This window comes from Chrysoperla carnea, chromosome X (assembly GCF_905475395.1).
Source record: "Chrysoperla carnea chromosome X, inChrCarn1.1, whole genome shotgun sequence".
NCBI classification, from domain to species: Eukaryota; Metazoa; Arthropoda; class Insecta; order Neuroptera; family Chrysopidae; genus Chrysoperla; species Chrysoperla carnea.
Genome location: NC_058342.1, coordinates 8113020 through 8185108, shown reverse-complemented (window position 1 = coordinate 8185108; position 72089 = coordinate 8113020). Strand labels below are relative to the sequence as shown.

Here is a 72089-nt window from a genome sequence, read left to right as displayed (position 1 = left end):
TTCCTGTGAGGCTTGATATTAAATAATGAACTTTGTCTACGGATGATAAATCTTTGTTATTATGTATCATACTAAGAAATGATTCATAAAATATGGGCCAATCTTGAATTTCGCCTGAAAATTTAATTAATGAAAGTTTTGGTAAGCGAGGTATTGATTTGCTAATAGTCGTTGTGTTTTCACTATCACTATTTGAACTAGTTTCTGGGTTTTTAAAAACGATTTTAGCAACCGATTGTAGGTATATGACAATAAAGTTCATCTACAGTATCCAAATTTCCAAAATCGGGTGTATAGTCTTCGTCTACTTCCAATGATAATAAATTTATTTTATGGATGAGATCTTCGAACTTTTTTCGTGTATCTTCAACCGTAGTATATCTAATTTTAAAATTTACTAAATTTGTCTGCTCATGTATCCTTTTGCTATCATCATAAACTCTTTGTAATCGACTAAATAGAGTTTCTTTTTTAGCTGTCAAAACTTTTAATTGTTGTTTTTTAGACATTTTGTATACAAAAAATATACAACTATAAAAAAAATATTATATTTAATAAATAAACTTGCAAATTGTTGTTGATTAAATAATATCGACTCAGCTGACTATATAAATCCAAAATAATGAAATGATTTATTTACTAAAAAGGCACCTGTATGCTTATAATAATCAAATAAATAAATATTTTATTGTACCTGTATTAACACTATAACTAATAATTAAATCAATCGAAAATAAGTTATGTAAGCATCTATTTAAACAAAATCATCAAAAAAACAAGCCAAAATATTTGTTATTAATTGCGTGAATTATCCTGCTATTCGTACAAAGGTAGCCACGCCCAAACTATCGCGCCAAATTCTACCTTTCGTGAAACACAGAATGTCTAACTATGATAATTATTGTGAATATTAATTTCTAAAATTTCTAAATAGGTATCTGCGCTTGAAAGCACCAAAAATGTTTCTAAATAGGTATCTGCGCTCGAAGGAACAAAAATGTTTGGTTTCGGTTCTATAATTTTCTTAGTTTTGATTTTAATTCTTCAATATTCGGACTGTAATTTCTATAAATAAGCTGATTCGCAACCGGGTATAATTACGAATATATTTTAATGGAATGTTGCCACTCACCTTAGATTCTGTCGAATATCAGGTCAACCATGTGGGCATTATAATGAGTTAGGATAGTAATTGGAATAAGGAGAAAAATCGGGTTTACTCACTATAATACACGTGTCTAAATCGCGCACAAAACCCTAAGGCTTCTAATTATTAACGTACACGTAATTTTCAATTAATATTCACAAAATAAAACAAAACTAATTAATATACTATGCGGTGTAACTATTTTCCTTTTACGCGGTGTAACTATAATTTAAGAATTTAATGATTTTCGGTTTTTGATGAATTTGCCAAGCGGTTCTATTTATGCGGTGTAACTATCTGTAAAATTGCTACTGAACTACTACGCTACTACTACTAAACTGAAAACTACTAAAACTACCAAAAAAAAAAAAAAAAACATATTATTCAAAAAAAAAAACAGAAATTTGCAAGTTGGACTTATATAATCATTGATCGATAATTTCAAAAACTTTTTTTATCTATTATTTTGCAACTTTATTTTAAATATAGATGTCCAAAACCGTCCAACAACTAATAAATCGTTTTTCATAAAAAATTTAGCTTCCATTATTTCGTAATAGTTTTCTATCTTTTCGGGATTAACTTTAAGTGGAAACTGAAATTGATTGAGCGAATTTAATTATTCTATTAAACTCGTAGGGTTAATAATATTATAGTCAACAATACCATGTCGAACTATTGTTAGTGTCATGCTATACTGTACTAGTTGCCTAAAATTAAGATCATTTAATTGTTTGATTAATAATAAGTGGTCTAAAATTTCTAACTGTAAATGATTATTATTAATAATCTGAGTAGCGTTATTAATAAATGAATTAAATGTTTGTACGTTTGCATTTAATTCGCGTTCAGTGTCTCCCACGATAAAATTTTAATTTGATCCTTCATCATGAGATGGGCTGTTTTTCTATCTGCAATTAATGAATTAATAGAGTTTGTGTCAAATATTCCATCGTCAGCTGAAGGAGTACTTACTAAATATTTTAATACACTTGAACCAGCATTAATCAAATCTCTTTTTGTGTAGTATGGCTATATGTTTGATGATGTAATTGTATAGGCTTTCTATAGACTTTCATAACGTTCTTATCTCTTGTATTTGCTGACTTAGTAATATGCATGTAACTGCGTTAGAATTATTATGAGATATCAGGTTACAATAATTTTAAGATTTTTGATAATGTTGCGTAGCTAGTTCTAAATTATTTTTAAATATAGTAGTATTAGTGTAGTGGATTTAAGTTAATTTTTGGCTGCATACTTTTGCTTTGCCTAGTTTCTTGAAAAATATGCACGATGATTTCAGTATTTTGTTCCACGAGTATTTCTGTCATCACGTGGTATAGTAGTATCGATAAAATCAATATTTTCCACATCTTCATCTGAAACATACAATTTCACATTATTCATCTGATATGGTTTTTCCCATTTTTTCCTTTTGATTTTCACAGTGTGTTTTTCAGGGTTGACTTTGGTTATTTGGAAAGAACCTTTATATCTTTCGAAAAGTTAACTGCGTGCACATTATCCTTCCTTAACTAATACGTAGTCGTTTACTTTAAATTTCTAACTTTGCTGCTTGCTGAATTATCGTACTGTTGTTTATTACCTTGTTTTGATTGTTTTAAATTATTTCTAGCTACTTCTCGAATTTTTTTAATTTTGTCTTGTACCTCTTTTGAAAATTTGTCTTAAGTTTTTCCTGTTACTGCTTTGTAGAAAGATATTGGTATATTTAGTTCAAGTCCAAAAACTAATTTATATGGGGTTTCATCTGGTGATCTGTCTGCATGTGTATTATATGAGTAGGTAGCCCAATACAACATTTCGTCTCAATTATCCCTTGCTTCGTTAACATATGAACGGAGTTTTCCAGATATGCATGGCTCCTTTCCAAGGATCCATTGCTTTGGGGGTGATAACACCTTGTTGTCTTGTGCTTGATTTAAAATAGCTTATTTACTTCCTTGAATAATGCACTTGTAAATACAGGATCTTGATCAGTGAGTATGGTTTTTCGAAAACCAAACGTATACTCACTGTCAGAAAAAATGTCTCAGTCAAAACATTCTAAGCGTACTCATTATATGTTAGGTTATAATAGTAACACTTAGAATGTTTTCAAACGAGCATTTTTTCTGACATTGAGTATACTTTCGTCTTTTAAAAAGTAAACTGCAATTGTTTCAGCTTTTCTGTATTCCACTGAGAATGCTTGAAGTTGTTTAGTTAAGTTACCTTGGATAGTAATTATAAACTTATTTCCACTTTTTGTTAGTGGTATGATTGAATATTTATTTTTCTGGCAGGTGCCACATTTTTTTTTATATAGTTTTCGACATAAATTTTCATGCCTTTCCAGAAGTATTTTTGACGTAATTCTTTATAGGTACGAGTCTGTTTTGGGCGAACTCTTACTGGGCTATCAGTGAACTCTTGAAGGAGTTTTAATTTTTCTTCTTAGGTTCTTACAATAGTTGTTAAGCCGTTATTTGCTTCAAGTGTGCTGCTGGCTTCGCTTCGCTTATTTCAGATAGTTCATTGTCTAAACGTCTTGTATTTCGTTTTCAGAAAGATAAACATTAAAATTTATATTTTCAACGGGTATTACTTCGATATTTTTTTTTTCAAAATGGTGATGTAGTAAATTATTTAAATAACTATTACTTAAGGTATTTCTTTCCCTACAGTCCAGTCGAAAAGTTTTGGATTACCACCCATGTATCGCGTACCTGCGGAGCTAAGGTTATAGTCTATATTTTCTATGATAAATTAGTCTGTTTGAAAATCTGTCACATTTATTCTGCAACCAAAACAGTATTCTGTATTCGTTGGTATGACGACTCGATATACATTGGCTTGTTATATTCACCGATAGACGACTCTTTGCAATTCATATATTTTTTTTATATTGTTTCATCATAGTCGTGCATTAAATTATTTATATATTTTTATAATATTTCATTAACATTATATATGTTTCATTAATAGTTATAAATAAAATGCAACGATTTTTTACAACAAAATAAATAAATAAATAAATTAATGACTAAATTAATAAATTCAGGATTCATTTCGAAATGAGCTACAAGTCGCTGCAGTTTATAACTTTTGAAAACTAACATGATTAAATAATTTAATTATTGTTAATTAGAACTTTAATTAATTGAATCATATTTAATATTATAAATTTTCATCGGGTAATAAATTTTAATTTTCAGTTGCGTAATGAAAGTTAGAAGTAAAAATAATCATAAAAGAAATATTTTTCAACAAAGCATAAATTATTTGTTTATTCAAAACTTCAGTGGGAAACAAAATTTATTTATGAAAATATATATTTATAATAAACATTTTCTATCAATTTAACAAAACCATAAATATTGTTTAAGATAAATATTACTGCTTTTGGTCGAAAAACTTAACTAACTTATCTATTACTTGTTTATCTTTGAAAATTCGGGCTTTTTTATCATGATTTTTCAGTCATGATTTTTCAGGTATTCTATGAACTTTTCAGCCCCTTCGTTTTGGTATTTGTTCAATAAATAACTATAATGCCTTCAGAGGCCATTTTTTTCAAAATGTGATCAGACACTACACCTTTCAAAGGAAATAAATCTTTCATTGCACTGGCTATCAATTTCAAGTTCGTTACATGATTCAAACATGCCCTGTACGACTTTGAGCTTTAAAATAAGTAATTCTTATTTGTTAATGCTAATTCGTGGAATTGATCATTTGATTTGACATTCAAATGTTGTACAGCTACTGTTTAAAGCTTGAGTTCGCCTGAAACTTTTATAACACTAAAATGTTTTTTAAAAAAAGGCAACGAATCTGAATCCAGCAATTTAGTAAAATTGCACAAATGCTCAATTGAACATTTCAAAATTGCACGGAGCAAATGCGATTTATGAAAACTCACGTTGTGCGCTACGAGTAAACATGGTTTTGATAATAGGTTTAAAAACTGCAAAAAATTTTCAAGAGCATCTTTCATCGGGACAGACAAAACTTTTTTACCGCGGAAATATAAGTTTCCTTTAATGTTCTTTAGTGTGAACAGAAGCTTTTTCATCAATTCTTTTAGTTGGATTTATGTAAATACTGAATTTACGGCCCTCACACGATGCCGCAATTTGTAGTATTTCATCATCTTTACTAAAACCAGAGGTTTCCAAATGGAAATATACCAAATTACAAGCTTCGGCTGTAATTTTTATTTCTGTGCATTTTAGTTGGCCCTCAAACTCCTGGGAAGTCTCCAAAGATTCAGAAAAACCAAAGTTTGATTGGTATTGTACACCTTCGACGTTCTCCTGGTTTTCTTCAATTTTTCACGCTCCTGAGCTGAAGAAATTCTTCGTTTTTTCGCTTCTGGTCATAGATATCGGTATTTAGTCCTGGTGAAAATCCTAAATTTTGTCGAATTTCTAAAATAAATGACTCACCATCATTTTTAGCACATACTGAAGTAGCAACACCAAAGCTAGATAATTCACTCACACTATAACAAATATTTTTGGTAGATTTGTGAGCCAATATTATTAAACGCCTCATAAGGTTGACTAGATGCAGCGATTGAAAATTTTTTAGCATTTTCAGCGTACCTATTAAATAGATTAGCTAAGTCATTATATAATAAATTATCTGAAAGAATGTATTAGCTAAATTTTTAGTGGGGTGGTTTTTTTAAAAATTTAAAATTTTTTTTTTAAATGGAGTATTTTCCATAAGTGTTTAACATTTTCTTCATTTGCAATATTATTCACCCTCTGTGCATATTCGGCCTCATGCATTCTGTTTTTACATTCACACAGATCCCTGAACTCAGACTTACATTTAAGATATTCCTGTAGTGCAAATTCAGTCTTATTTTTTTTTCATTTTCCTCAGATTGCTTTTCAATTCCTTACTTTTCTTTCAATGTCATATTAGTCTTCTTTAGTAATGGCAGCACTACCATGATATTTTCTCACTTCTAAACCTTTACTAGCAAAAGCCATCCAATCTTGAAATATCATAGCAGCTTCGTCAATTTTGTCCATTTCAATCATATGACTCACTTTTAATTTAATTAATAACATTCGCATCTTTTTTCGATTCCCACTTGTATCGATTCAGCTGCACACACATTTAACATTTCAAAAAAATGATTATTAGTGTTGCGGAAATTATGTTTTGGTGAGGAAATTGGAAAAAAAAAGAAACGAATTTTTTCTCTTCCCTAAATTTAAATACTTAATTGATTCTCGACTTGCGTCGAGAACAAGAAGTAAGCCTCAGCCAAGATTCCTCGCAACCCCCAGAACACTTAGATTAATATTTACCATATCCAAAAAAAAAAAAAATATTAAACAGTGTTACTAAAGGGAAACATCCCGGTTTGAAACATTCAAAATAAAAATAAGACTACGATTTTTATTAATGTTTAAAATAAAACCGAAACAGATCAATCTGCGTGCTAGGCCCAAAGATAACGCCGAAGGCGATTACCCCCCAGAAAGTATTAACAATACAAATAAAAAAAAGTCTACGTTTAAAATTAAAAAAAAAACTATAAAGTTTGTTTATTTCATTAATTCAAAAAATATAAATGATATTACATACTTGAAAAAAAAATATAAATTCAGAAGGCATCAGCCTTTTTTTTTAACTTACTTGAAGTTTCACATGTTGAATTTAAAGCCAAAATACAAAGTTTTTGAAAAATATCTTTCGATATAAATTTAGAAAAAAATTAACATATATAAAATATATAATAAAAAGTTCCTGTATGTAGTTTGTGATCACCGTGAATCCAGCTCCTTAAATTACATTTTATAAGGGGCTGTGCTCACAGATGGGATTCGAAAAAAAGTCACAAAAAAGACAGGTAGAAAAAACCAATATTAAATTACACAATTTTAAATAATTGAAGAGTGCCCTTTTACACTCTTCAAACTGTGCGTTTTTAATGAAACGACATTTCACAAAATATTTGATTACATTGTCGTATTGCAACTAAATATGAATTCTTACTAAGAATTAAATGAAAGAAATATAAAAAATTAATAAATTTAATTATTGCCACACACTAAAAGTGTGTTAAAAAAAAGGTGAAGCCATGCCGGAATAAGTAATTAAATTAATTATTCCCACATATGTTTCTGTGTGACGATTCAAACCCAAAAGAGGTAGTTTCAATCATGAAAGCTAGCTAGCTGCGTTTTTTTTGTGTACCGACTGGTGGCAATAAAAAGAACTAAAGTTGAAAAAATTAAAGTACGGTCGCAGACAGAGTAAACTTTTCAATTGGATATGTACCGTCACAGACAGATTTAAAAGTTTGATATTTTACATTTTGTTTGCATAATTTATTACTAATTAATTAATTTTAATTAGTTTGCCAACAATTTGTAACACTCCCCCGCCCTAAAAAAATTCGAAGAATAAAAGAAAAAAAAAGAGAATAAAGCGGAGAGAGAAGAAAAAAAAATTAATTTTGCACTATCTGTGGTTGATAGGGCTTCAGGTGACTAACATGCACACGAGATAAAGTATTATCATTCTCGTCAAAAAGCTCGACCGACACTGGTCCAGTAAAACGTAAAATTCTTTTTGGACCTGAATATCTAGGTTGGAATTTACTGTCAGTATCAAAGGTCGCACGATACTTAGGAAGCTTCACACAGTATTACAGTACAGTATTACCTTTACGTTTATTTATTATTTGATTCATTTTAATTAATGCTTGTTTAACCCCTTCATGTGTTGGTGGTTTATCTGCCGTAAAATAATTATAAGTTTCTAGCCCTAAATCCAAGGTCCTTTAGTCCAAGCTTTATGCTCCAAGGCATATTGCTTTATAATACACGCCATATTAATTTTTAAATCTCTATTTAATCTCTCTGACATATTGGAAGCTGCGTGATAGCTTGAAATATAAGCTGCTCTTACACCATGATTGAATAAAAAATGTTTGTATTTTTGAGCCACAAAACATTTGGCATTATCACTAACAACACATGCAGGGTAACCAAATTGCATAAAAGTTTTATGAAGAAATTTAATAACCACTTCAGCTGTCGCTCTACGTGTAGAGTATGTAATAGCAAATTTACTAAATGAATCAAGAATAACTAAAATATATTTCATTCCACCCTCCAAAGATGGAATTAAAGGACCGATAAAGTCTATGTAAAGTTTATCCCAAATACCAGTGGGAACCGTTGACTTTGTGTGCACGTTCGTATTTTTATTATAAGGTTTAAATTGTTGACAAACTGTACAATTTTTAATAAATTCTACAACTTTCTTATATAATAAATTATGATAAAATCTCTTGGCAATTTCTCTATACGTTTTAGTTACAGCACCATGCTGACCATATAAAGAATTATGATAGTATTTAATGACATATTCAAGCATTGAATCTGGTAGAACTATTCGTTTTAATTTATTTCGTCCAACTTCGCGCAGCAAAAGACCGTCTTTAAGTGAAAAGTTATTAACATTATGGCCATTTTTTAATTGATCCATTATGAATTTACAATGATTACAATTCTCTTGTGCAAGCTTAATTGAAAGAAAACCCTGAGGTTCAGTAACTAGAGTATTTAATAGAAAAACCGGGTCATTTTGTAAAGATTCATCCTTGACCAAATTATTATTGTCAACTAAAGATGGATCTTCACCCGAATAATTACTACCATTATCATTTTTTAATAAAAAATTATGTGTAGAGAAATTACCATTCGAAAACAATCTAGATAAACAATCTGCTGCAGTATTATCTATGCCCTTAATATGTTTCGGTGTAAAATTGAATTTTGACAGTGTCAAAATCCATCTCGAAAGTTTGTTAAATTTTTGTGGTGAATTAAAAAGATACACTAAAGCATTGTTATCGGTTTCTAAGAAAAAATGTCTATCGACAAGGTAGTCACTAAAAGTATTTAATGAAAAAATTACAGCTAAAAGCTCTAACTCATACGCGGAATATCTCATTTCAGCGGGATTTAATTTTCTAGAACAATATTCAATTGGGTGTAAATTCCCATTAATATTTTGTAATAAAACGGCTCCTAGGCCAACAGATGACGCATCCGTTCTCACAACAAAGGGATATTTATCATCAAAAATAGGAAATTTTAAAATTGGTGCAGACGTTAAAGCTCTTTTTAATTTAGAAATAGCCTCGACATGTACATCAGTTATTTTAAATTGAACATTTTTCTTTTTTAATTCATTCAAAGGTGCAACAATAGAACTAAAATGCTCAATATAGGGAGCAAAAAACGCTGCCATTCCGATAAATTTTTGTAATTCTTTTATATTTTTTGGAATTGGCATGTCACAAATAGCACTAATTTTGTCAGGATTAGGACGTCTACCTTCTGATAATATAATATGGCCAAGAATTTTTAGACGTGCCATAAAAAATTTATTTTTATTTGGATTTAAAGTTAAATTAAGTTTTTTAAATCTACTTAATACCTGGTTTAAATGAATTTTATGATCATCAATAGAGCTTGAAAAAACTATAATATAATATCATCGTAATAAATTAAGATACACACATTCAACAAATCGTTAAATTCTTTAATTAGAAAACGATATAAGCATTGGGAACTAATATTAAGTCCAAACGGACAACAAACAAAAGAAAATTGTCCCCATTGCGTATTAATAGCAGTAATATCTCTGCTCTCTTTACTCAAGCTACACTGATAAAAGCTTTTTGACATATCCAAGATAGAAAACACTTTTGCGCCTCCTAGACTAGAAAATATGTGATTGATCGATACATTTGAAATCGGATCAAACACAATTTTTTTATTAACGAACCTATAGTCAGCTACCATGCGAAAACCATCCTGTTTTTTAACAAAAAACACAGGAGATGCATAACTAGACTGGCTAGGAACTATAATATTTAATTTCAAAAGCTCATCTAAATGTTGCTTTAAGAGTAAAGATTTATCTTTTGGTAAAAAATATGCAGTTTTATAAACTGGTGTATCATCTTTAAGTTTAATATGATATTCATAATTTTTTGCTCTACCAGGAATTTCAGAAAACACTGACTTATACTTTTTATATAAAGAATCCATAAATTCCTTATCCTTTCCTGACAAATTTAGTGGTAACTCACAAATAATATTAACGAAAAATTGTGTGCAATTTTTTTCAAAAGAAATTTCAATATTTCTAAATGAATTAAAAAATACTTTGTTATTACAAAGGTCTAAAATCATACCACATTTGATGAGAGACGGTGCTCCAATAATCATATCAAAAATGGATTTTTCCATTAAGTAAAATTCTAAATTCCAGCTGAAATTACTAATCTTGACGTGTAACGTAACCTTCTTCTTCATGGTTACATAACTTGATCCCGGTAATGTAACAGTAATTTTTTCATCTTCATAAATAACTTTCTTAACTTTTAATTTACTAAACATTTTTCTAGAAATCACATTTATAGTTGATCCCGAATCTAAAAGAGATAATATTTTAATATTGTTCACAGAAACATAAATTAAGGGCATCGATGATGCATTTTTTGAAGAACTTAATGTGTGGCATGGTTCGAGTTTTTTGAACTTGTTGTGTCTCTATTGGCTAATTTTACACATTGTTGAATTTTGTGTCCTGGTCGTTTACAATAAACACAAAATATAGATTTACTTTTATTTAAATTTGACTTTGCTATCTGAACAGAAGCTTTTTTATCATTTTGCCCTGTAGTTGCAGGCTTAAGATCCTTAACATTTTGAACATTTTGAACATTTTGTTCAATATTAACTAAACCAGAATTTTGATCATTAAAACTATTCTGTATTCTATTTTGATACAAGTTAAATTTATTAAATGAATTTTTTCTTGTTATTATTTCTTGTAAATTTCTTACAAAGGAATTTAAGGAAACTAAAGTTTCAGGAATTGGAAGCAATTTAATCAAATTAAAGGTTTTCTGATTAACATGGGCAAATATAATTTGTATAACTATTTTAATGTCCTCTTTAGGCATTAGTATTTGCGAGTATTTCAAAATATCAGTTACGAAATCAGAAAACTTTTCATTTGGAAGTTGTCTTCTTCTAATATATCTATCAATTGCAATTTGCAATTGTGCAGGAGATATATACTCAGATAATAAAATGTTTGAAATATAAGCCCAAGTTTTATTATTTGAAATTTGATTAGACCAAAATTGTTTTGTATTTGAATTACATTTTGTAATTAAAAATTTAATAAGAGAATTTTCACCAACTAAACTTAATGAAACAACACTATTGGTTTCAATAATAAAATTAATAATTGAACTTGTATCATATAAATCTAAAATTTTAATGTTATTTGTAAGAGATTCAAATCTAAATTTAAAATCTTGTGGTTTTTCGGTACTTATCTTTTGATTTATTGATGAAATAATGTGTGTTAAATGATCTACATGAATATATTTTGTTGCTTGTATAGTTTCAGACGACGTTGACGGTACAGGATCTATTAAACATTGTATTGTCTTATCCTTTTGTTGAACTGATACTTGAACATCTTTGTCAACCAAATCAAAATCTGTTTGAATTCTTTTGTTGTTGGCTTGTTCGTTTTTAACAGGCTTTGGAAAACCAAGAAAATCCTCGTCGTCAGACGACATTTTTTTTTTTTATACGATTTCCTCAAAAAAAAAAATTAACGAAACGAAAACAAAAAAAGAAATTAGTAAAGTTAAACAAAGTAAAAATTACAAACGTTTGAATTAATTTTGATGAGATATGAACTTGTTTCAAAATAAATATTCATGTAAATAAAAAAAAAGTTTTTTTTTTTTTTTAAAAATAGCCAATAAAGAAACATACAAAAAAAACTATGAAATAAAATTTGGATTTACAACGTAAACAGTAGACCAATAAAGGCAATCAAAATAGCAATATATTTTAAGATTACATAAAATGTGTAAAAAGACAAAAACAAAATCTAATTAATTCAAACTAGTCAATGTTATATAATTGGATTTATAATGTCAATTCCTTGAACAAATACCAAAAAAAATATTAGATATTATTTTAATTAATATCCAATATTACGTATAAATTTTTAATTTTCAAAATTTAATTTATATACGAAAATATTCAACTTACGTGATTCCACAAACTACATACAAGAAAATTTTACTAGTCAAAAAAAAATTTAGAGAAAATTAAACGTAGATTTTTTAAAGTAATGTAACCAGATATAACGCAAAAAACTAAAAAAAAAAATAGATCGCGTAAGCTAATATTTACCCGACGCTAAGATATCAAGTGTTACGAAAAACTACTTAACGATCTTGCTATCAAGCGTCACGAAAATACCACTTACAAAGTGTACGAAACTCGGTTAACGCTCTCACTACCAAGTGTAGCGGAAAACTGTAGATCACGGAGCTCTGCTAACAAGTGTTGCGGAAATTATGTTTTGGTGAGGAAATTGGAAAAAAAAAGAAACGAATTTTTTCTCTTCCCTAAATTTAAATACTTAATTGATTCTCGACTTGCGTCGAGAACAAGAAGTAAGCCTCAGCCAAGATTCCTCGCAACCCCCAGAACACTTAGATTAATATTTACCATATCCAAAAAAAAAAATATTAAACAGTGTTACTAAAGGGAAACATCCCGGTTTGAAACATTCAAAATAAAAATAAGACTACGATTTTTATTAATGTTTAAAATAAAACCGAAACAGATCAATCTGCGTGCTAGGCCCAAAGATAACGCCGAAGGCGATTACCCCCCAGAAAGTATTAACAATACAAATAAAAAAAAGTCTACGTTTAAAATTAAAAAAAAAAACTATAAAGTTTGTTTATTTCATTAATTCAAAAAATATAAATGACATTACATACTTGAAAAAAAAATATAAATTCAGAAGGCATCAGCCTTTTTTTTTAACTTACTTGAAGTTTCACATGTTGAATTTAAAGCCAAAATACAAAGTTTTTGAAAAATATCTTTCGATATAAATTTAGAAAAAAATTAACATATATAAAATATATAATAAAAAGTTCCTGTATGTAGTTTGTGATCACCGTGAATCCAGCTCCTTAAATTACATTTTATAAGGGGCTGTGCTCACAGATGGGATTCGAAAAAAAGTCACAAAAAAGACAGGTAGAAAAAACCAATATTAAATTACACAATTTTAAATAATTGAAGAGTGCCCTTTTACACTCTTCAAACTGTGCGTTTTTAATGAAACGACATTTCACAAAATATTTGATTACATTGTTGTATTGCAACTAAATATGAATTCTTACTAAGAATTAAATGAAAGAAATATAAAAAATTAATAAATTTAATTATTGCCACACACTAAAAGTGTGTTAAAAAAAAGGTGAAGCCATGCCGGAATAAGTAATTAAATTAATTATTCCCACATATGTTTCTGTGTGACGATTCAAACCCAAAAGAGGTAGTTTCAATCATGAAAGCTAGCTAGCTGCGTTTTTTTTGTGTACCGACTGGTGGCAATAAAAAGAACTAAAGTTGAAAAAATTAAAGTACGGTCGCAGACAGAGTAAACTTTTCAATTGGATATGTACCGTCACAGACAGATTTAAAAGTTTGATATTTTACATTTTGTTTGCATAATTTATTACTAATTAATTAATTTTAATTAGTTTGCCAACAATTTGTAACATTAGGATAATTCGAGCCTTCAGGCTGTAAATAAAGCACTTCCACCAATTCTTTCATCCATTTACTCTCAAACAACATCTATTCTACCTCATTGAACTCGTTTTCAACCTCACTTACCCTGTTTGTATTACGAATACCATTTCTACTCAAACATAAGTATCCTTATAAATATTATCAAAGATATTGTGCAGTCCGCCACATAATTAGCAACGAGTAACATAAGAGTAATTACGATTAGCTAATTAATACTGATGAAGACTACTTGGTAGTCGAAATACGTATTTATAAAATACAAAAAACTAGGAAATTGGGGCAAAAATCGAAATTTAATTCGTATCCTTGTAAGTAGGGTATTTTATCTATAATACCTATAATATAAAAATTATTATTTTTATGTTTGATACTATTTTTCTTCAAGAGTTTCTTCTTTAACCCTTTCTATGTCCTAGAATATCATGCCAACTTTTTTGCTTCGTTTCCAGCATCTTCTCTTTGATAATTTTAAGTTTTATCTTCTAGTTATTTAACGATAGCTCGATAGATCTAGTTGTATTTTTATTTCCAAGGCTCTAAATTTGCTGAATATCGTTTTAATAGAGAAAAATATAGGATGCACCATTGCAATTTTCCAAGCTTAATTTTTTTTTGGAACAAATCTTTGGGAAAAAATTATCTGTGTAAAAGTTTTTTTACTTGGAGGGGACATCTTACAAAGATATTTCAATTGACCTTAACTTTCAAGATCATTGAAAATACTCCCACTCATAAAACTACTGAGAGATAGAGGAAACATTTAAACTCAAAATTATCCTTAAAATAACTTTTAGTTTATATCAAATAAAGGCGCATTTCCACTGAGACAACTTTTAGGCAATATGCTTCACACAGTCCTTCAATAGAAGGAACGCAAAACGAGCAATATATGTCTCCTTGCCGCATGACCTATAAGTTCACTGTTGTTGTTTGTCGATTGCGTCATCTCTCGACATCCAAATGTCAACGAAGGATATAGCGGCCAAAATTTAGTGAACAAATGATAAAAATACGCCTTTGATTGACGATTATCATAATTCCCCCGAATTATGGGATAATAAAATCGCCGAATGCAAAGGTAAAAGAATTAAAAACGATAAGCTGAAAAAATTATCGGGTAAATGTAATTACTGATGATGTTGGTGATGCAGGTAAAAATGATTGATATATTTACTAATAGTTAATTTATTTAAATAGAAATTGTACGGTGATGGAGGTAAAAATATCGGTTTTTGCGGACAACATTTTATCGCGAGCGCAAAAAACTCAAAATTCAAATATTCGAAATAGATATAAAAGCGATCAATAGCTATCACCCGTAGGCAAATATTTCAATGTCACTAATAATCTCACGCGAGGTGTCATCAGGGCCTGTTTTAGCTATTTAGCCGCTGCGGGCAAAAATAATATTGACCGCCCTTTATACTCATGCCATTCATAAGTCATGAACTTGGCTTTCCATTGGGAATGTTATATTACGATGTCCATTTGTTGTTGAAATTCAATAATATTCACATTAAGGTTCGTACGTAAAAAGATTCAATAAATAAATTGTTTTAACTTAATTTAATTTTTTTAACCATATAAATTATGTAAAGTTACAAAACAAATGAGTCATTTTTAAAATAATCAAATAAGGTTGACAAGACATTTTTTTAGAATATAAAACTCGCATTAAAATAATTATTTTCGTTCTTGTATATCGTCGCACATCTTAAGTTCTATAGAAATCGTAGCTAGACGATGAAAGTTCGACTCATGGTTTTATAGCATCCACATGGTTTCGTAATGCCTCATGAGATTTAATCACCAAAATGCTTCCAATTTTTGTAACAACCTTCAGATAAACCGAAAATTTTAGTCGAATTAAATAGCGTTATCTTATCATGCCTCGAAGTAAACCTTAGACAATTACATGTGGTTTAAGAGGAGCCGCAGTTACAATATCGGTTCAATATGCACTCACCAAAAAGAATGCACCTGCTTGTTTTCGTTTTTATATTAGTACAGTACTCCGACAAGCATGATCTAGTGTCAGCCATTCAATACTCTAAAAAATTAGAATATTAATAAAATTTAAATATTTTTTAACTCTCTGTAGTTTCTGAAATACTGTGTAATTTTGTGAAACAAGGTCGATTTGCATGAAATTTTGGATTTAAGCTCTAATTACCTTCTTCTTCAAGATCTACTCTGTGTCGAACCGCGAATTTTATTTTTTAGGGGTAAAAACTACCCATTATCACAAAACATTAAAAATTCGGTGGTTTTAGCATGTATATGGTTAAAATCAAGTTTACATTAATTATTTGAAGATCTGTTGATATTCTTCAACTAGTTTATGATTAATCAGACAGCAGCCCCTCTAAATAATCCCCTGAGAGAATTATTTTCAAAAATAGTTTTAAAGATATTTATTTTAACTTCGAATGATTTAAAATGGCGTCGTATTAAATTCGATTTATTGTACTTTATTTCAATGATATTACGATTATTATTTGCCGAGACGCTTCAAACTTTATAAAACATTCCCTGAGAAGATGAATTAGTGCAAAATAATCTCAACAATTTTATTATACCATGTATATTAAATATACCAAGGTATACTAAGTTTAGTCCCAAGTTTTTAACGCTATGTTGATGCTATGAACAAAATTTTGGTATAGGTGTTCATAAAATCACATAATTAGTCCATTTCCTGTTGCCTGTCTGTCTGTTGTCTGTCCATCTCTCATCACGATTACTCAAAAATGAAAAGAGATATAAAGCTGAAATTTTTAAAGCGTGTTGAGTAAAAAGTAAAAAAGTGAAGTCGAGTTTCCAAATGAGCAATATAGGTCAATTGGGTCTTGTTGATGGATCCTACGGACCCATCTTGTAAACCGTTAGAGATAGAACAAAAGTTTAAAAGTAAAAAATGTTCCTTATAAAAAAAAAAATAACATTTCTTTCAAACATTCTTTTGTGAACATCATTTTAGCCGTGAGCGCGCATATTATGAGCAAATTGTAGTATTATATGGGTATATCAGTTATGTGTGTGTGGCATGTATGTATGTATGTGAGTTATGAACACTGTCTATACATGGTATATCAACAATTAACTCCCTTTCTACTTGTTACAATTAGATATGATTTAAAAGTGCATTTATATGACAATATTTCATTAGTGATATAATATATGTAGTTTTTTTAACACTCCAATCCTTTTAAAAGCCACCCTTATGACCAAAATATAGACAAATTGATGTTATAATTTTTATTTACAGTTTAACCTAATGAAAGATAACGATAAAAATTTATTATATAATAAATAACATTTACGGTCAACACTTCCTTATTTTTTTCTTGGTCCAAAATTGGTGCCCTTCTAGGGACCACCATAAGCTCTGTACCTTGCCTATTCAACGGTAACCAAAGCGGAACCACATCCTTTTTGCAATTGCAAAATATCTGAAAAAGCTACTCAAGTGCAGGTTGATTTGTGTTTTTGATTAGATGTAAAATCCTTTAATTTTATTCCGAACCCAATTCAAAGAATTCAAATTTTTGTTAATCAGCCACATTGGATCCTCTAAAAAGGGTTGCTTTCACCCCTAGGGCAAAAGCGCTATTCGGCACAGGGTAGATTTTGAAGAATGGCTGGTGACTGCACTAATTCTTAGTAAATTCACACGCACACTTTCTTTCAACTTTAAGAATAGAACTTGTAGACCTCGCCCATATTTCGTTTAAATAGATAAAGCACTTCTCTCTCTGTCACTTTCACTCATCACTTTGTAACTTTTTCAAGTCTACCGCTACACTAAATGTTTACAAATGTGATAGAAATTAATATACATCTAATATGAATTTTTCTGTATTATCCCGATATCGAAACTACTATATATAATATTTTAAGGATTTATCGCCCTATATTTGGATTTGCCGCTCCAGGCCCTCCCCCTAGGTTGGGCATTGAATGTTCTTGCTTCCCGAAAGGTTGCCTCATATTTTTTGTCATATAGAGATTATTTCTAATAATAAGTACTGAAAATCGTCTTTAATCATCCGTATGAAATTTCGAAATAAAGCATCATCTTCAACAACCAACTTATACTGAATTTCTTGATCATCGACATAGCACTCTTCTCCAATATCGTAGCGTTTTTCTTTTATTTTTCATTTTACGATTCAAAGTAATTACTAATTACCAAATAAGCATGTGCCTTGAAACATTTTTCTCATCTTTCTTTGCAAGTATTTTAGGCCCTTTTGGTGCCAAAAAAGCTTGTCTCGTCGCAATAAATCACGTGCAGGATGATTTAAGATATCAGCATGGCCACATCCTTTCAGCTGATAATAAACACGATTAAACCATTCGAGCAGTACGGTATCTGTGACCCTATCTCTTAAAGCTTTTGAAATATTTTTGTAAATATTTTTTAGGTAAAAACAAATCGATTATTTAAAAACTTCAAAATAAAAAACCGGGAGACATTAAATCGGTTTAAAATTATTAATATTAAAATTTCCTTTTTTCTTTATTAACTTTACTAACTTTAAAACCATGAAAACATTTAGTGGAATTCGTATGCCAGTAGTGAGCCAATTGGCTTTTGAATATGTGGACAGCTTATTTTTTTATTCACAACTAATATTTAGTCTGGCATGTTTCTAATTACTTATTGAACTTATCATTAACATTTTCGCCACTTTAAACATTAATCCAATCCTCAGCAGACAATAGTGCCTTGACGTAATTTAATCCCCCGGTATTCAAATGCTTATTTATGACTTAATTGTACTTATTTGGGCAAACATTTACATTTAAGCTGCAAATAATCTAATCATGTTCAGAGAAAGGGCAAAGTGCAACACTTACTTCATGTTGGGGTTTATTAGTAAAAAAGTTATCAATCAAAGTTGAGGATGTCGAGGTTTTACGCGTTGCAGCATTAACTGTCCCCAAAAGATGAGGAAAGATTGATTAATAAATCAGAATTAATATTGGTCGTCATTAATTCAATATTGAAGTCGCCAGCTCTAAAAAAGTTTTTGTACTCTATAGAAGTTTTACTTAAAGCATTTTCTAACCTAACCAAAATTCATTAATACATCCACTTGGCGATCTATATACATACGCACATTACAATAAGTGGAATTTTAGACTAGTTATTTTAATTAAAAAGCATTCAAAAATATTTTCGAAATTAAAATTCATTAAATCATCCCTAACCTTTCTTATTAAAACGTTTGGAGTTTTTTGAAAGTATCATTGTAACTCCACGTTTAAAATGTATTCGATTACTGCAAGCTAAGATTTCAAAATTATTTTTCTTAAGTGATTTGACTTCATTAGTTTCCAGCCAATGTTTGATAAGACAGATAAAAATAGAAGCCATTTTTCTTCGTAAAGGGCATCAATAACTGGTTCAAATTGGTAAGCATTTGTTTCTTAGGCTACAAATGTTCATGATTCATGTTTGGTTTTTCCTTTAGTTGATGGTTTAAACTTTAATTTGTCTATTTTTTTCTTTGGTATATGAAAAACAGGCTGTAAAAGTTTGATATTTTCAATTCTGTCATCCCTGCATTCCCCACGTATAAAAGTTTTTATAACAAAATTATGTAGAGCATTTTCCTTTAATTGTCGAGTGTCGCTTTTATAAACGTCGATCAAAAATTCTGAAATCATGTTTTAATTTACTAATGTCGCTCAAAGTATGTACAAAAGATGAACTAAATAAAAAAGACAAAGTTGGATTTGGTAAATTGTTAAGGTTTTTTTAGTGTTGCCGATGACTTAAGTAGAATTACCCACCCCACAAAGTCCAATTACCTATTTTTACCCGGCACTAAAAGTTAGTATTACCAACTGCTAAAAGTTCGGTATATTTGAAATGAACTATTAAATCAAAAAAAGTATTCAAAATAAAAAGTATAAAATTATTAATTATTAATATAATTTATTTAATTATTTGTTTCTTATAAATTTTTAAAATGTAACTTTGTAACATATTTGTTAAATATGTAAACAACACAAATAAAAAAATGATCATTAGATAATATCCTTCATAATAATAATCATTATCATAATATTAATAATAATAATAATAAGAATAATAAGAATAAAAATCGTGACCATCAGGGAGTGTTCTATCGTCATTTAGACACCTGTAGTCTTTCCGTTGATCACACGTTCTCTTCTCTCCGATCAGCTGGACTCAAGTCCGAAACAGAAGGCTTTATCATCGCTGCCCAAGATGGCGTGATAGCGACGCTAACTCACCAAAAGTATGTATGTAAGAAAGCAGTCTCCACCACTATGTGCAGAGCGTGCAAATCTCAGCCGGAGACGCTGATGCACCTCATCTCTTCTTATGCCACGAACACTTACATACATCGCCATAACGCTGCCCTACTCGTGCTGTACTACTTCTTGAGACACAAGTATGAAGTGGACCCTACGCCAGTCCTACCATATGCTCCAGGCGAGATCGAGTCCGTCGCCAAGAACGAGAAATGCATTATCTTCTGGAATTTCTCGTCCCCAACTACCAGGCAGCTCTCTGCTACCAAGCCTGATGTAGTGCTCCAGGATATCTCATCTAAGACTATGTACGTCATCGAGTTCTCTGCGCCTGCAGAAACGAACATAGTCACGAAGGAGGAGCAAAAACGGACTAAATATCTTGATCTCTTACAGGAACTACAACGACTACACCCTGGCTACTCAGTCAAAATGGTTGTCCTTTATCGGTTGCCTAGGCGGAATTCGTCCCACTCTCGAGACGAATCTATCTCAAATTCCGGTCTGCAGGTCTCATCTTCGTCACCTTATCTCTTCTATGCAGAAGGCTGTCATTATAGGCACCCTTCGTACATTGAGATCGCATCAGACTGTCTTCAAGTAACAGCCCTTGAAGTTTCTTTTTCTCTATTTTTTTTCTTTATTTTAGTAGGTTCCACATCGCTGCGGGTGCAGGGACGGAGCCTGCTTGACCAGGACATCGGACAGACTTACGTACCCCCGACTCGGCAGACAGACGGACAAACGGACGTCGCGTTGACTGACGGACGTACAGACTACACGGCCACAAGTCAGTGAACTTTCTTCAAAAGACGTAGCTGACTTGTGAAGATTTATGTCTCTCAAGGAGATGGGAGGCTCTGGGGTGTAAAGCCTGTATTCTCTCTCCCTCCTTGGCAGGCATGAATTCGTTAATATCAAATTTAAACAATATTTGTAATAATAAGGGTAGGCAATCCCTAACCTCACGTCTGCTCACAAGCGATGGGCTAACGAGGTGGGTCAGTGCTGACTCAGCGGTAAAATTGGTAAAAGCACTCGTTTATTAAAAAATTATACAGTAGCCTGCAAGCATAGTGACATCCCATCTTACTTGGTACCGTCTCTCGATATCGCGGACATCCTGGTGAAACCGCTCGCCAAGTTCTTCACTGTAAGCTCCCAGGTTTTCAGGAAAGTATTCTATGTGGGAGTGTAAAAAATGGACCTTCAGGCTTATCTTGCAGCCTTGAGCTTCGTATGCTGCTAGTTAAATAATGGCTTTGTAGTCAGGATCCTTAGTATTTTCCAAAAACTTTCGCACTACATCCTTGAACGATACCCAAGCTTCTTTTTCCTTCTCAATCATACTTTTCACAAGGAGGTAGCCAGTTAAAAGACTTCTTATGTGGGGGCCAGTGAAACTCCCTCTTTCAACTTTGCTTCTGACAGCTTCGGGAATTTTGTATTTAAAATAGTCTCCATCCTTTTGCAGTGATTGTTTCATCAACCCCAATTTGATATGGAGAGGTGGCAACAAAACTTTTTCTGGCGGCACCAAAGTAGTATTGATAACATTTTTCTCCCCAAGTTTTAAAGTTTCTCGGGGGGGGGGGGGGGGGGGGGGGGGCAATCACTTTTATTTCAGTGCTGTTTTCTGGCCTATAGGGGCCTTGATAAATTAATTTAAAATTATAGAATCTTACGGGCTAGGGATGTACTAGGGATAGATTCTGGGAAACTACATGAGGATGAGGTATTTTCTATGTCCATTATAGATACCACGGTCGGTTTTGTATCTCAAACCGTGGTATCTCCTGCCACTAACCGTAATTGCAAATCCTGTGAATAATATACAATTAAAAAATCAATAAATTTAAGAGAAAAAGATATAGTAACCTCTTCTTCGGGAATGGTATCGGGCACAATGGAACTACCTTCCACATATTTGTGCCCGATAATTCCCAAAACTTTAATTTCCATATTCGTCATGGGGCTGTTTATACCCAGCTCCATGTTCCCCTGCTTTTGCTTTTTTGAGGTCTCTGGCCTTTGTCGATACTCTGCATTCCATGTCTTTCCTAAAATACCAAACAATTTAGTGTTTTCATAAATATAAAGATTTAATTGTAATAAAAAATTTAATAAACACTAACTTTTTGCCTCTGTTCCGTGGTCTTCACTATACCTGCCGACGCACTTTCTGGTTAATTGAAGCTTCCCATCGGCGCGGGCTTAAAAATTTTTCCTTCAGGTAACCCTTTATTGGCAATAAAAAAGTCAATCATACGGGAAAGGTGGAGCTCCGTTGAAGCGCCAGCAGCCCTCCTTTTTTTTCAACAGAAATTAAAAAATTTTGTGGAGTTAGTTATAGTAATGCAAAAGTTTAACATGCCATTTATAAAATACTTACTTTGCTGTTGCACAACTGCTGGATTCCATATCCATATTAAAAAATTGATAAAAAAATGAAATAAATATAAAACTTAAAATTAGAAATATATACACTTATAACTAAGGAAAAACAACTAAAACTACAACACACAAACACACGAAAAAAAATTAAATCAATATTTAAATAAAGATTGATAAAAATATAAAGTTTTGGAAAGAAACGCACACAACACGCCAAAAAATAAATTAAAATAATATATAAAAAGTTTGAAAAAAGTATAAAGTATTAAAAGCTTTAAAAATAAAAAGTATTAAAGAAAAACACACACGAAAAAATTTAATTAAATATTTAAAAAAGTTTTAAAACGGCAATAAAAAATGGTTATTGGTCATAAATGACGCGACGCTATGTTGTTAAATAAAGTATTTGTTGATGTTGATTTACACAGCTTACATGTGAATTTAGCTATTCTAGTAACTTCTGTTAGTTAGTAACAAAAAGTAACTAAATTTTTTGGAATAATTCTTTATACATTATGGAGGGTAGAGGTAAGGAGCACTTTCTCTGTATATTAGAAGTGTCCATAAAGTCATGTGAAATTGTGGTGGTGCTGCCGTAAGCTGATGACGGCATTTGAAAGAAAGCGCTTAAAACTGTTACAGTAGGACAGAATGAAACGAAGAAAGATATATATCCGGTCCGTAAACGCGCGACTAAAATTTTGAAATGCCGAGATAATAAAGTAATTTCTTACATTGATTAAATTTATAACAATAATTTAAAAAATTTCAGAATTCTTTTGAATAATGAAATATGAAATACCATATAACCAATAAATGATAAAAATATAAATTTTTTTTAGTGAAGGGTTGCATAATAACGAAAAATTAAATTAAAAATTGAGTAAATAAATATATTTAAAAAAATAGAACATTTTAACATAATAATTAATTCTCAACAATTATTAAATACTGCTTATATAATGAGTCTTACAAAAGTAATAAATACATTTAAAACTTAATTGCTCAGTCTTCGTAGTTTCGATAGTTAAAACATGATTAAAACAATTAAACATTAAAATAAAATTGATAATTTTCAAGAATAAATATTTTGTATTAGTTTAAATTAATTTAAAGATAAATTAATTAATAAAGTTAATGACTAGCTTTCAAGTTATTAACTTAGCATTTTTTCGATGCATTTTTAGTTTAACTTTAGCTGTTTCATGGCGTTTATTTTCAGATTTGGCTAAAAAATGTGCTCGCATGACGTTTCTAAATTTACTAATGATTTTGAAACTGCCCTGGGCACACACTCTTCTAACGGCTGAGTCAGTAAAAATAATTCATCACTAGCGTAAAACAATCCTCCATATAGATCCATTTTATTAACGACATCATTGCGAACGAGCAATTTACCATCATTTCTTTTGGACTCTAAAGCTTGTAAGCAACCCTGACATTTAAGCATTTTCTTGAGTTTTCGGCCAATGTAACCAGCAATGTAGGATTAGACCGCTTCACTACTGACGGCTTCATTGTAATTGTGGTCATCTTCATATGTTGAATTCACACTGATTGGTAAACTATTATCTAACATTGAATCGATACTTTCCAACCATTCTCGTTTAGGTGTATTGGGGTTATCCATTAAATCGTTGGTTTTAAGTAATGTCTTAAGAACATGAACTCCATCAACATTACACCCTTTGGGAGGCTTTATAAGTGAAAAACAAGAAGCCAGGCGATAAACTTGAGCAAACATTTTTGGATCCAGATGATCATTATCCCCACAAGAAAATCGCATAATTGAAAAAAATCTCTGAAAAAAAAAAATTATTTTATTTTAAGAAATTCGTATTAGTGAGAGCAAGACAGTAATTGATGTACTTACTTCTAAAGGATCTTGCGAAAGCGTTGCAGTCATCAAATAGTTGTAATTACACTCAGTGTGCAGTTCGTCAAGTACTTCTAATGTCGCTTGCAGAGTTACTTTTAAGTCACCTAAAGTACTCTTAGAGACTGGTATGGGTCCAAGCTTTTCCCAATCTTTCAGAAATTCTAAAAATTCAAGAATTGCCTGCAAAATGTTAATCGAATTTCAGTAATTTCCAAAAAGGTATAACATAACTAATTTATTTTATCACAATATCATATAAGTGCTTGTAAATTTATGTAGCTATCAATTGCTGTGTAACATACAAAATCTCTTGAATAATAGATATGTTAAGCACATGCGTATTTCAATAAGGTATTTTTATTTTTTTTTTTTTTTATTACGCTTCAGCTACTGAGGCTATTTGTGTTTTAAAATTAACAAATTTGATTATTTACAAGTTCTAATTTTTACATAATTTGTATTTTTATAGTGTTTATGATATATTTCTAATAGTAATATAAAATTATATAAACTTTGATAAAAACAATTGAGGTACCAGATGATTCAGGTTACGGTCATAGTTTCTCAACTTATTAAATAACTTCACTTCTTTAAGAATTTTAAGTATTATATTCACGTTATTTATATAATCACCAATTAAATTTTTTAAACTACAGTTGACTATTCCCTGGAGGGATAAGCAGTCTTTCAGTATAGGGCACTCTACAAGCACATGCCTGACAGTTAAATTGACATGACATCTTTCGCATACAGGCCGGTTCTGTCGTTCAAAAATTTACTTATGTAATAAACGTGTATGTCCGGTTCTTAGTCTGGCTAAAACTACTTCTTCTCTTCTTGTAAGTATACATGATTTTTCCCATTCACCAATTGTAGACTTAATCTCCATTAATTTTACATTTGATTTCAACCATTTCTCTTGCCATGAGTTTTTAAGGAAATTCTTTATATTATATAGCTCATCTTTTAGAGGTATCTGTGAGATAAGTTGTCCATCATTTGTAGCTTCATTGGCTAATTTGTCAGCTTCCTCATTTCCAGTTATACCAGCATGACCTGGTATCCACGCAAATATCAATTCATAGCTTTGTTCCGAGAGCTGCTCATTTAATTTTTGTATGTTAAAAATGTGGGGGTCACTTGTATCCTCATTACATGTTAAAGCATTTATTGCACTGCGTGAGTCTGTAAAGATAATGTATTTCATTTTCGGTCTTTGAGCAAGACATTTAATAGCTTCAAAGATAGCCATGGTTTCCTCCGTATAAACACTACAGCTTCGGGTGAATTTAAATTTTTTTTCTTGATTGTTGATAGTAAAGGCGCATCCACTTTTATCGTTTGTTTTAGAGCCATCCGTATATATCTGTATGTGATTAGGATACATATTTCGAGTTTTTAGAAATTCATTTTGGAAAATCTGTACTGGAGTATTTGATTTGGAATATTGTTCTAAGTCTCTTATGCAACTGATGTTATGTCTTCTCCAGGGTGGTTTTTCAGATTTTTCCTTCTTTATGATTTCTGGGAAAACATATCCCATGCTTCTGATCAGTATTTGCAGTCTGGCTAAGAATGATCTTGGGTATTTTTCTTTTATTGTAAAGATCTCTAAATGTTTGTGTTTTGATATTAAAGCAGAATTCGGATGGTCTTCTTGACTTTTGACAGTTAAGAAGTACTTCATTAATAGAAACTTTTAGTTTTAGAGACGGTTCGTTTGATTCACAATATAAACTTTCTGTTGGACAAGTCCGATATGCGCCAGTTGCTAATCTTATACCTAGATTGTGTACTGAGTCTAGCAGTTTAAGATGATGGGTCTTGGCAGAAGAATAAACGACACACCCGTAGTCTAACTTAGTTCGGATCAAAGATCGATACAGTTGTAATAATGTTTTCCGATTTGATCCGCTGTTGTGACCATTAATTATTATGATTAGATTCAGACCTTGTGTACAGGCTGCTTTTAATTTTTTTATGTGAGGAACCCAAGTTAGTTTTATGTCAAAAGTAATACCCAAGAAGGAATGGGTGTCTGTAAAAGATAATTTTTCGTTGTATAATTGTATCTCTTTATTTGTTTTTCTTTACGGGTCCGGTGAAAATTCATGCATTTAGTTTTCTCTACGGAGAACTGAAGACCATTTTTTGTTGACCATTCTTCTAGATTTTTTAAGGACGTTCCCAATAATTTCTGTGCTGTTAGAGTATCTTTTGTTCTGAGAGTTATAGCTAAGTCGTCAGCAAATAGATACGTTTTTATGGGAGCCTGAATCTCATTTGTGATATCATTTATAGCGATTGTAAACAATGTTGGACTTAAGATTGATCCTTGTGGCAGACCATTTTCTTGGATTTTAAATGATGAGTATGTGTCATTGATTTTGGTACAAATTTTGCGATTTTTAAGAAAATTTTCTATAAAATTCAATATGTGTCCGCGGATTCCAATATCAGAAAGTTGCTTGATGATTTTGTGTCTCCAGGTAGTGTCAAATGCTCGTTTCAGGTCGAAAAAGATAGCGATTAGGCGGCTTTCATCTGTTTGGAATGCTCTACATATATCATCTTCTAATGATATCAGATGATTTATTGCTGATCTATTAGGCCTCAAGCCATTTTGGGCGGAATTTAACATTCCACGTTGTTCTAGTTCCCACTGTAGTCGCTAGTTAATAATGCGTTCCATCACTTTACACACACAACTACTTACTAGTTAAGGAGATAGGTTTGTAATTTTCAACATTTAGTTTAGTTTTACCAGGCTTTAGAATAGGTAGAATTATTGCTTTACGCCATTGTGATGGAAAAGTATGATTTATCCAGATGGATTGTAATATGTTTAATAAATATTGTTGAGCACTTGTTGGGGACCGGGTGTTGAATTTTTTTGTTTTCTGATTGATTTCTTCAAATCTTGAATTGATATTCTGTCATTAAACCTTTCAGTGTTGTCATTATGGACATCGATATAGGTATTTTCAATGTTAAGTTTATATGTAATAAATTCGGGTTGATAGTTCGTTGTGCTTGATGTTGTGGCATAATGATTAGCAAAAATTTCAGCGATGTCACCTGGTTCTGTAACGAGTTAATTGTCAACTATGACATGGTCTAACGCACTATTTGAGTGTTTATTTGATAGTTTTCGTACCGAGTTCTAAGCTTGGCTTATTGACACATTACTATCAATTGTAGCTAGAAAATTTTCCCATGTTTGTCTTTTCTTTTCTCTTATTAAGTTTCTTGCAATGGCGCGTTTCCTTTTGAACTCAATGAAATTTTCAGCCGTAGAATTTTTTTAATATGTTTTCAGGGCTGTTTTGCGGTTTTTTATTGCGGTTTTTACATCCTCACACCACTTGTGATTGCTTGGAGACTAAGTAATTCGTTTGGGGTATACTTTTATAGCCGCTAATTTGTTGAAGTTATCGATATCGGTATCTATATTATTTGTTATTTCTGTATTTGTCACTGTTTGTTGTTTGAAGTGATCCCAATCGGCCTTTTCAATTATCCATCGTTTTGATTTCCGTTTGGGTATATTTTTGGAGGTATTTATATCGATAATTATGGGGAAGTGATCGCTACCACATAAGTCAGGGTATACGTTCCAATTCAATTCAGTTGCGGTTTTCGCAGAAGCTTAAGTCTATTGCTGACAGGGATCCGTTTGACAAGCAGAAATGAGTGGGTTGTCCATCATTTAGGAGTACTAGTTCATCATATTTAAGATAGATTTTTTCTAATTGGTTTCCTCTCGTGTCAGTTTTATGGCTCCAAATTTGGGTTTGTGCATTGAAATCACCGACAACAATATATGGTTTAGGTAGCTGTTCGATAAGATCTTGTAGTTCTTCTAAATTACACTGCCCAGGTGGGAGATATAAATTAGTAACGTGGATTATTTTTGTTGCAGATAGGTGTATTTTAACTGTGATACTTTGTAGTTTTGTTTGTATTTGCATTGTTTCTAAGTGATAGACGTTTTTGACAGCCGTGAGGACGCCTCCTGCTGCTTTTTTAGCTCCTGTGTAGTCAGATCGGTTGTATATTTCTTGAGGGTAGTAGTTTGGAGGGGTGAAAGGTGAGATTCTTGGATGCAGATTATTATTGGATTTAATTTTGAAATTAACAGTTGAATTTCTCCGATGTTTCTAAGAAAACCGTTACAATTCCATTGAATTAGAACGTTGTTATTCATTGTTGAAGTTTATTTTAGAATTGTTTTCGGTATCGAATCCAGCTGCGGCTAAGTACGAATATTCCAGTTGAAGGGTAAGCTGGTTTATAATTCTGGTTATTCTTACTTTAGTAGATCTGTCATTTAATTTTTTATGTAAGATTTGCAACATTTCTATTAATTTATCAGTTTTGTCAGTGTAGTTTCTGGCGGTTTCTAATAAATTTTGTGATTCAGACGTTTTCCTTAGGAAATTTATTAGTTGACTAGATGTTAGAATATAGTTATTTGGTTCGAGATCTATGATATTTATAAAAGGCTTTATATATTCTTCAAAATTGAATTCTTCTTTTGGTTTCTTTTTATTTGGCTTAATTTAACCCTCTGTTGGAGTGCTTGGAATTATGGATTCAACTTCCATTTCATTCCCAGTCTCATTTGATGTTGATGGGTGTGTTCTCTTTTGGGTTTTTTTTGTGCCTTCTGTTTCTGTATCTGAGGTGTTCTGAGTGTTCAGTTTTTCTGCCGTCGCCTGTTGCATTTCTACATTGACAGGTACACTGTTTTTTAATGCACCGCTATATGTAGGCTTATTTTCCCTGGCTTGTGTACGTCTAAAACATGAAGCTATTAGATGGTCGTTGCTACCACAGTAAGCACAAGTTTTTGGTTGGTTTTCGTAAGTGATCAATGCCCTGTGTCCCTTTACATATATAAAGGATGGTATATGCTTTTTCAATATGCATTGCACTATTCTGTTACCATTCTTAAATTTACCTATCTTGTTTTGGTGCATATTGCTCAAACCAATATTCATCTTGAATTTCTAGGATGTTTCCATATTTAGCTAGTTCATTTTTAATGTCTTCGTTCGACATTTCGAATGGTAATCGAAAAATTCTTATTTTTCGGAATCCAATTCCGGCGTATGAGATATTTAATGTCGTTATTGAGCCATTTTCAGTTTTGATCTTTCCTTCCCCATTACATTTTGTAACTATTTCGTTGCAGATAGTTGGTTCATTGAATTTAAGGAAAAATCCATTTGGTTCCTTTTGTATTCCTTGTAGTTTCTCTTCTAAGTTATTCACTTTATTCTTAAGGTTTTCAAAAATCCACTTAAAACAATCTTTTATGGTTGGTTTTTCTGAGTCATCTTGTACAAATTCACACCATAAGGTGTTTATTCGTAAAGTCATTTTAAATCAGTGTTTGAGTATTGATGCACTCTCGCACTTTTTTAAGTAAAAATTTTTTTATTTTTTTTTAAGGAGTACGGCCTATAACGTAGACCGCACTCTCTATGAAGAATGAATTTTAACACAATTACAACAATTAAGATGCTTATATATTGAACAACTTTGTTCCTCTCCTCCAATTTTTTTTCAATAAGGTATTTAAAGTTGCAAATATTAGTTTATCTAAAATTACTTGATACAATGGAATAAAGATTTCTACTATTAAATAACATCATAAAAAAGCTCGGTAACATACAAAAAATTAAATAAGCAGTTGCTATGCTACAAGGATAGTCCACACAACAGCTTTTACATTCTATATTCTATACCTTCGATCATCTTCGTCAATCTCAAGCAACAGTTTTTCAATCCAAATTTTGTGAATAAATCCCGCAGGAGCAGTAATGATTACCTGTCTTTGCCGACAATCGTCTTTAATATAAAAGGCATCTCGCGGTATACAAGATGAAATAGCTTGTATAAGATTATACATGAGATCAATGATTTCTGTGTTGGACTAGAATCTGCCAAGTCATCACAACTTGATTGATAATGTGCCATGGCCACTGACACCTCATGTCCGAATAGCTACAGTTATAAATATTTTAAATTTATTAACTACAAATAACAAACATGTGAAGTAAAAAGAGTCTAAAAATACAAACTTGATTTGCAAGCGGAACATGCATTTTTTGAAAAACCTTTTGGGTTTAAATGTGCTGGTGTTAATTTATGAGCAATTTTAAGATTCGGTTGATAATCATTTTCTTCCACGATGACAGATGTTTTTTCTTTACAATTCCATAAGGAGTCTAAAAGAAATGAAAATTAAAAAAATATTATCGACGTTTTTGCATTTCATACTTTTTACTACTAATCTTACCTTGAAATCAGCTAATTTTCCGTTGATAATACCGTTTCTGAAGTTCTGTGAAATGATTAAAATCAGATAGCATCCACAATCGCTGATTATTATTGCACGTATGCTCGCAACTAAATTATTTTCGTCAATATTTAAAATTTTCCAAACCCCTCGGTTCCATGTTGCCCCATCAGTAACAACAGAGTCGACATGAATTCCACAATTTTCTAATAGGACGATACATTCTATAATTAATTTATGGAGTGGAACAGTTGTGCATGCACTTTTGGACAAAAAACAACCCAAAGCTTGTGTTCACCTTCCTCTGAATGGCCCGAATGGCACAAATTTAAAAACTAACGCATGATCAGCAGTTTTGTTTTTTAATTCTTCCGGCGTGTGTTGTCCCAAATCCACGAACCCATTAAATTTCATAGTTTGTGTATCAAAATAAATGTTCTCGGAAAGCTTCATTTCATCTACTAGAATTGAACCTCGTTTATATTGTTCATCTTCACTTTTAAATGTCTCTTTTAAGCCTTCAAAAATTGATGATTGAAAACCATAAGCTGAGCAGCTAATTTTCTTATTATATTTATTCAAAGTACTCAGCGATGGAAGCGGCAATATTTTACGGGCTCGCAGAAGTTCGTAAGTATTTCTACTTTTTAATCGTATTATAATACATTCGTACAACCATTCCAATGTATACCGTCTGCCTTTTGAATTTTGTTTTTGTGCAGCTTCGAAGCAAGAAGTTACAACGATTTGAAATTCCGGTGGCAATTCTTTTATAGCTTCTTGCACAAAAAGCTTGGATTTTCTTGCGCATTTCGCCTTGGTATCAAATATTACCTGTCTCAATTTCAGTTTCTGTAAAAAAAGTAAACTAATTAAATAATTTCAATTTTGCAATGCACAGAAATGTTACATAACAAAATATTTGTACATTACTAAAATATACAAGTTACAGAGTCGTGACGGCAGCTTACTATCGACTGAATGGTTCTGTTCTTTAAAATGCACAGAAAATCAGCATAAATATATATGAAATATTAAACTAATCTTTTTAATTTAAATAAGACTATACACCTGCAGTGAAAATACCCGAATTTTTATTTTCGTAATTTTTTTATTAATCCCAATCAATTACAAAAATTAAAAATTTTGAGACTTAGTCATTAATTAAATGTGAATTTAATTACTGAAAGTTAAATTCACAAATAAAATATTGTTTCGATGGAGGCAAAAACCTAAAATCAGATTAAATTAAATCTGATATATTTTCCCCCGTCATGGTACTACTAAATTTATTCCTTGATTTCATTAAATAAAAAATTTTTGTACAATTTGTTGATCGATAATATAACTTAAAAAGTAATACTGAATTATCGTGGTTTCGAAAAATTTATACAATTCATTTATATTTACAAATTACTGTATTTGTAAATAGAATCCATTATATATGCTAATAATTAAATAAACAAAATCTATGTGTACGATGATCTTGTGGCATACAATTTCATGCTGTTTTGTAAAATTGGGTCCCCAGTTTTCATAGTGTATGCTTAATTTCATTTTGTTTTCTTAATTTCTTCATTTTGTTGTTTTCTTAAATTTGTATTCTTAATTGCATTTTGACAATTTACTTGCTGGAAAAATCAGACAGTTCTATATAAAATCTTAATTTACTAATTCATCTTAATTATTTGGTAATTACTTCGTAATATTTTCCGATTCCCTTAACCAGACGGAAAAGTGCTGTATAAAGTATACCTCAAGCAACGTTTGATAAAAAACAAAAGAAAAGAAAATAGAATAAATGCATATAATAAAATCAGAATAAATATTAATGAAAATAGTAAGTTGAAATTAAAACTCACCGTTGTCTTCAAACGTTTATATTGCTTGATAACATTTACAGTGCGTCGTTTACGTGCAACCGATTTTTGCAACTTAATACCAGTACTATCGCAGCTCTGCAATCGGCTTCGGAGAACTCTGCAAGATTTACATCTTGGATTTATTTGGTTCCTTTGATAAGCTCCATCATAAAAAAAAAAACAATCAAATGACATTTCGCATTTGTTTTCTCAAATTATTATAGTATTTCCAAATTATACATCTACGTTACCTTTGTTTCTCTATTTGCGTGCCAACGCACAATGGCCATTTTTCCACAGATTTTAAATAATCAAATATTTCATCAGGTGAAGATAATTTATCATTTAAATTGACTTTTTCAAAATTTGTAAAAATTACCTGTAAAATATTAATTAATTTGAATAATTAATTGAGTGAAATAATACAATGTAATGAAAGAAGCATGTATATTTACCGAAATAGAGAAATCCTCATTTAAAGCTATATGATTTTGGATCTGCATTCGCACAGGATCAATTCGAATAAACTCCATAGCGTCAGATTTTTCAGCGTAAGTCCAATGCTGGGGTAGTAATGTTAAATTTTCTCTGAAATATGCAATTGGTTTTACAATTTTCGGTATTTGTTCTGGTTGCTGTTGCTCTTGTTCTAGCTGCTGTTGCTCTTGCTCTTGCTCTAGTTGCTGTTGCTTGGATTGCAGTTGCTCTTGTTCGGGTTGCAATTGCTCTTGTTCCGACTGCTGTTGCTCTTGATTTAGTTGTTGCTGATCTTGTTGCTGCAGTTCAGGATTGAGCTGCAACTGATGTTAGATCGTTGGCACTGCATCTTCTGTAAGATCTTTTCTGCCTAAATGATGTAAGTGAACTTCATTTCCGATGACAATCTTGGAATACATTTTTATATCTTTTTCCTTGAAGTGAAATTGGCAAATGTAATCGGATGCTTTCAACGCTATACCCAAAGATCTGGTCCAATGTTGTAACCTTGCTGAGCCCCATATGAGAGAGTGCTCCTTACCTCTACCCTCCATATTATACATATAGAAGTTTGTGAATAAAGTCGATAATAATAATTAACGCTTTTTTCGCTAACATAGAGTGTTACTGAATCACCATGACGTTAGTGCAAGCGCCAAAAAACCATAAATATCATTTTTGTGATAATTATCTATTATGTTTGTGAATAGCGCTACTGATAGTGGTGGAATACGTTCCTTGTGAATGGCTGTAAAGCAAGTCGAGCATATTTTTATTTCAGTAAAGCAATGTTTTAGAGCGATGTTCTTACACTGAGACAAAAATATAGTAAAATTTTCTACAAAATGTAGGTAAAAATTACTAAATATAGATGTATTCTTGAAACGACATGGAAATATAGGAAAACATCGTGAATTGGAAGAGTATATTTTATTAATACGTTTATTAATTTTTTAATAAGGGGTATTTTAATAAGAATGTTCGCTATGCTGTTTAGTAAAATTTATCGTTCAACAAGGAAATATATTGAATAATTAATTATTAATTACTTATTTAATTTTTCAAAAATGCAAGTTAGAATATTTACTGTACGATTTAGTAAAATTCACACTTTGACAAGAAAATATTAAAAAATTATTTAGTGATTACTGCAAACCATTTTATAATTTTTCAAAACCGGATGGTAGAATATTTGAATTGACGCATTATAAATAACAATATTTTTATTTATTATTAACATGTATATAAAACATTAATTATATAGAAGGTTTATCAAATAATTTACTTTACTGTGATTGTTATTAAGCATATTTTATTATAAACATAATTTTTTTCTAATTTTGATATAATAATTACTCTTTTAAATAAATACACTTAAAGTAATTTTAAAAATTAAAAAGATATTAACATCTGTAATTAAGACCATCAATATAAATTTTTCCATCACCTAATCGAGTTTGGAATGATAAATAGGCGTTTTTCACTATTTCCCATGGTAGTTTTTCATAATTAACAAAATATCCTTTTACTTCGTATGCTAAAAAGTGATCATCGTATGATTAGGATATTTTTTTTACGATTGCTACTATTTTATCGACTGTAGAAATGATTAGATAAGAAATTAAATATATAAATTCAATTTTGTAGTTGCATCGTTATTCTGCAAATATTTCAAATCTTTTCTAAACCACAGTCTGTCACAAATGTCACAAGCATGACTAAATTCATTTTTAACAAAATCATTTTCAAATTGTGGATGAGCAGAAGAATTCTGTTGAAATGAAAAATATGTTTGAAGATGTATATTAGGTGGAGATGATTCAACAACTTGAGAACGAAAATGCCTTTGACTCTATCTTCGATAGAATTGTAGTAAGAATGTATTGTAGTTCTGTGTAGAATGACTTTGGGGTTAATGCATTCGTGACTTTATTCAAATATACGAAGTTGTTGGGTGAGGAATTGACTTTGTTCGAGCTGTATTTTTTCCAAATTTTGAGAAGTCCTGCATTGCACAACATTCTTTTGGTCTTCATTACTGTCCAGTTTCTTTTTTTTTTCTGCGAAAAATACAAAAAAATCATAAAATAAAATAAAATAAATACAAAATGAATATGAAATTAACTTACATTTGCAAATCATACCCATTTCTTTTGGAACAATTCTTCTACATTTTTGTCATTTTCCTTTAAAATTTTTGTACGTTGATAATATGCTCTTTATTCTCAAGATGTATTTTTCATTTATCTTCTTTTTTCTCTTCCTTCGAATCTATTTTCTTCAAATATTTTTTACGCTGACGCCATTCCCTTTGGTATTCTTGATTTCGTTTTTTTTCTTTCTCTCAAAAACGAAGATTATTTATTATTTATTATCTTATTTCATTTATTTTCATTCGAAATTATTTGTTTGGTAAACCCACACCGCACATGTTCCTATTGTGCTTATTGTTATTATTATAAAGCATAAACATATTACAAAGATTACATCTATAATTTGTAAGTACATATTATGTATCTATATTCATAATTTCGTCAAGCAGTACGGTAGACTCGATCCAAACCTAATCTTAATAATAAAATTATATTAATTAATAAATGTTAATTAATTAAACCTAACCTAACCTTCATAATAAAATAAAATTATATTAATTAAAAAATGAAAATTAATTTAATTTTCATCTAGTATATTTATAAAGTACTCACTCATTTTATTTCGCTATTTCTTCGTCACTTTTTTCATTAATAGATGCACTTTGTTCAATTTCCATATTTTAAGCACTTTATATACACGATTTTTATGAATACACAGCAGTGCTGCCACTACACAGACGGTGGAGCCATCAGCTGTCACCATCCATGTACGCGCGTTGCACGCTGTAACATAAACACGTAGAAAGAGAGTCGGATATTTTCTCTCCCACGCCGCGCCGGCTGACTACTCTCCATCCGTCATACGAATTTGCAACCAGGTGCTACCTGACGCGATTTTAACATTTTTTACTCATTACAAAAAAAGTGTACAACGCCGGTAAAGAAGTTTTCGTCTTACGAATTTTCGATCAGGTCACGTGTCCTGACGCGAGTAAAACATTTTTTACTCATTACAAAAAAAGTATACAACGCCGCTAAAGAAGTTTTCGTCTTACGAATTTTCGATCAGGTCACGTATCCTGACGCGAGTTTAACATTTTTTACCCATTACAAAAAAAGTATACAACGCCGCTAAAGAAGTTTTCACTTCAAAAATGGTATTTTTTTAACCTACCAAAAAAAAAAGAAGAAAAAAAATTAAATCATTTAATATGTGCTCCGTACTTATGTCTCGTAACCACTGGGTTCATTTGTATTAAACTAGTGTTTTAAAAATAAGGTTGTATTTTGACTGTGTTATCAGAACTTTAATAATAATTCAATGTAACAAACAATGCATGAAAAAAATTAAACTTATAAATAATTTAATGATCAATATTAAACAAATCAATCAATCCTCAACAGATTCTGTAATAAAAGAAGTAACATTATATAAATAAGAATCGAAACATTAGAAAAAAACGGGTTGCACTCTGGGAGTGCCGGCAGAAGTGAAAACTTGAATATTAACGTTGTGCATTTTTGATATTTTGGAATGGTTAGGGAATAATTTTGCACGAATTGCTTTAATTATCAGTATAAAAGTACTCTCATTTATGTGGTAGAATACAATATTTATTTATTGGGCTATCGTACACAAACATGACATTTTATATTACATTAAAAAGTTTATCTCTTAGAAACATCAACTTACATCCATAATTTCGATGACTTTTTCCCCATCATTACTACCAGAACCATCATCACCAATCTCTAAAACTGATACGATCGGTTTATGATAGCTGAAGTAAGAAACGAACAGTTTTGATTCGAACCTATTAAAATGTCTAATAAAGACCGCATCAATAGCAGTTTTGTATTTCGTTGTGCTAACATTGCGATCATTTGACATAGTTAAACCAAATTCATTATTTAAAAATTCAATTAATAGTTTATTTTTATCGTCTGCAAAGTTTATGTTGAAATCTCCACTCAAAATCATTGGCAATTCATAAAAGCTTTTTCCAATTTTTTTTTTGAAGCAATGCAGATGCGTCATGAGAATAAATGAATAAATTTTCGTACAAGAAGTCTCGTATAGCACGCAATGACTTATCTGGAGAGATGTAAACAGCAACCATAATAATGAACTGATTATCACCAGAGTGGCAACGACTTATACAAATATCACCGATATCAGAAACAGTAGCATAAACATGCCATTATATTTCACATGCACATCCATATAATTTGTGCAATGATGAACTGTGTTCATATTTTGATAAATAGCTACTCCTCCCGCTGGACGATTATTTCTTCTGAAACTCGCAACAAAGTTGAAGTTCGGAATGTCAATTATTTCATCGTTACCCATATGAGTTTCTGATAAAATTAACACATTCATCTTTTAAAAAAGAGCGTCAGTTGCTAGATCATCTACATGCGCACGTAAACTTTGACAATTGAATGAAAAAATAGACAATCTATTATTCTTAGAAATAAAATCTAGAATTTTGGTGATGGTTTGCAAAGGATTTTCACGTAACCGTTTCAATTCAATTGATTAATCTTCTCGATGAGTTGTTGATCTCTTTTGATTTTTTGTTGCGTTTGAATCTTCCACCTGTGCGTTTCCTACTCTGCCATGATAAAATTTCCAGCTCGCCCTTGCGTTTTCTTCAGTGACTAAGAACAAACCTTCTATACTAGTTACTCTTGATAACGCAACGTACGCCAATTCTCTTGAATGAGAACGATTGTATTCATAAACAATAGCATCGAAAGTACCTCCTTGTGATTTGGGAATTGTCATTGCCAAAGCCGAAATCAGTGGAAAATGTTTTCTTTTTGCCACTATAGTTTTTTTTTTGTTGAGTGGTATTGACGATGATTGTAAAGAAATTGGAACAGCGTCTTTGTTGATTTTCAAGCCTGCAATGTCGCTTTTAAATTTTGTTGCACGTTTTTGACCAATGGATTTTGAGAATTTGAACCAAAGTCTTGTGATTTTATCATATTTATCATATTCTATGAGTAGTAATTTACCTACAGTGCCATTAGATAAACCATCAGCGACATCTATGTTTATAGTTATCATATAGGGTCGGTTAGGAACTAGAACTAGTTCATAAGGTAACCCACCAGTTTCGTCAGATTTCATTTTATGTAACTTCTGTCTTACAAAATTTTCTTGCTCTGCATTATGACAACCAACAAAAACATCCGATGCCAATGAAACAATTTTATTTTCAAAACTGTTCAAAATTGTAATGTTGTATTCGTTAACCTTATTATTCATAAACATAAGTCTAGTTCCTTCCGGGCATTCTGATTGTGTGTGTTCTTTAGTTACAAATCTGGATTCTATCATATTTAATTCTTCTTCTGTTAGAATGAACCCATCACCGATTTTTGTTAAAATGGTAGAAAAGAGTCTATTTTCTTGGCGCATTACCTTTTTTTGTTCGAATTGATGAAATTTTCGCCAAATTGATTCACCAGTAATTTTTTTTTTAATTTGCTTGAAGATCGGTGTGGCTTTTACAGGGGGTAATTGGCGCAAATCTCCGATAAGGATCACGTCCAATCCACCAAAATCTGTTGTAAACAAGTCAGTGATTTGCTTCAAACGTTCATTAATTTGTTCTAATAATTCTGCTGAAACCATGCTTACTTCGTCAATGATAATAACCTTGATGAACTCAAATAGCGCTCTGTATTGATGAGCTTTTTCGATGTTGAGTGGCAACAGCCTTGAGAGTGATATACATAAAGCATTATGCACCGTTGTTCCACCTATGGCTGTAGCAGCTTTTCCAGTTGAAGCACAAGCAATGTATGCATTGAAAATTCCATCCGTGTCGGAAAATCTATTATAAATTTCCATGAGTGCTTTTATTACAAACGTTTTACCACTACCAGCTGGCCCAGTCAAATATATCAACAATGGTTTCTGCATTGGCTCGTTTGATATTAAATGATGTATAGTGTGAAACAATATTTCTCGCTGTTCCTCGTTTGCTTTGCGGATAAGCCCATAAAATTCTGGATAAGGTAAGATATTATCTTTCTTTTTAGCAATTGATCCAAGCTTATCAAACAACGCAAGCCGTAAATCATCATTTAAATCTTGGATTGTGATATAATTCAGCAAATGGATTTTCATTAAGAATTCTACCATCGACGTCGTTTATCTCCTCTCCATCATCGGAAACATATTCACGACATAACTTTGTGCAGATTTCCAATGTTTTTTCGATGTCAAGATTTGATTCGAACTCTTTTCTTCGATCTAGAATAAGTGCCTCATTTTTTTCGTATAACTTAAGATATCGCGATTCTGCAAAAATTTTCGATTCTTCATGACGGAACGGAAGGTGCACAGTAACCATTTCTCTCCGATACTCATTGTAGTCTGTACCCATATCATAATTGCGATATCGTATAACTTTTGGTTCTTCCCTGAGTACATCACACTTTTATAATATTTAGCAACAAATTGAGCAAGAGAAATACTTGCTAAATCTTCAGGTCTCTTTTCATACTTGTCGAACCAATTTTCCTTCCATATGTCGGTTGAACCATCTTCTAGTTCACTTAATTATTTCATTGTCTTCTTTATTCTATGCCTTTCGACTGGCCAAATGGTTGGTATATAGACAATAACAGTTGAACTTTTTGACATTGGTTCTCTCAATAAATACCATGCAGCCTCTTGACTTGTCATCTCAGTGTGGTTCAAAAGATTAATGCTAATATTTTTAGTAATGTCAAATAAATTAAACTCAGGATGTTCATCCATTATTTCAATTATTTGTCTTCGTAAATTGCTAACACCTCTGTTAGTTTTGTTAACATATTCGACCACGTAAGCTGCACAAGAATATTCTTCAGTTATAAATTGGAAATCAGTGTTGGATCTGACAACGTTGAATATGAAAGGATTAAATGGGTTATTCCATTTTTCACATGGTTCACGTTTTGGAAAAACTCGTGGTCTATTAATTCCTGCTCGAATAATGTTGACATATTCCTTATCTGAAGCAATATTATTTTTATCGTAGAAAGATTGAAAACCATTGTATTCGTATTTTTCCAAGTTTTTTTGGATTGAATTATATTTAGCCTTGTACTGTTGGAAACCATTTTCTGTATCTGGCATAGGCGTCAGAATCATGGTTTTCTTAACTGGCATAAACGGAGCGTCAAATCTACATTTTTGTTGTCGTCTCGATGCTATGCCTTTATAGCAAGTGAAAGTATGCTTATGAGTTTGTAATCGGATATTACCAGAAGCCTCGGCAGTAGATACTGATATCAGAAAATCGATAAGATCGATAGCTTCATTATAATCTCTTTTAAGGGCGTCTTCTGGGGCATTATCTAACCAAGCTAAAATATGCGCATGTAGGCTACCTCGATGTTGAAATTCAATTCTTTTAAAGTAATACAAAATCCTGTATTTTTTGAAAGGACTGTGCCTTTTTGATTGTAATATTTTTAAAATAATTTCGACTAACTTATTGAAGTATATAGCACATGTTACGGCATCTTCATTAATAAGAGTGCTTTTCTCAATAAAATGCAAATCTGCAGCCTCTTCAACCGATATTTTCGCATTATTTTTCAAATTATGCAACAATTGTAATAATTTAGGCCATCCAATTTCATTAGCACTTGTGGTAAAGAAAACAGTTGGCTTACCGTATTGACGAATCATAGCAAAAATATCTCTTTTCCTTTCTGCCCAATAGTATGCTGAATTCGGAATAGAACGAAGGAATGCCACATTAGTTTCAATACAGCTGTGAATATAATCATCAGATTGTATTTGCTCTTTAGTTATTGCAATACCTTGGCCGACATGCTTGAATGCAATATGAAGAGAGTCCTTAATTCTAATTCTCATTATTTTCATAGCCATGTACAACAAGTGTTGAGGGGTTACTCCTCGTCTATCAGATCTCCTTAATTCACTCGTAGCCATCATGAAGGGTGTGACCGCATCCCTAAATTCTCTGAATTTCCCCAAATATATTTGTGGAAAAGATAATTCTTCAGCATGTTCATCAAATAGCAAACTTTTTGGAGCATTGCCTAAAAATGAGAACAAAAGTAAATCATATATATTATGTATCTTAAAACGTTTTTCAATTTAATTAAGAGAAACGAACTATGAAGGTATCGCAGTGGAAGTCTTTTTGTTGATCGGACGGGTTATGGCGCGTAAATTCAAGCGAAGATCTACTAAATCAATATTAGTTGTGTGAAGTTGGCTCTACTGTATTTGGCACAACTTAAGGTGTCAACATGGATTTGAACAAACGTAAGTAATCTCAATTAAATTTCAATATTCTGTTTATTCAATTTCTTTTTTTGTAAAATTTTTGTAAAACGTTTCTACTATTCACAATTACATTTCTTTCGGTTTTATCAAACGTATATTGCAAACAATGGTAAATTTAGCATAATTTATTTTGACATGTGAATGAGTAGATACATAACCTAGGTTTTTTGTATTTAATAAAATAAAAAAAATTTAATGCTTGTTTTAGGACAACATAACTTAATACTAATATTGACAATGATGATTCCTGGTGAGCTTCTTTTAAAAGTAAGGGTGCATACAGATATATTATTATATTATTTTTCTATGAATAGAAAGATATATTCATATACACATTCGGTCAAGAGCCATTTGCCGTAACAGTCCGGGCGAGGTGTATGGGTCTTCGAATCAATTCAGATCGACTTCACCACCACCTGGCGCCGTGAAATGGAGAGTGGTTGTCCCTTGCCGTTAATAGGCGGCTGACGGCCGACACCAATGGGACAAGGGCCACTAGACGGCGTGATTAATGGATACACCAGGAATTACCACACACGGTAATTAAAAAAAAAAAACTTAACTAATATTATTTTCTAAATCTAAAATATATGGTAAACCTCCAACCTTTTATTAATGTCAATTTTTTATTTGTTTTAGAATATGTCCTTTTTGGCCGGCAATTTAGTTGATAAAGAGGAAAAAACAAAATAAATGCAACTTACATATTCGATCACGAAATAGGATCGGGGGTAGAACAACCGGACGGCCAGGAGAGAGACGCAGCAGCACACAGCGGAATCACCAGGTGATCCTTGAGGTATTCCGGATTTTCCGTTAACAATTGGTGTTGATCGGATCGGCTTGCATGCGGTGGTGTTGCCGTTGATGGGCGATGTTGAATTCCCAGACAACAAAGATGAAATAACCATGCGGTCGTCCACTCGAAACTTGTATCACCAGGACACTACACGTGAGTATTGGTCGTTGTGTTTTTTTTTTCTGTTTTATTGCTTCTGTTTAATAAGTCGTTGTCGATCCATTAATTATAAACACGATGTCGGTCCAATCTAATTAAAGTTCGATTTGATTTTTTTATGTTAATAATCATTGTCGATTCGTTAATTCTATCCACGATGTCGGTCCAATTTTAATTAATGTCGATTTTATTTTACTTGTTTAATAATCGATGTCGATTGATTGATTTTGATCACGATGTCGGTCCAATTTAATTTATGTTCGATTCTATTTTATTTTTATATTTCACCACGAATGAATATAATAATTCCGAGCTCTTCACTTGCTCGATGCAAAGGTTAAAAGTATCCTTTTTTATCAAGAAGACCATCAGGTCACTTGTTGACTCGTTGTTTTTGTTTTATTATTAGTGCCTGGTGCCGCCGTGATCCAATCACGACCTTTCGCGCCGTGTTTACCGCCTGCGATGCTGCGTGCGATTCTGTGTTTGTGCGTCGCGTGCCTGGCCATCCGGGTATCAGCTCTCGGCCATTTTTTTATTTTGATGAATTGTAATGAAAAAAAATATTGTATTTTAAATGCATCAATAAATAAAAAAAATTTAGTTATGACCTTTCTCTTTTTTTTTTTTAAATGATTTTGGGGAACTCAAGTTTTAATTTTAATTTAAATTTGCCTATTTACTGACATTTTGTTTGTTTTTATTTTTTGTAAATTTTTGTAAATTTTTCCTCTTTTTTTTTTTGGTTCGGTGGGTGTGATGTAGCCTAAGTCGAAACTCCTCGTATAAACACAATTCCTCAAGCATTCATTCTTTGGACCCAATTGGCAACAATTAATGAAGTTTTAATTAATTTTACTTTTTTAATAAAAAAAATTTTATTTTATTTTATTTTTTTTTTTTTTTTTTTTTTTTTTTTTTTTTTTTTGGTTGTAGCCTTGGATCCAGGAGGGTATTATCCGAGTGGAAATATGAGTATTGTCTCAATCTTCTTGTTCGATAAATTAAAGAAACATGAAAAAATAAAAAAACTACCTTCGCCTGGAGCGATTCTCAAGTACATATCGTCGTTCCACATCAATGTTTGCTGCTGTGCGATTAAACTTTCCTCGATGGGTATTTGTTCTAAAATGTCATTGTCGCCATCTACATCAAAGATGATTTCATCTTCAACGTCATAACTTCTATCATTCAAAAAACCATCTTCAACTAAAACACCGTAGAACTTGTAAAGAGGAGTATCTTTTAAATATCGTAACCACACTTTTATTTTTCTCTTGGTCACTATACCATACACGTAGCTAGATTTGTGAATTTTTTTCCTTTTAATGTGAACTGTTATAGCATGATCATCATCCACTTGTCTTGGTAACTGATGCACCATTGTGTTTACTTCAATCGGGACATTTATCACCTGCCCGTATATTCCATATTGACCGTGAACATGCCGAAGCCTTCGAATTTGCATAAATGAAATCCTTGGCTATATAAGTCTTTCAGTTACCAAGTCCAAAGGAAAGTCTTTAAGACAGTCTGGAAGTGGTGGATATTTGAATCCATTGTAAACTGATAGTGGTAGGATACGTTCCTTTTGAATGGCTGTAAAGCAAGTCGAACATATTTTTATTTTCAGTATAGCAATGTTTGAGAGCAATGTTCTTATAAATTCAATTTTTGGAGTTGCATCGTTATTCTGCAAATATTTCAAATCTTTTCTGAACCACAGTCTGTCACAAATGTCACAAGCATGACCAAATTCAAGCACGAAAATGCCTTTGACGCACTTTATCTTCGATAGAATTGTAGTTAGAATGTATTGATAGACTTGAAGGTACATCTCTCGACAATAAATCTGCAATTTGGGAACTACAGATAACTGGTGGAACATATGGCACACCTCCGGTGGACGGGCCTGCAATTTGTGAAGTATGAATGACTGGTTGGTCATCCAACACATCTCTGGCGGACGGGCCTGTTTGTAAATTTGATATTCTTTTTTATCTCGATAGCGCTTAGAATATTCTTTGTTTTTCTGCTTTTGTTTTCTTTCATCTTCTTTCTTCTTTTCATCATCAGAGAAGTAGGGCGTAAAGTGCAGCTCACGAAGATCAAGATGAATCAAATTATGTGTATCATTTGCTTTAAAATGACAGAAGCTTCATTTTTTGAAATTACGTTGAAATAGTGGTAATGCACACAAATATTTTGATTGTAAATTTTTGCAAACAAGTATAAACAATCCAAGTCTCCATATTCATTGTTACTTGAGAGTATGTTATATGCTTCCTGTGGATTGTGGCAGGAGTTTAAATAAGGTGAATCACGTAACTGTCTTATTAAATCACAAGTCGAAATTTGAAATTGCAGAACACGTATGAGTGAGTGGAAAAGAAAATTATCATCACCCGGAATATCTGTAGTTCTGTGTAGAATGACTTTGGGGGTAATGCATTCGTGACTCTCTTTATATATACGAAGTTGTTGGGTGAGGAATTGATTTTGTTCGAGCTGTACATTTTCTAAATTTTGAGAAACTCTGCATTGCACAATATTCTCTTGGTCTTCATTACTGTCCAATTTCTTGTTTTTCCTGCGAAATAAACAAAGAAATCATAAAATAAAATAAAATAATAAGAATATGAATGATATATATATATTATAATATTTAAAATATGAAATTAAATTACATTTGAAAATCATCCAATTTCTTTTGGAGCAATTCTTGTACATTTTTGTCATTATCCTTTAAACCATTTGTACGTTGATAATATGCCCTTTGATTCTCACGATGTCTTCTTCTTTTTTCTCTTCCTTCGAATCTTTTTTTTTCAAATCTTTTTTACGCTGACGCCATGCCCTTTGGTATTCTCGATTTCGTTCTTTTTTTTTTTTTCTTCCTCTGAAAAACGAAGATTATTTATTATTATCTTGTTTCATTTATTTTCATTCGAAATTATTTGTTTGGTAAAACTACAACGCACATGTGCTTATTGTGATGTTATGAAATATAGGTTAATGCTATAAAGTGTAAACATATTACAAATATATACATCTATAATGTGTAAGTACATATGTATCTATATTAATAATTTCGTCAAGCAGTACGGTAGACTCGATCGAAACCTAATCTTAATAATGAAATTATATTAATTAATAAATGAAAATCAATTAAACCTGACCTAACCTGAATAATAATAAAATAAAATTATATTGATTAAAAAATGCAAATTAATTTAATTTTCATCTAGTATATTTATAAAGTACTCACTCATTTTATTTCGCTATTTCTTCGTCACTTTTTTCATTAATAGATGCACTTTTTTCAATTTCCATATTTTAAACACTTTACGTACACGAATTTTACGGATACACAGCAGTATGGCCACTACACAGACGTTCGAGCCATCAGCTGTCACCATCCATGGATGCGCGTAGCACGCGTTAACATAAGCACACACGAACAGTCGCGCAAGCGCCCTGCGTCGCCTAAACGAAACAGCAGGCGCAGGCATACATTTTCGCCGCGCCGTAGAAAGAGAGGGGGATACTCCCTCTCCTACGCCGCGCCAGCTGTCTACTCTCCATCCGTCTTACGAATTTTCGATCAGGTCACGTGTCTTGACGCGAGTTTAACATTTTTTACCCATTCCAAAAAAAGTGCACAACGCCGCTAAAGAAGTTTTAAATCTTTGCGTACATCATAACGAGTATACTCTTCTCCTCTTGTTTCATTCTCGAAATCTTTCAAACTTGGACTCTTATACTTATCAAAAATAATGTGCACTTCTTTTCTATTAAAAGTTAAGTTCAAAATGTGGCTCGATATTTTTCTGTACTTATCAGGTATATTTTTTAATGTGTGTAGTAAATAAAAACCATCAAGTATGTGGATATCGGCATCTGGAGGATTTTCAATTTCACTTTGAGAAGAAAGTAATTCACTAATTACTAAACTTTTTGCCGTTTAACATATCGTGCCTTCAGTGTGACAAAAAGAAAATGATATCGGTGATTAATGATAATTTAAAGCTTTTTCAATATTCATTTTCTGCAAGTTAAAGATGCATAAAGTAAACGCCCAAATACATCTCTTTGTAGTTTTATTTCTTTAATTTTGCCATTGATTTTAACTTTTTCTAAATTTTTTTGCTCAAAATTAATTATTTTATTTCTTGTAATCGCTTGAAGATTCGACTTTCGGATTTTGTCTTAGTTTCATTTATAAACAGATACTGTTGACTCTCACCTTTAACTTCTATCCAGTGTAAAAACTTGGTCATCTACCAATTGGGCTTTCGCAATGTTATATAAATGATTTTCAGACAAATCTTGCGAAAATGGATTCGTAGATTGATTTATATATTTGACTAAATCATCTAATTGATTTTTGAATCTATTAAAAGATGTTTGTTCTAAATCTTTTGTTATATCATCTTTAGCTTTGATATCACAAAATTCTAATAATTGTGAAATGATTTTTGACCTCAATGATTGAGTTATTGACCATTTTTGTCTCGCCTAATAAGAATTTGTTATTCCAGAGGTTCTAGATCAGCATTTATCGTTTGTTCCAAAGTTAGATATGTTGGAATTCTTGAAAAAGATTTGTTAGTTCTACGAACACCTAAAAACGTTGGATTACATTCGTTCAATAATCCGGAATGTGTATTTTTTTACATTACTTAATTTATCACAATGAATAGCCATATATCTTGCATAATTTTGATGATTAAAAGCAAAAAAAATATGTGTAATTTTTTTTAGAACGTAAATGAACAGTTGTAAATCGTCTGAGCGAATAGGAAAATCTAACATCATATAATGATCCACCAATATTGTATACATTAAGTATATTTGTGGCGTTTTTCCGTAGCTCCCTTCTAGTGTTTCTTTTGCATAACTGATATTTATAAAATATTTCTACAATATTTTCATTTTCTATTTGACAATTTCGTTTTGTTCATTAAATCAGTCCAAATATTCTTTTACATTATCTAAATCGAGTTCATTCGTTTGTAAAAAATCTTTTAAAATACAAAATTTTTAGAGCGAGCGAAAGTTTTGGATGTATTTTTTTGCACCGATTAAAATGCTTTCCAGTTAAAAAGGCATTGACTGAGCGATTTTCTAGTATATCACTTTCGATAAGAATGTTTGTTAATCCAGAACTTGCAACGAATATCCCGATTGCTTTGAAAAATGACAAAATTATGTTAAACGAATTTGAATTGTTGAATTGACTGTCAGCACTCCGTATACGTAACGCAATTTTGACCATTTCTAAATCGTAAGTAACGGTAAAATAATTTTACCGCATTCTTCAGCTATTTTTAAACTACGAATCGTAGTTTCTCTAACCACAGCTGGATCCGTCGGACTATTTATTTAAAAAAGTTAAAAAAAATTAAATTTTGTACGTCCTCGTCACTTACAGTTTTTATGTCGATTTCGGAAGACATTACAAACGGTTTTTTAGAGAAATATACTATGTTAATTTTGTTTTTAAATTCTTTCGAAATGAAATCTTTTAAAGCATCAGTGCTAAAAACACTGACATGTAGATCAGCATCTTCTAGTTGTTCCTTCATAAATTCTGTATAACAAATCCTTAGTAATGACAATGCCAATACTCTTTTAGTATTAATTACTTCGCTTTGAACATAAGCTAGTAATGAACCTTGGTATTCCTTCCTTGGTATTAAGAAAAATATTCTAAACTGTACAGATTATGGTAAGAAAATAAATGACTTAATTTCGATTCTTTATCGATTTCCTGAAGCAAAGCAACGTCTCCAATTTCTGTTGACTCTTTTTAATTTTGCAAGAAAAATATTTGTATTATTATTATAACGACGATAAAACGACATTACTTTCGTCTGAAAAGCTTTCCACAGTGCCCTCAGACTGCAGATCGTCCTCAACAATTGTTATAAAAAAATAGGTATTTAAGGTTTAAGAGTTAGAAGGTATTAAAAGCGGGTGCCAGATGTTAAAGTTGGGCCCAAGTGGGAAGTGAGTAATTAAACCCAATTCGTTCCCAGAGGATTTATCCCTAGATCTAATTCCTGCAAGAAGAACCCCTATGCATCAGAGTCAGGAATGAGTGACTAAGGTAACTTCTGAAAAAAGAAATACAAATGATGCCTGTCCGCACGGGTGCAATGCTGATACAAAATACACTACAGAAAAACTGTGAACGTTGTATATAAAAACATAGCGGCCCGCTCTGGTTTCGCACGGGTATAAATTATATAGCCTATGTGATTAAAATCGATCCAGTAGTTTTGATTTATTCATTACTGCCCATGGCCCGCACGCGTTAAATTTGGAGTAAAACAATCCCCCTTTCCCTATACCATGAAGATTTCCTGCTATCTTTGGAATATCTAAATTCATACACTACATTTTTACTTTTACTTTTTTTTACCGGAAACTGTAAACGTTTAAATTGTAAGGGTAAATCCGATGGTATCAGAGGGATTCGGGGAATCCATACATCTTCTCCGGTACCACATCCTGTGAGTATTGTGCACTATATTATGAAAGTTTTCAATGATTTTACCAGCAAACGCGTGCCATTGCAAAGTTTAGGTGGATTCAGGTTTCTTAATAAAATAACAGGACACCCTACTTCCAACACCATTTTGTGAGGAGGGAGTCCAGGCGGGTTCAAAGAGTTTAGAAATTCTGTAGGAAAATGAACAGCTTCTTCCAAATCGAGAACAGTATCGACCGAGTAGTATATTTTCGTCGGCGCATCAATCTTTGAAAGAATCAAGTTATTTACTTTATCTGCTTGTTCGTTAGTTGATGACAGAATCGCTCTTTTTTTAAAACAAGATATTGTCTTATAACTTATGTTACCAATGTCAGGATAGACATTGTTGACTAACTCTTGGATGTTGTCTATCAAAACGCAAAGGTTTTCTAGGTCAATCCTTCCCTCACCTTGTGTTAACTCTCCATTGCCAACTTTTAGCAGCATCTCTGGAAATAGCCTGTTCTCACGTGAAGATGACGAAACCCTCATGTTAGTTTTAAGCTGTAATTTATTGACATGTGGCCAAATGTTGGATCTTTGTAGGCAAGCATTTATTTCGTCAGCACGTGTTCCTCGAGTCACAACTGGTAGGATTTGACGGAAATCTCCTGAGAACAGAATTGTACATCCACCCATAGGTGAATTTTTGTTGCGCAAATCGGGCATTGTCCTATCCAGTGCTTCCACAGACGTCTTGTTTGACATGGTAGCTTCGTCCCAGACTATTAATGAGCAGTCACGCATCAATTTTCCTGTATTTCTCTGTTTAGAAACACTACAGACGCTGTTATTATCATCGGTGGCGATTTTCAGCGGGAGCTTGAATGTGAAGTGTGCGGTTCGGCCTCCTTCCAAAAGCGTAGCGGCAATGCCGGATGACGCAACAGCTAATGCAATTTTTCCGATAGATCTCACTTTTTTTAAAAGCAGATTGATTAAAAATGTTTTTCCTGTACCTCCTGGGGCATCAAGGAAAAACAATTTCCCTTCATTGTTATCAATTGTTGATAGTAATGCAGTGAATACTTTTTTCTGATCGATGTTTAATCGTGGCTCATCTTGAGCTATATTTTGTAAAAGTCTCGTTTGATCGTATGATGTTTCTCTTGTGTATTCGGCACTGTTAGTTAAATCTGAGTTAGTAGTATTAGCTGGCATCGGCAGCCCAAAATCCTTGATCGATTTACCCGAAAGTAATTGCACTACTTTGTTCAATTCCAATAATGCTTCGTCAAATATGTTTTGATCATATTGTACATCATCTGAGTTTAACTCTCGCCGTCGCCGAATCAGAATATCACTGGCCATATTTTCTTGAAATTTATTCCATAGATTAACAGAATCAGTTACTTGACAAAACACTACTATGACGGCAAATAAATATCTTAATGATGTAGCTGAACTACAAACAGCTGCTTCTGATAATGTGTTTTCCCAGTGAGAATCGTCTTCCAAGAGCCCCATAGCTTTACATGCTGCTTGATAAGTATTGTAAACAACACCTTGTACAGTTCTTAGGTATGCAAAGGATGTCGGGCCTTTTACAATATGCAATAACATTCTCAGATAAAAGCATTCGCTGTTGTTGGGATGAACCACGTAGACTCTGCCAAGAGCATCCGTTTTTTTTACTCCGGGGAAACCATCAACCGCAGTACCTTGTTTTCGCCGTTGAAAAGTTTTAGAACTCTGGTTCCATGTATAGTAACCTGGAACTCTGTCATACGTCAGTGTTTTCGCGAAATCATCTTGAGCACATAACTTGAAGAATGCTGTCAATGTTATATCCCGCGGGTTATTAACAACTTCTTGTATATTGTTCTCTGTGAAGTGTACTCTTTGTCCATTTTCTAAATGAACTGCAAGGTGGACAATTGTGGGAGCCCGGTTGTGCACTTCGAATGATAAAATCCTCCATACAGCTTCAGAGCTGCAGATGTAACGTCCAGACTGATATTTTTCCACTTCATTTAGTGATTGTATGCTGAAAGTGGCTTGATCACTGCCTTTATTAATGTACTTAGTAACATATTGAATTGACTTTATTGAATTGCACAACTCTACGTTGATGTGGGCATCAAAAATTTTCAAAAGGAGCGGATTATAGAGAACGAGCCATCGGTTATCAATATCATGGTTTCGGACGGTAGCATTTTGCCCATCCTGTTCTGGCGATCGTCGACGATATTTGGGATATCCGTCATCGCTAGTACTTGTTTGAGTTTGGAACGACTTCGGAAATTTTTTGCTGCATTTAGAATCTCGCATGCATGGAGAATTCGGGTTTCAAGTCCCGCAAGGGCCCGTGTACCATATGTTTCTTTACGATTTCGTACAGGATAGGATCTTCATCTTTATCCGGTAATTCAGCTGAAATAACCCTGTCAATTTGGTTTGGTCTAATTTTGTTCACTAACCACACTAACAGGTGTACATGTGGCATGCCACGTTTCTGCCATTCTATTGTGTACATATGACAGCGCGGCGGACCGAATATATGAGACTTGTTAATGAGGTGCAGGAGTTTTTGTACTTTTAAATGGAAAACTCTGTTAACTATATCGTATCTGTCTTGTGGAGTTAAATTGGTGTTAATATTTTCTTTGATTTCCGGCCAATTTGGGTTACATGTTGCAGTTATAAATAAATCAGGTTTGCCGTAATTTCTTACGTAAGTCATGGCGTCTTGCGATTTTTCGTGTAAATATCGAGGTCCACCTGTGAATGATGAAGGCAGTATAACCAACTGCCCAATGCCGTTGCGGTGTTCATTCGCCTGTAAAGCATCCTGAAGATGAACGTAATTTTCAGCTCTTAATTTAATTTGGTTTATTACGATTGTAGGCCAATCTCTCAGATTCAATTTTCGCATATTGATCTACCAAGTATTGGTTTGTTAACATTCCATATCTAAGCAAAGTATTGAAATTGTTACGTCTTGTCATTATACGGTAGCAATAGTAGTTCATACATGACACTGTTATACGCAGAGGTGTACCATCGATTGGGTCAACTTGAGAAATATTAATGGCATAACCATTTTCTCCACGACATAGCATCAAAGGATATTGTAAGCTGTCATAAGATCTGTGTAACTCTGAAATTTTTTGCAAATTATCATCACGACTATGCAATACAATATCTCTTTTGTCTAATTGCTGTCCAGCTATCACCACTGCTACTTCACTCGTGGAAGGCGCATTGTATCGTCCTCTGTGTTCTCCAACAGGAACTTAATTTGCATGGATTACGACATTAAAGTCAGGAGTATCTGCTGGAACACTCTCAATCGCAGTTTTGAAAGACTGTATGTAGCAATTATGAGAATGTAACATATCTTGGAGAGATCTAATCAAATCTCTATCAATTGGCTGTGCAACACTTGTACACCGCGTAGATGCTTGTGTATCTAGATCTGCAATAAAATATATTTGCAGAAATTTGTGATCATCGGGTCGAAGTGGTAGCAAGCTCCCAGCTAAGTGGTACACTTGCCCTTGAATTTTAAATGTAGGCATGAACCCACGCTCAACGACTTGCTTACTCTTAAAAGAGGTCATTTGAAATGCGTTATTATAACGGCGTATATTGCGCATGAATTGCTTGGATTTCTGATGATCATCCGTAAGAAGAGAGTGAAGTGGTTCAGGTGGAGGGAGAACTTCTAATTTGACTTTTCCTTGTAAGCAACACATGCCTTTCGATTCGTCCTTGAATTTCAATGCCAAGCAATGTTCACACACTACTGACATAGTACCTATTGATACTATACGATCGTCCTTGTAAGAAATCGAAGGATCGTAATTCATGGCAGAATTTTCTTTATTCACCCATGAACTAGTAACTCGTGCTGATGATTCTCTGGCTCTCTGTATTCGATGTCTTTCCCTATCTCGGCTGCGGTGAACCTCACGCTCTACTGAAGATTTTCTCTCTCTCTCTCTCTCTCAGCTCTATATCTATCCCGAAGCTGACTGAGGCGAGCCTCACGTTCCGTTGAAGATTCTTCATCTCTTCTGGCACTCACTGTACTACGACCTATGTTCGAACGACGACGTCTTCCAGACATGACTTTATAATTTCTGTACAAAATTTACTCAGTTCTATATATATGATTACCTATGCACAAATTGCCATATTATTAGTATGTGCCGCAGTAAAAAATATCTAAATTCTTACCATTTAGAAACAAAAGATAATCAGCAATCATAAAAAACAAAAGATACCTATTCTATTCAGTTCTTTTTTTTTTTTTACTGAAATACTTCAACTTAAACAACGATTTTAATTATAAAAAATAATTTGCTATTCGTGCGACTAAAAACAAAAGATAATCAACAAGCATCAACAACAAAAGATACCTATTCTATTAAGTACTTTTTCTGAACTTACATATCTCACCTTAAATCACGATTTTTGAAAATAATTTCCCTAATATTAAATTGATCTAACTGTAAATTTTAATCAAGATCTTAATAGATTGCAATCCATAAATTATGGTTTTATTTAATCTAATCTTATCTCACCTTATGTAGGTACTTATAATTGCTATAAGTGCGATTTAAAAATTAACCTTAGAATAGAATATAATTTATATTTTAAAACTACTATCATACAATGACAGAAGAAGTTATTGTGGGTTATCCATAAGAGATAGACATGTACCATCACGGATTTTTCTGTAGACCTTTTCAATGTGTACATTATTGTTGTGTATTAATCAAATGTATTTATTGAACTAACTGAAATGTTATACAAAATTGTCTATGATATAAACTAAAAGGTATCAATAATAATAAGTTCACAGATATTAATAAATGTTACAGATGAAAGAGATGAATTATAGATATGTATATAACACTCTCCCTCACGTAATTTTGAAATTCCCGAAGAGAAAAAAAAAATTAACTGACATGATAATAAAAAAATAAAAGTTTCCCTATAAATTTAAACGTTCTACCGGACGACGTGTACGTGTTGATCGTCGTACTTGTACTTGTTCTGATTTTTGCTCCTCTTGTGCCGGTTTCCGTTGATTTTGTACGCTTATATCTGGTAACTTGAATAATACCGCTTTGTTTTCATTTTTCTTCACTTGCTCGTCGACTGAAGTCGCTGGTGTCGTTTGGCACGCAGTACGCTTTAACTGATTTGCGTGACGCTTTACGATTACTTTGTTGTCGAGGCGCACATGGTAATGTATTTTCCCGAGTCGCTCAACAATGGTACCCAAACGCCACTTATCATTGCCGTAATAGTTCCGGGATAGAACTCGTTGTCCGATCGTAAATGATTTTATTTTTCGTTCATGTTTGTCGTATTTTGTATCGGTTATTAAGTTGGTTGGCGGTGTCAGTAGATGTAATTTTGTTTTAATTTGTCTACTATAGTGTAATTCCGCCGGTGTTTTTCCGCAGTTTAATGGTGTCGCGCGATAGTCGAATAATATATCGTCAATTTTCTCGCGTATGTTTCCCGTCGACTCGGACATTAATTTCTTAAGTTTCGTTTTAATCGTCTGTACTGTACGCTCCGCTTGTCCATTTGTGGCGGGATGATTTGGTGCGCTGTTTAATTGAGCTATACCGTTGGCTTCTAAGAATTGCTCAAATTCGTCGCTCTTGAATATTGTCGCGTTGTCGGAAACGATTGTCATTGGTAGCCCCTGCGCAGCGAATATGTGTTTGAGCGCAGTAATTGTTGTTTTTGACGTGGGTGCTTTGTCGAACACTATCACCTCAACCCACTTTGTTAATGCATCGATAACTATTAGTAGTTGTTTTTCGTAGATTGGGCCCGCAAAGTCAATGTGAATTCTTTGCCACGGTTCTGTAGGCGTTTCCCATTTGTGTAATGGAACATGTCGATCCGCTTTTTGATACTGAGCGCAGATGTGACATGCTTTTGCAATCTGTTCGATATCTTTATCGATATTCTTCCAATAAACCGTTGATCGCGCGATGGCTTTCATTTTCACGATGCCGCAATGAGTGTTGTGTAACTCGCCAAGCACATATTCTTGTAAGGTTTTCGGTATGATAACTCTATTTCCCCGCATTATAACGTCTTTGTGTAGTGAGTATTCGGACTGATTTTCACATTCTGTACCATTTTCTAATTTCCGTTTCAGTTCGCTTAATTCTTTGTCGCGTTTTGTTTCGCTTGCTATTTCTTGGTATGTGATTGCTTTTGTGCAAGACAATTGTAATATCTGTAGTATCTCTTCTTCTACTTTGAAAATTTCGTCTACTCGTTCGTCTCGTTTACGCTTTCTACAGGCGCACGCGATAGAAAATCAGCTACAATATTTTCATTACCTCGTCTGTATGTTATTTCGTAATTAAATTGTCTCATATGTAACGCGTATCGCATTAACCGCATCGCCGTAACTGCCGGTAAATTTTTATTCGGATTTAATATCGTTTTTAATGGTTTGCTGTCTGTTATGAGTTCAAATTTTCGGCCGTATAAATATTGCCACAATTTTGACGTCGACCAATAAATCGCTGTAGCTTCTTTGTCCAAATGTGAGTATTGCTTCTCCGCTTTTGTTAAGGATCGCGAAATAAAACAAATAGGTCTCGTTTCGTTCCCGATTTTATGAGCTAGCATGGCTCCCAAACCGTAGGGAGATGCATCGACTTCTAAAATCAACGGTAAGTCTTGTGCGTATGTGGTAAGTATTCGATCGCCTATGATTTCTTTCTTCGGTTTCAAAAGCGTGCTGGCATTGTTTGCTCCACACGAAATCCGCTTCTTTTCGTAACAGTTCGTACAGGGGTTGCATTTTTGTCGATAGCATCGGAACGAATTTTGAGGAGAACTGCACAACCCCCAAAAATTGTCGTAGCTCCGTCACGTTTGTAGGTATGTGTGCCTTTGCGATCGCTGCCGTTTTGTTTGGGTCTTTTTCCACTCCTTTTTTTGATATAATGTTTCCCAAGTATTTGATTTGTGTTACGAAAAATTGACATTTTTCTCGGTTTAAATGTAAGTCGTGTTTTTCCAGTCGTTTTAAGCATTCGTCCAAATGTTGTTCGCAATCTTGTTTTGTCTTCCCGAATATTATGATATCGTCGAAATAATATCTTACGTTTGATAGTCCACTAAGTATTTATTGGGTAAATGGGTGCTTATTGCTGCTACTAATTGACTTTCTTCGTCCAATTCTATGTGTAGGTAAGCTTTGTGCAAATCTAATACGCAAAAATATTCGCTTCCGTGTGTGCTGTTTATAATCTCGTCGATTTTCGGAATTGGATAATGAGTTTCTTTCAAATGTTTATTGACGGTGTTTTTGTAGTCTGCACAGATTCTTATTTCTCCGTTTGCCTTGGGTACGACTACCAAAGGAGTACCCCATTGGCTGAACTCCACTTTTTCAATGATATTTTCTTGCTCAAGTTTCGCGATCTCTTCCTCTACTTTACGATGTAGTGCGAATGGAACTGTGCGTGGGGGCAAGAAAACCGGTGTCGCATCTTCTTTTAGTTCCAGTTTAAATTTAACGTTTGGCATTTTCCCCACTCTATTTTCAAAAATTTGTCGGTATTTCCCCGTAATGTCTATTTGTCTTATTCCGTTTTCATCACCGTCGTGTTCGCTCGTTATTGGTAAATGTATTATTTTCAGTTTCCGGAACCACACTCGTCCCAGTATCGGAGTGAAATTTCTTTTTACGATGTATAACGTAAGATGTGTTGTAAATCTTTTGTATGTCACTGGTATTTCAACGTAGCCAATTGGTATTATTAATTCTTCGTTGTATGCTCGAAAACGTATATTTGTGCATTCAGTAACTGTCGCTCGTAGATTTAGTTTGTTATAGTCGTGTTGCGATAGTATTGTTACTGGACTGCCAGTGTCTAACTCGAAAGTTTGTGTTTTATTTTGGAGCCGAACTTTGACGTTGAATTTACGCGCAAAATGTTCTTCATTCTTAATTTCAAAAATAGTAACTTCGGTTATTTTGTTTATACTATTGCGTTCTTCGTCATCGTATGTGTTGTCGTCTGTGGTCGTCTGGCGAACATTACTCGTATTCTTTCGTGTGGTTATACAAACTTTCTCTATGTGTCCCTTTTTTTTACAGGCTTTGCAAAATAGTTTGTGTTTTACGCTGCATTCTTGTGACGTGTGGTTATTATACCCGCAATGGAGGCATAACCCGTTCAGACCAATGTTTGACAGGTTGTTTCGCGATTTCCGATTTGGTGATTTTGATGTATTTCTACTTTTGGAAGTATGCGGTGTAAGAGCTGTTCTATCGCCTCTTGATTTACTTCTTGCTTGTCGCTGTGTTATTTTGTTCACGTTAGATGTCCCTGTGCCTGCGTATTCTTCACGAGTTTGTTTATGCGCAGCTTCAATGTTTAAAGCCGTTTGTATCGTCTTTTCTAACGTTGTTTCGCCCATACTTAGCATCTTTTCACGAACGTTCGCTTCTCTGAGTCCCCGTATGAATTGTGCTTGAAAAATCGTATCAATGACAGTCTTACAGTCTTCTTTTGGACAGACCCAGTTACATTTTTGTGCTAATTCTTTTAATCCGCTAACGTAATTCGCTATTGTTTCTGTTTTACCTTGTATTCGTGATAGAAATTTATGTCTTTCTGTGTGTACTGACGTTATTTTATCAAACCGTTGTGTCAACAATTTTACTAGTTCGTCGTACGATTTGTCTCCTGGTCTTTCTGGTGCTGTTATTGCCGCTAGCTGTTGAAACTGTACTCGTTTTAAACACCCCAGCAGTAAATTTCGTTTTGTCTTATCATCATTTTCGTTAACTCCTCTTAAATTAATAAAATTCTCTAACCGTTCTTTGTATGAACTAAAATCTTCTTCTTCCGGGTCGAAACTTTCAATCATAATGTTGTGACTTACAATTGTGTTCGTATTATTTGCAGCAACGTTGTTTGCCACTTGTTGGTTTTGCACTAACGCTGTCAATGTGTCGCCTTGTCGCTTAATTGCACTTAACATTTCCGCGATTAATTGTTCCGTTGCCATTGTGATTATACTGGTATACACTTTTAATTTAATTACCGCAATGTTATTGTTTGTATATTATTATTGTTACTTTTTTTTTTTTTTTAGGTTGTATTTGAATGTTAACAGTTGGGAATTTTTTTTTTTGGGTGTAGTTTATTTTTGTATGTGTTTGATTTACATGTACCACGGCGCACTGTACTAAATTACATTTTTATTTTGTAATTTTTATGTAATTTTAACTGTTTTTGTCACTTAATCACGTTATATTGTCAATCAATGTCTTGTTTTAACACTTATTAACACTTTTTATTTTATTTTGATGCACTCGTCGTGCCTACTTTTACTATTTTTTAATCCTCGTCGCCAACTTTGTTGTGTATTAATCAAATGTATTTATTGAACTAACTGAAATGTTATACAAAATTGTCTATGATATAAACTAAAAGGTATCAATAATAATAAGTTCACAGATATTAATAAATGTTACAGATGAAAGAGATGAATCATAGATATGTATATAACAATTATTTTAATAAAACTCGTAGGGTTCAGCCTACGTTTGCAATGTATGCGGAAAAAATGTAATTATTTACGACATCACATTAGAAACCTCAAAAATAGCAGTACTTCTTCACTATTTAATTGATGTTATTATACATATAAACCTTCCTCTTGAATCACTCTATCTATTAAAAAAAAAACCGCACCAAAATTCGTTGCGTAGTTTCAAATATTTAAGCATACAAAGGGGCATAGGGACAGAGAAATCGACTTTGTTTTATACTATGTAGTGATTTATTTCTAGCAACAGCGTGTACTTGAACAAAATATCAACAAACTTAAACAACAATCTTCGAATATATAAATAATTTATTTCTAGCCACAGCGTGTACTTGAACAAAATATCAACAAACTTAAACAACAATCTTCGAATATATAAATAATTTATTACTAGCAACAGCGTGTACTTGAACAAAATATCAAGAAACTTAAACAACTATCCTTAAGTCTACAAACCGAAAACTTAACATGTTTAAATCTACGTGAATTTCAACTACAAAATGGGCGTATTCCAAATAAATCCTAAAAATTTACCATGTTTAAACCTACGTGAATTTCAACTAAAATATGGACGTACACGAAATAAATTTTAAACATATAACAATGTCTAAGCTAGGGAGAACATAATATTAAATTATGCCTTATGGACACTATGATGTAGGACTTAAGGTAAATTTTGTGGAATATTCAGGAAGGATGGCTATAAAAACTATATAAACACGTGGTTATTCTTGTATATTTTTTAACTATCTAGTTACCACTTTATTATCAATATTACAATTCTTTATGCGGTATTCAGATATGTCTATTAATACATGCAGAGCCTTCTAAATATATTTTTGTGACTTGTCGTATACCGTCTCTTTATTTTTTCATCTAAGAGATGGTGCCACATGTTTGGGCAAAGCTAAATACTTCTAACACTCCCTCCCTTTGCACATACATGTTTTAATCATAAAAATAAATTTAATAAATTCTAAAATTACATCTAAGATCGTATAAAATATGAATAATAGAGATAATCAAAGGATAAGTATTAAGTATATTAATATTTGGTCCCTGAACTCCTCACTTCTTTCCACTGCCAATCTGCTAAGACTAGGTAATGATTTCTGTAAAAGAATGAGTAATTAGCATATGATTTGATTTATTAATTAAAATAATATATATTAATTCTATATTTAGCTTCTATATCATCTAAATTTTGCCATCTAAATATTCATCATTTTATTTCTAAATTTAATATGCAATGGGGATGGTAAAGGTTTAGTCATGATATCCGCAATGTTTTCTTTGGTGGATATGCATTTAACTTTAATTTTACTCGCTAAGACACATGATTTTATAAAATCACCGTGAGTTTCTGCCATTTGAGGTTTAATACCTGTAATTTCTCTTTCAGCCAAATTTAATTTGATAAGATTGACATCATCATCAAAATCTTTTAGTTTGTGACTTCCCTCCATCTGAGTACAGTCACAGGCTGATTTATTATCACATCTAACAGTGACCGGATACATAGTTTTACCTATTATATCTCTAGTCACTTTATCTAAGGAAATTATTTCCTTACAGGATTCACTCATGGCAAGATATTCTGCCTGGCATGTTGATGTTGCAGGAGAGGATTGTTTGTGGCTTCTCCATGCTACTGTATCACCATACAGCTGGATTATATAACCACTTGTAGAAGTCGACTTTTCTCGATCTCTGAAGCTAGAATCTGTCAAAGCTTCCATAACTTCGGTTTTACCTCTATAGTACAAACCTAAGTCAGTTGTTCCTCTGAGGTATCGGAAAATTCTTTTGACTTCTGTCCAATCTCCTTTAGTAGGATTATTCTGTTTACTAGACAACAGATTTACAGCATATGCTATATCTGGTCTTGTTGCACCAGCTAGATACAACAAACTCAACTGCATTAGTTGGATCATTAGAATCATCTAATTTTCCTTTACTTTTTCTGTTTCTGTTTTTGACTTGTCTAGTTATCATAGGTTTGTCGTGAGTATTGCATATTTTTAAATTAAATCGTTCCAGGATTTTCTCTGTATACTCTGGCTGTGTAATAGACATTTCACGTTTACTTCTAACGCGATGTATCTTCATTCCAAGAAAATTCTCCGGTTCTCCCAGTATTTTCATTTCAAAGACCTTGCTGAAATGATCTATAATTTCTTCTAGCTTTTCTGGGTTATTACTAGCTGCAATCATATCATCTACATATAGAATTACAATAGCAATTTTTCCATCTTTTCTCCAAGTGAATAAGCATGGTTCATTTAAATCATTCTCTAAACCTAATTTTAGAGCCTCTTCAGTGAACCTCTTATTCCATCTTTTAGGACTAATCTTTAATCCATATAGAGATTTCTTGAGCTTCCAGACTTTAGTACTTCTAATCTCATCACTACAATCATAACCTTCTGGTATCTCCATAAAAATGGCTTTTTCTAGAGTACCGTACAGAAAGGCTGTTTTTACATCCATTTGCTTTGCATCTAAATCAAGTTTATTTATGATTGCTAGTGCAGATCTAATTACAGGAAGTCTGGACACTGGAGCATAAGTTTCTTTCAACTCGTACTCGTTTTCATCTAGAAAACCTCTTACAACCACTCTAGCTTTATAGATGGTTTCGCCAGTTTTGCCAATTTTTGTTTTTAGAACCCATCTAGAGTCCAAAACATTAACATCTACAGGTCTGTCTACTAGTTCATAGACTTGATTATCTTCTATCGATTTGAATTCTTCTTTAATAGCTTTACTCCACTCAGCACCATCCTCACGCAGCAAACATTCTTTATAATTACTAGGATCATTGTTTACTGTGGTAAGCATAGCGTGAATGAATTCTTCTTCGTCTACAATTTGGAACTTTTCTGCAGTTTTGGCATAAACAAAGTTCTCATCTAATTTAGGTTTTGGTTTTCTCTTAGAAGTTCTCAGCTTCTTAAGTTCAGTATCATTTGATACATTTTCATCTAATTTACGTTTTCTAGACTTGTCTGGTTCAACTAGTTTTTCTTAAAATTTTTCTGTTACAGGAGTATTCACAACGGAAGATTCAGATTCGACCCCCCCATCAATTGAATAATCATTTGCTTCTACTTCTTTTTGTTTTTCAATTGATAGAGAATCTTCAACTTCTAAATGCCCCGCCTTGCAAACATCCCTATAAACTAATTTTTCATTAAACCTGACATGTCTAGAATTTAAGAATTTGCCAGAGGTTGGCTCCCACAATACATATCCAGTACGTGAGTAACCCACCAGTATGGCTCGTATTGCTCTTCCAGAAAACTTGTTTTCTGATATTGGAAGTTTAACATAAGCTAAACATCCAAACCTTCTAATTTTATTCATATGTGTGCTAATTTTTGCATTGAGTATTTTATTTATTATTATTTATTTTTATTTATTTTATTTTATTTATTATATGTTCAGTAGCACCTGTGTCTGCAATAAACGAAATATTATCTACATTATTAATATAATCATACCTGCTTGGCGTGCTTGTGGATTTTGATTGTCTCCATATTTTGGTGGTACTGCTTGCTTTCCGAACGCCTTTCGGTTTTTTTTAGCAAATCCCCTGGATTTACCTCTGAAACCTCCTCTAGAAGTAGTACCTCTTCTAAAAGCACCTCTACCTCTACCTCTACCACGACCACGACCACGTTGGAACTCAAAATTACTCGATTTTTGAGTACCAGCCTCATAATTGGTACAAGTATTTGCATTATGATTAGTTATGACCTTGCAAATGTAACAATACCATTGACCGGTTTCTATTAAAGGACATTTTTCCATGTAGTGGCCCAACTGATTACATCTATGGCATTTGTCGTGATGTGTCTTCAACCTTTTAGCTTGATGTGCAGTAGCACCTTGTTCCTGAGAAACGCTTGATTTTTTCTCAGCTTCCATTTCTAGCAAGCCAGACTTCAACTCCTCCAGAGTCATTGATCTTTTTGTAATTCTTCTATGTGTTAAATCTGTAATCCGTATATCTGGTATAGTATTGCAGACAGCTTGGTAGAAAGATGATCTCTTCTCTTCATCTGTTAAAGGCACTGCGTTGTCGCAGTTCTCATATTCAACAATGGTATTGTCGAATCTATTCCAGAAATGATCAATTCTCTCCTTGGGTTGCAGTCTCATTTGATACAACTTCGCTCTAACTGAAGTATGTGTGACGTTGTTTTCAACTCGTTTAGCTTCTTTTAATTTTTCAATGACCACAACAGGGTCTTTAATTGTGAGAACTTTCTTATAATATTTGTCGTCTAAATGGCTAGTTATGATTTCTCTTACTGTTTGTTTTCTTCTGTTGATTGCTTCTGCATCTAAATCACTAGGAGATGTAACTGTCGAGTCAATTACGTCTATCAAGTCTTTCTGTATTAGTTTCGTCTTGAGTTTATCCATCCAAATGGTGATATCAGCATCCGGACCGAGTTGATATTTTCTTGGTACTTGGTAATTAGCTTTTTTATCATTTGACTCTAAAGTAGTTTTTAAAGCGGTAAGAGAATCATTAAGAACCTTGGTAACCTCTATATTAATGTCTTGTGAACTGGATTGAGTGAGCATTCCAGTTCCAGGTGGTGTCAGAGTTTCATCAAAGAACTCAGTAGAGTTAAGTATGTTATTTCGAACATCTTGCATCCGTAGCCGTTCTACAGCTAGAAAATTTTCAGAAGTTTTCTGAATATGACCCATCAAAGTTTTCATTGACTCAAAACTTTTGTTTTGAAGTTCAATGTTTTCCCGTTGTCTACTCAACATCTGTTGCCATTCTTGACTACTTTGTGGAAAAGGTTGTTGTTGGCTAGTCTGTTCACCGTTTACAGTATTACTGCTGTCACCTGCTTGGGTTACAGTAGTACCCGAGTGACTTGGTGTAGCAGAGGACTTAGTAATTGGTGTACTTGTCATCATTGCAATACTTTCTGATTGAGTCGTTGGTGTATTTAACACACTTCCGACAATTTCAGTCTGACCTGCTACTGGAGCCGTAGTTGTTGGACTTGTTGGGCTTTCAGATACTCCAGGCCCTTTATTAATAAAAATATTTTAGTTTGGATTTTATTTTACGATTCATTAAAACTCGTAACTTCTAAAACTTCTAAACTTCAATAAAAAACATCCAAAGTTCCATTTATTATTAGCTTTTTAACTAATTTGGATCCACTTCTAAAATAAATGAAAATTTACCTGTATTTTCATTAGTGTTTGACGCGTCAAGTAGAGTATCCACAGTCTCATGATTCTTGAACAATTGTTCATCTTTCTGCTCGTTCGTTCTTTCTTTGCGTATGTCTTCTAAATAATAGCAAACTTCTAATTATGAACAATCTGAAACGTACCAAACTTATCAGAGACTGATATAATTCACCCCCATCCACAACTGCACTGCAAGTTGCAAATGAGAAAAGTGAAATCAGCTGCAACCCCCGCATGCAACAGCATGCCGCACGTGCTCCCTCCCACCACATAACAAACGGCACAGCACGTTGAAACGTTCGGGGATGGCCGTACGTACACGTGTAACACACAGATCGCACACCAGAGCAACAGCCGATTTAATTGAAACAAGGCTTAGTACTGTACTACAGACTTTACCCTGAAACAATTATTAAATCAGTTATCATTTGTCATTCATATATTTAACCCTCTTTTTATAAGAAATAGTAATAACTTAATTTAATTTCAAGATATAATTCTAAGCTGTACTTATTATCAATCTTCTAAAATCAAACTATATCTTAAACAAGTCAACAACTTCAAGTACTTTCCTCTATTTGTTGCTTGAAAGCAATATTCTTTTTCATCTAAACATATACAACAATATATTATTCTGTTACTTATCAGGGTTCACAACCGTACGATAATCATCGTACATATACGATAATTTCATGCCAAGGTACGATGTACAATAGTCTCCGTTCATCAAAAAAACAAACAAAAATCGACTTAACGTGTACTATTATTTATTCATTTATTAAAGGAGATACACTTCAGGTTGTGAACACTGTCACATAAATGACTAACACATTGTGTATATCATGTTACTCGAGCCGGTCGGCTTCGACGAGCTTAAACCTGACTAATATAAATATAAACCAACAGCCAAAATTTTATTAAATTTTTCCAACATTTTACTGTAATATTCATTACTTTTAATGTAAAAATTAAAAAAAACAAAAAAAAATTTCTATCCAAATAAAATTTTTAAGGTGTAAACTTTTTGATTTATTTAAATTTTCGAAATTTAACTTCATCTAAAATGAAAATATAAAATTCTTATATTTAGTTATTATAATTTTTTTTTTTTTTTTATTTATTATAACAAATTAAATTTTAATTAATTTAATTTCATCTGAAATTCAACTTTTATTAAATTAACGAAACTTTTCAAAGATAATTGATGGCATTTTATTAAATAATTTGTTCCAAAAAAATTGAATTTCTCTTTTATTTTATAATTCTTCTACTAAATTTTAATTTCACATTCATCTAAAGAACTCTTTTTAAATTTTGCATTCAAAATGCACTTCTTAATATAACAGAAATTAAAAACTTACAAGTTTACTTGATATTCTTCAAATTTGAAACACTCTTTTTTTTTTTAATATTAAAGCACGATTTTTTTTGTTCACTACACAAAGCCAATCCTTTTTCTAATCCCTTTCGAGATAAGAAAACACGTCCTGAGCGTGCTGAGTCCTTAACCTGTAGGACTTAAGGTAAATTTTGTGGAATATTCAGGAAGGATGGTTATAAAAACTATATAAACACGTGGTTATTCTTGTATATTTTTTAACTATCTAGTTACCACTTTATTATCAATATTACAATTCTTTATGCGGTATTCAGATATGTCTATTTATACATGCAGAGCCTTCTATATATATTTTTGTGACTTGTCGTATACCGTCTCTTTATTTTTTCATCTAAGAGATGGTGCCACATGTTTGGGCAAAGCTAAATACTTCTAACACACGAGTATTCAAATAAACGGAACCCCGACTAAAATATTAGTTAAACGATACAAAATTATTGCAATACTAAACGAAATAGAATCTTGACAAATATCATTATCTAACCCGGTATCGATGACTGTTTTAACAATTCACGAATAAGAATCGCGACAAATCGTAATACATGATATAGAAAATCGTTTTAGCAACTTACGAATTAGAATCACGACAAATAATAATACCTAACATGATGTACAAAATTGTTTTAACTGTGTACGAAACATGTTAGACTCAATTAAATTGTATACATAACATGGACGTCGTTTTTCGACAATATCCATAAGAAATAAAATGCGTTTACGTCATACTTGGATCTTAGATTATCTCTTGTCTTTTTTTATTTAAAAAAAAATTATCTCGACGTTAAATGAATTAGCAACATAATATCCACGATCAAACCAAACAAATGAAAAATGCACATTACCTTTAAAACGCCTATTTTATTTACCATACATTACATTATATAATATTACAAGCTATCCGTTGTGATCGACGGTGTTCAAACACGGCGTCCCGCATATTCAACCATAGTGAACCTTCCAGCTAAAAATACTGACTTGTCCGCGAGCCAGCCAAACCGAGAAGAGAACCCTATTTTTTTTGGTCCCCAAATCTAATCAAATTATCTCCCACCACTTTTATTAAAAAACCCTAGGATTTTTTGACAATCAACTAAGTAACTATGTGAAGGTAGGTTTTTACTACAAGGTGATCGATATAAAGGCTGTTTCACACGACGAAAGGATACATCGTAACATACAAAGCGGCCTAAAGGAAAAAAAAAATTTTGAAATAAAAAAATTTTTTTGCACTTGTTCGTTTTATTTGCTTTGCGAACCTAAAAAAACCATATTGGTCCTTAAACTTATTAGGTAAAGAAAATTGACTAACTATGTCTCTGAAGGAGCTTACTTATTTAAATGTGTAAATATGTGTTAGCTACCACTTCCATAGGGCTTTATATAGTTTATGTGCGACTTTCTAAAATTTTCCGAGCCGGTTTCTTGAAGTTCCACAGAAACTGGGGTTGTGAATCTAACGATTTTATAAGGACCACTGTATTTATCCATGAATTTCCTATCCCGGTCAGTTGTTGATGTCAAGGCTTGGTTTTTTAGCATGACAGATTGGTTTATTCGAAATTTCGATGCGTATTCTAATGTTGGCTTAGATTGTTTGATAAAATACTCTTTAAGATTATTGCTTACAAAACTTAAGTCCGGCTGTTTCACACAAGTCAATATTAAATGCAAGATCCAGTGAAGTATATAACTCTCAACCGCTAAAAAACACAACCGCTGGTGTACATTTTATTGTTTGGTGGAATGTACGATTGTAGTTGTATACGACGTATGGAAGCATGCCGCTCCACATTTTATGCTGTCGGTTACACTGTTTCATAATAACTTTGTTTTGATATTTCGGTTATTACGTTCACTGAGGTTGCTTTTAGGATTGTAATTTGATATAAAAATGGCTTTTACTCCATGAACCATTAAAAAGTCTGAAAGCTTCTGTGATCTAAAAGCCGATCCGTTGTCTGATGTCAATAACTTTGGAAAACCATATTGTAAGAAGGTGTCTGTTAATACTTTTGTAGTTACTTCCACCGTTGATCTGCGGGTAGCTTTTGCGACAACATATTTTGAAAATCCGTCAACAATCACTAAAACGAAACGGGACGAATCAGTAGATTAGGGGACCAATATAATCTACATTCAAATGGGACCAAACTTCATTTCGAGGTATTAAAGCAAGATTTGGAGCACTACTTGAATTCGACGATTTTGAAGACGCTCACCCACTCTACACCCACTCACGAAAGTTTTTACACTTTTAAATAATTCTGGAGCCCAGAAGCGCTTAGCTACATCTCTATACGTTTTGAACGTTCCCTGGTGCATGGTAGAGTGAAAATATTCCAGAACAAAATCCAACATGGTATGTGGTAACACGATTCTTTTGTTACGATTTTTGCGACGAAACGAAAAAGTAAACTATCGCGAATAAAGAAGTTTTTAACATTTTTGCCTGACTTGAGGTCAGCGTAAACGGAACTACAATATTCTGAAAGCCTTTGGGCTTCGCGTACTGATAAATACCCTTGGGGGGTAGAATGGACTAACGTATTTAAGAAAGCCACTGGGTCACATTCTGAAATACTTTCCTCTTTAACATTCTTATCATAAACATCAAACAATCGTGACAGAGCGTCACTCACAAAATTGTCTTGTCCACGAACGTGAATCGGGATAAAGTTAAAACGTGACATCTGGAGAATCCAGGGCGAAAGTATATTGAACGCTTGTGGTTGTTTGAAAATCCAAATTAATGACCTTGCGTCAGTTTCAAGGACGAATTCTCTCTCCAAAAGATAATTTTTGAAATGAGATAAAGATTTTACGACTGCCAACAGTTGAAGTTCATGCGCACAATATCTAAACTCTGCGTTTTGGAGCCTCCTAGAAAAAAATTTTATTGGGTGTCTGCCATCGTCAAATTCTTTGCTTAACGTGCCAGCAATACGTTTGGAACTAGCGTCCGTGGTCAAAATAAATTTTCTTTTAAAATCGGGAAACCTCAATAATGGAGGCGAAATTAATGCCTTTTTTAACTTTTCAAAAGATTCGTAATGTATTGACTCTATAATGAATTTTGCTTTTTTCTTTTTAAGCACGTTCAAGGGTGCAACTATTGTGCTAAAATTTGGAATAAATTTGGAGTAGAAAGCACACATTCCAATAAATTTTTGTAAATCTTTTAGTTTTCTAGGGAATGATAAATTTACAATTGCCGCGCTTTTATCCGGCCTAGAAATTTAAGGCGAGTCATGCAAAGTTTAACTTAATCCGGATTCACTGTTAGGTTGAATTCTTTAAATCTTGACAAAACCCTATCGATTTGAGATAAATGTTGATCCAAGGACAACTATAGATGATTAAGTCATCATAATATTGCAAAAAAAATTGCTCTTTTTTTCTAAACTGTGCGAATTCCCTGACTAGATATATATTTAAACCTTGAGCGGAATTTACCAAACCAAAAGGCAAAACTGAGAACGCATACTGACCTACCTGCGTAATGATTGCAGTAATGTGACGCGTGTCCTGACTTAACGGAATTTGGTAAAACGATTGGTTCAGGTCAAAAACTGAAAAGTACTTTGCGGATCCTAAACTGTTGAAAATTGTATTCATTTTACATGCGCTGAAGGGATAGAACTAAATTTTGGTATTTAAGAAACGATAATCGGCGCATAGCCTTACACCACCCGTATGTTTAGCTACGAAGAACACTGGTGAGGCGTAGGGACTCAGACATGGGAATAATATTCCAGAATCGACTAATTCATTTATATGCTCTTCCAATAAAGTTAACTTGTCTGGAGGCAAATAGTATGGGCCTTTCCTGACCGTTTTCAAATCTTTTAGTATGATTTTGTACTCATAATTTCTGGCTACTCCTGGTCTTTTGGTAAGAACAATAGGATAACTACTGATAATATTGTTAAGCCGTTGTCTTTGGAACTCATTTAATTCAGCTCTAAGCTCCGTAATGACCGCAATTGAGCTTTGAAGAAACTTTTCTTTTACGAACGGAATGGATACCGCAAGATTAAATGAGAACTTGACGCATGAAATTGAAAAATCTAACAAAATACCGCATGTAGCCAGTGTATTGGCACCAATTATGACCTCGTATAGTAAAAATTCGGTAATAAAGAATTTTGCAGTCCATGAATACGAATTTAGTTTAAAATGTAAAAGACAAAACTTGTTAAGTTTTAAGGATAAGGCGCCAGGCAAGTACGCTTCGATTTTAGTTACTTGAATTTTTATTCTATGAGGATCAAAAATTTTTTGAAGAAATCTTGATGAAATTAAATTTAAAGTGCTACCTGAGTCGAGCAAGGTAAGAACCGGAGAATTGTAAAAGGTGACGTACACTAACGGAAGTTTTGTTTGAAAATGTCGAGGTTCAGTACTTAGTTTTTTGGATTCGGTGTATTGGAGCTGGCAATAGAAACATTGTTATTCTAGGTTGCACCATTTTGGTTTGCGATGGGCGGATTCTGGGTAGATACGCCAGGATTGGAATAACGAGAAGTATTATATCTTCTTCTACGGCATTCTCAAATGTGGTGGCCTCTTTTTAACAGTAGCTGCAAATGACTACCCGAAGATTATTTGAATGTAGGTTATTTGCCGGTACCAGACTTTGAAGATGTCCTAGTCCGCACGAGTTAAAACTATAATTTGCCTTTGAAATACATTTGTTTATACCCGAAGCCAAACATTGTGGGTTACCTTGATCACAAGAATGACCGTTGCCAGATCCATAGACCGAATTTACGTTCGTCGCCTGGGCCGAAATTATGTTCGAAACCCTATTTGGACAATTATGTCCCGTTAAGGTGCAGCATTGAACGCTACACATGGCCTGAGGGGCGTTTCCGTCAACAACCGAATTTCTGTTCGGAGACGTATATGGGTTTAAACTCGTAACGGTGCACCCATACGGGCTGCACGTAGCCGATTTGGCATGTAAAGCAGACGAATCTGTGGTCGACCGTAAAAGAGTTTCACCATTCCCTTCAATCTGGGCATGACCTAACGGATTACAAACGGACGGACTTAAAATTGTTTGCTCAGAATTTTGAGACAGATCTCTAACGCGAGATTGAATTTCTTCAACCTTAACGCAGAGCTTTTCTAATTCATCATAGCTATTTGGTTGAGGGTACAGTTTTAGAAGGTCAAAGGTTGTATGATTTAAATGCGAAAAGATAATCTCAATAACTTCTATGGGACTAAACTTAGGACACAGTATCTTTGCATATCTTCGAATATCGGAAGCGAAAGTGAAATTTTTTCATTTGAACTCTGTTTTCTACGGATATTTTTGTCAACTAATTGGTGAAGCTCAGATGAGGATAACAATGCCAAAAGTCTTTGCCAAATAAAGAGTCAGGCGACATCTTTGACGTTAGAAACTTTAAAATCGTCACCTGTTTTAGAATATTAAAGGTTATTAAGTCGCCGACTTCAATACAAAAATCTACTATCGAAGTCGAAATAAGGATATTTAATATTGGAACCCTAGTAGATAAGCCGCGAATTAAAAAATTTTCAAGATAAGAAGAACAATTATGTTTAATACTCATCTTAGAAACGTTGCTGGTTTGTTGTGAGACGTTTGCTGTCAGCTGGTTTACGCAATCCACGAGCGTGTCCAATTTTTGAGTAACCACTAATAATGTTGTTGCAGTTGCTGATCTCCGTGGTTCCCCATCGATACTAACGTTGGCTGATTCCGGCATCTTGACTATATCTCGTTGACTCCTTTAACTAATTCTTGAGTTTACGATTGATATGGGTGATATTCTCCAAATTTTTAGCAATATATTATATATTCTAGGACAGGCGTTATCATTTGTATTTCTCTTTTCAGAAGGTACCTTAGTCACTCATTCCTGACTCTGATGCATAGGGGTTCCTCTTGCAGGAATTGGATCTAGGGATAAATCCTCTGGGAATAAATTGGGTTCAATTACTTTTTTTTTAATAATATATGGCACCAGAGAAAAATATGCATCAGATTGATTTACTCAAAGAGAAATACTGATAAGAGAAATACAAATGATAACGCCTGTCCTAGAATATATAAACAATTTATTACTAGCAACAGCGTGTACTTGAACAAAATATCAACAAACTTAAACAACAATCTTCGAATGTATAAATAATTTATTTCTAGCCACAGCGTGTACTTGAAAAAAATATCAACAAACTTAAACAACAATTTTGGAATATATAAATAATTTATTACTAGCAACAGCCCGGTATCGATGACTGTTTTAACAATTCACGAATAAGAATCGCGACAAATCGTAATAGCTAACATGATATAGAAAATCGTTTTAACAACTTATGAATTAGGATCGCGACAAATAATAATACCTAACATGATGTACAAAATTGTTTTAACTTTGTACGAAACATGTTAGATTCAATTAAATTGTATACAGAACATGGACGTCGTTTTTCGACAATATCCATAAGAAATAAAATGCGTTTACGTCATCCTTGGATCTTAGGTTGTCTCTTGTCTTTTTTAAGTGATGTGAAAACTCGGAAAAAACAAAACTCGATTTAACCCGAGTTAAAATTCACGTAACTCGGGTTGAACTCGAGTTATGTAACTCGAGTTAATTAGATGAAAGAGTTTTTTTTTTTTTTTTTTTTTACCAATTTATTTCCTCACCTTTACATAGTAATTAATAGTAAAAAAATTAGAACAGACAAATGATATTTTTATCTGTTTCAATTCTTTCATTTTTATATTATTTGTTTATAATTTATTGGAAGAGTTATACTAACTGAAGTAAAAAAGAAAATTATTGTTTGAAATCAAATCATTTATTTATGTATTTTTAAAAATATTTATATTTATTATTAATAAAACTATGTAATTCTACAGCAGTCTTTTTAAAATAAAATCAAACTAACATTATGA

General features: G+C 32.6%; 3 protein-coding genes and 1 long non-coding RNA gene across 5 annotated transcripts; 1 reads left to right on the top strand and 3 right to left on the bottom strand.

The window, feature by feature from the left end:
- Positions 1–37693: 37693 nt before the first annotated feature.
- LOC123302854 (ATP-dependent DNA helicase pfh1-like) lies at positions 37694–39295 on the bottom strand. Its single transcript, XM_044885946.1, has one exon. It carries the CDS (start codon positions 39293–39295, stop codon positions 37694–37696), a length of 1602 nt encoding a protein of 533 aa, XP_044741881.1.
- A 2126-nt stretch (positions 39296–41421) lies between these two features.
- Positions 41422–42257, top strand: LOC123302441. 2 transcript variants are annotated; one of them, XR_006535522.1, is made up of 4 exons: positions 41442–41455; positions 41685–41726; positions 41791–42015; positions 42116–42257. It is a non-coding gene; the product is annotated as an uncharacterized LOC123302441 (long non-coding RNA). The 2 variants fall into 2 exon arrangements; XR_006535523.1 differs by lacking the exon at positions 41685–41726 and having other exon boundaries at positions 41422–41455.
- Positions 42258–53914: 11657 nt separating this feature from the next.
- Positions 53915–55033, bottom strand: LOC123302853 (uncharacterized protein K02A2.6-like). Its single transcript, XM_044885945.1, has one exon. The coding sequence runs from the start codon at positions 55031–55033 to the stop codon at positions 53915–53917; it is 1119 nt and encodes a 372-aa protein (XP_044741880.1).
- A 1031-nt stretch (positions 55034–56064) lies between these two features.
- LOC123302852 (uncharacterized protein K02A2.6-like) lies at positions 56065–57984 on the bottom strand. Its single transcript, XM_044885944.1, has one exon. The coding sequence runs from the start codon at positions 57982–57984 to the stop codon at positions 56065–56067; it is 1920 nt and encodes a 639-aa protein (XP_044741879.1).
- Between the last annotated feature and the right edge of the window lie 14105 nt (positions 57985–72089).

What these genes read in the sequence shown, in the direction of transcription:
- LOC123302854 (XM_044885946.1), bottom strand. Translation starts at nt 39,295, where the DNA reads ATGAAAATCCATTTGCTGAATTATATCACAATCCAAGATTTAAATGAT.
- LOC123302852 (XM_044885944.1), bottom strand. Translation starts at nt 57,984, where the DNA reads ATGGCAACGGAACAATTAATCGCGGAAATGTTAAGTGCAATTAAGCGA.
- LOC123302853 (XM_044885945.1), bottom strand. Translation starts at nt 55,033, where the DNA reads ATGCGGGGAAATAGAGTTATCATACCGAAAACCTTACAAGAATATGTG.